We start from the raw sequence: 72,089 nt of genomic DNA on the forward strand, positions 1-72,089 counted from the left end.
CCCACATAGGGAGGTGGCATAGCTAGTGCAGAGCCCATAGGGAGAGTGGGGGTGGGCTGCCCACTGCAGGCTCGGCCTCCCCACCCTGCTGCCTTTCTCCTGCATCCTCTGCAGCCCAGCAGGTAGGACGTGGCACAGTCAGCCAGAGTACCATGGCAAGGTGCCCTTGACAACCCAGCAGCAGCGAGGGGCACAACTCTGCTTCCCCCCTCTTCCTGGGCTGCAGAGTCCCTGGGGGGAAGGCAGCAGGGTGAGGAGCCCGAGCCCGCAGCAGGGTGAGGAGCCCGAGCCCACAGCAGGCATCCTGCTCTCAACCCGTGCCCAGATCTGGGGGCCACATGCCCTCCCTGCCCTGCCCCAGAAGCGTATGCAGTGGCAGGTAGCCAGCCCCACCTCCCTCCATCTGCAGCTCCGTCCACTCCCTGCTGGGGTTCTGAGGCCTCAAATTCTGTGCCCAGGCCCCAAGCCCCATGCAACACCCTAGCTGGACAGAAGCCCCAGCCCCACTGCTACCCAACTCTCCCCCTAGGCAGCCTCAATCCCCCCTTCTGCTTCCCCCAATTTCCCCGTGGGAGCTGCTTTCTAAGCTACCTGACAGCCACATGCATGTGTGAGCATGCACATTCACATGGCAACCCCTGCCTGACCACCTTTCGCCCACTCCCCCAGTCTCTTGCAGGCTGGAACTTTGCCAGCCTGCAGAGAGGTCTTTGCAAAAGTGAAAAATCCATGTGTTCCACCGTTAAAAATAAAAATCCACATTTTTCCTCAGCTAAAATGGAAAAGTCTGCATTTTTTTCCATTTCTCCATGGGAAACCGAAAACTCAGATCCCTGCTAATGAGGTTGCTCCCTGCTTAGAGCAGAGTGGCTGGGCCTTGGCCAGAGCACAGGGCCCCAGAGAAGCAACCTCCTTGGGTCTCTGTGCTTAAGCTAAAGTTGAGCAGTGATGGGGTCTCTGCAATTAAACTCAAAACAGTTGCTCTCAGCGGAGATGGGAAGCACCACTCAAGTTCTGCAGCATAAGTAGGGGTAGAACAATTGAGATCTGTTCATCCTGGGATGCTGGAGAAATGAAAGTAAAGCATTTTCTCCCTCCTGACCAAACAATACCTTGGGTTGTATGGATAAAATATTTCCAAGATAAAAACCTCCTTTTGAGTAGCTTATCTTTAAAACATTTAAGGCACTTCTACACATGCTCTGGAGGTAGGGGTGGTACTTTAATTAGAGGGATTCTCCTGTGCTGCTCTAATTAAAAGCACCCAAAGCATCAAGTATATTCAGTGTCCCTTGTTTCAAAATGATGGTGGAGGTGCTTAAGCTGAAACTCATAAGCTTTAGTTAAATTGCCCCCACTGCCATTTTAAAGTGTGTGGACACCGAATACATGAGATACTATGGCTGCTGGAAAGTCCTAATTAGCATGCTCCAGCAGACTCGATTAATAGAGTCTGCTTCCATGTGCTGTAATTACAGCATGTTAGAACAGATGTCCCCACATATCTACAGGCACCCTTAGAGGGTACTCACCACATAATGACTGTTCTTGTTTTAAATGCCTTTATAATGTTAAGGTAACTTGTGCTAAGGCCCTAGGCTGAAATGGCAATTAAGTTGAATTAGCCATGATTTGTTCTGAGGCAAAGGGTTAATTTGGAGACTTCACAGGTACTTCATGTGGGACAATGGGCTTGTCAATCTTCAGATCTGCTTTTCCTGCGAGACAAAACATTCACATGTGAATCAAGCTAGTTCTCTCTCAAGCCTAAAAGAAACTTTTGGGCTGGGTGAATCTTAGTTGTTGCAAGACTTATCTGCTCACTCAACTTTAAGTTTTTGATTTGTGTCTTTACTTAGCTCTGTGTAATAAGGGGTCTGCTCGGGGCCAATCTCACTGTGGCCTGCCCACCTGTTCCTGGGCTAACCATCTGCATTCTTGCCCACCACACTTTGTTATTAATATTTAGTTAGTAGATGTTAATAAGCGGGAGGCTGCCTATTTTCTGCCCCGATGCCACTGGGCTGCAGAATCCTACTGGGGAAACCCCACCTGGGTTCCTTTCATCAGGCGGTCTCTTCCGCCTTCATACTGGGCAATATAGCTCCCTGAGCTGCTTCCCCTTCAGGTATGATTCCTCCACCAGGACCTTTGGCTACTAGCCCTGGCCCACCTCCAGGCCAGTTAGAACCCCAGGCCTTCAGCTCTTGGGCATTCCTCATGGTGGGCCCCTGGCCCTTCGACCCTTTTGGTCCTGGCCCCAGCATGGGCCAGTCAGGGGAAGTTCAGACAGGCATTGAGTCTATGGCCCGTACTCTTTCACCATGGGGTCCACCTTCCAGGCCCTCCACACAAATGGGTAACCCACTCAGTTGTGGGGGCTAGGGGTTAAGGCCCCCACTACACTTTCACTGGGGTAGTAACTGGCCTGGTATTTCCTGGAGGCTCCTGCACCACTGGGAGCCCCACCAGGCCACCCACTTTTGGCAGGGTGCAGTTTTAAGTTATACCCAGGACCAGGAGCCTCCTATCCTTCCACCTATAGCTCCTCCCTTACCTCCAGATGATATCAGCAGCCCTCTAACCAAGAAATGTTGCTGCCTGAGCCCCAACAGCAAAACTGCAGTGTTTATATGGGCAGCCTCAGATCCAAAATGGCCGCCTTCATCAGGCACCTGGTGGCTCCCAGCTCCAGGCCCTTAAAGTGGCAGGCACACACAGTGTCCTGCCACACCCTGCCACAAAACTAGCAGTGACATGATAGGATGCTTTTTAATGCATACATTAACTGGCTTGACTGTATGGTTTCCCAGTATTTATTTACATGTTCCTCCATTCAGCAAAGCATGATCTACCACAGGTTTGTATGAAACAATCTATCAATCAACTATAATTAATAGTGAAACAATTATTTTAGAAAATTTAAGAACAATTTTTTTTCAGCTTGATTACATTTTTTATCTGTAATGACAATCATTACACATTAGAGGCTATTACAAGCATATGAATGAAGCTGGTTAGAATTTTTTTCTGTTAAAAATTTTTGACACAAACAAAAGCAGAATATATTTTGGGGGCTTGTCAAAAACTTGAATGTTTTCCATAAAAATAACCTTTTTAAAACTTTATTAAGTAAGATATAGGAACATGTATTTGGTTTATCAAGTTAAGATCCTTTTCAAAGAAAATGCATCTTCCTATTAAACAGAAATTTTAAGGAAGTGTTGATAAGCACACATGAGAAGTCGCTAAGATTTAAAAAATGGATGAATTTTTTAACATCACAAATCATCACAAATCCCAAATGAGAGTGCTTTAAAATGTGAAAAAGCACAAGGAGTTGTTACAGTGTAGGGGTTGTCAAATGTGTATTTAAGTAAAGAGGATTTGTGTAAAAGCAGTGATTTGCTGCTTTAGAGCGCAGATAGGATGTTCTAGAAACTTGTCAACAGTCCCTCAATAGGAGAATGACTGTCTTTCAGTAAATAGGAAAAGCATCAGTGAGTCCATAGATGACTGAGGAGGCTGATGTGAAATCCACATTTGACTACAGACATGGCAAACAGTTGTGGGAGGAAGGAGTATATCCTGTTGATGTCAAGTCATAGCTCTTTCCCTTTGTCTCTCTCAGCTATCTGCCTCTACAGTGAGGCAAGTTTTCTCAACATGATCAATGCCTTGTTGTAAATCATGGTGCCACTAGGGATGATTTAGTTCTTGAGTCTTCCAGGTAGTGCTGTTCAAATTGCTTTTCTTCAGACTGATCTATAAGGTGTCTTTAAATCCCTTCTTTAATTCACCTCTACAGCAGTGACCATTGCTGATTCAGGAGTGTAGGAGCTGTTTTGGAAACTAGTTGTCAGGCATTCTTATGACATGTCCTGTCCAATGGAGATGGTGGTGCTATGTAAACATGGCTTCAATGTGCATGGTGTTTGCTTGAGCCAGGATATTGGCATTCATTCTTCTGTCTTTGCTGTTGATATGGAGGATTTTCCAAAAATATCGCTGATACAAAGCTTTCAGGTGCTTCTAATTTGTCATCGTAGTTTCATACCCACACAACAGGGTAGCAATGACAACAGCTTCCTAGACTAAAGTTTGCTTTGTGTCCTGATGCCACAACCAGCAAAGATATGGTTTTGGAAGTATTCATAGGCAGCATTGGCAAATTTTATTTGGTTTTGAATATCCCAGGTAGGGGAAATGTTCAACATTCTCCAGGAATTAGAAATCATATCACTCATACAAAAATAGGGTTCAAAGGGACCTCAGGAAATCATCTAGTCCAACCCCCTGCTCAAAGCAGGACCATCCCCAGCTAGATCGTTCGAGCCAGAGCTTTGTCGAGCCAGGCCTTAAAAATCTCCAAGGATGGAGATTCCACCACCACTCTAGGTAACCCATTCCAGTGCTTCACCACTCTCCTAGTGAGAAGGCTTTTCCTAATATCCAACCTAAACTTCCCTTGCTGCATCTTAAGACCACTGTTCCTTGTTCTGTTATCTGTCACCACTGAGAACTGCCTAGCTCCTCTTTGGCAACAACTTTCAGTTAGTTAAGGCTGTTATAAAATCTACCTTCAGTCTTCTCTCCTTCAGACTAAATAAGCTCTGTTCCTTCAGCTTCTGCTCAGAAGTCATGTGTCCCAGTCCACTAACCATTTGTTTTGCCCTCCGCTGGACTCTCTCCAACTTGTCCACATTCTTTCGCTAGTGAGGAATCCTCTAGCAATGCATGGGATTCTCCTGTTCTAAGTGCAGAACTTTGAACTTGCCCTTGCTGAACCTCATGAGATTTCTTTTGGGCCAATCCTCTAATTGCCCTCTAATTGTAATATATGGAGGAACAGCTTGTTGATTTGGGATGCATTAGAAAGGTATTTTAATTTTTGTGGTGTTTCAAATGCTTTGTGAAATTTCAAATCAAGAGTCACCCTAAGAATGAAGGGGTCTGTTTATGAGACATTGCTTAGAACAGTTCCTGTCATGTTGTCATGTAGGAGTCTGATAATGATAACTAATGACGGTGAGTGTCCAGATCTTTTTAGGATTTTCTATAGGGCTCTCTGTGGATTGAATCAAATGCATTATTCAGGTCACTGAAGGCCATATAAAGCTATGTGTTGCTCATGGCACAACTTCTACAGCTATCTAGCAACAAAGATTGTATCTATTGTACCTCTGTATGGTCTGAAAATACATTGGGACTCAGGTAAAATCTTCTCAGCAAGAAAAGGGAGTCTATTGAGAAGAATACTGATGAGGTTCTTTCTGGCTATGTGTTCAAAATAACAATAATTGCTGCAATTTATTCTATTTCCTTTCTTGAATATGGTAACAATTCTGACATATTTCAAGTCGGTGGGAATCTGTTCTTATTTCCAGGTTTTTCATAATAATAACATATAGTTGGGGGAAGAATTATTTTCCATCCTTATGCATTTCATCTGGTGTTCTATCAGTAATAAATGCTGTGCTGTTCTGTATCATCTTAACGACTTTGAAGGATGCTTGATAAGCTGGTGGATCTGCAGAGTAGTCCTTAACAGTGTGTTCTGACTATGGCTTTGATGCTATTGTCTTTGTAAGTGTGCCTTCCAGTGTGCGCTGATGGCAGAGCTATCTTTAAAGAGTTTTGTTCCACCCTTGGACCTCAGGTGAACAGCTTCTTGTGTATTTGGCCTGTAGATAGCTTTGGTTGCACTGAAGAAACTACACATGCCATGGCTGCCAGAAAATGTTTTAATTTTTTTGGTTTTGTCCTTCCACCGTTTGTTCTTTCACTTGAATTTTTTTTATATGGCTTTAATGTAGTGATAAGTGTCTTGCTTATGTTTGGAGCTGATGGTATTCTGTCAAGCTTTGAATGCTCTCCTTCTTGCTGTCAGTGAGCTTAAATTTCCCTTTCATTCCCATTGAACCTGTCCCAATGTAGCTTTGTGGAGAAGCCTAGACATTGTTCACATGCCTCATAGATGCCTTTCTTGAGGCTCTCCTACTGATCAATGGTGTCAAGTTCATCAGGAAGTTTGGAGTTTCTCACTGAGGCACTGCTGGAGAAGATTGCTTTGAGCAGGGTCTTTTGAGCACTTCGAATTGAATCTCATCCTTGGTTCCTTATTTTGTTTACATAATTTTGGGGTACTATGAATGAACATGACTGAATATTTCAAATGATGATCTGTCCAGCAAATCTGCACTGGACAGTTCCATTGATACAGATGTCACAATGGTCCCAGGCGCACACTATAATGTAGTCAATCAGGTGCCAGTATTTTGAGCAGGGGTGCATCAGTTATGTCTTCCATTTGTTCTTTTGGTGGAATAAGGAGTGTGTGATTACAGCGTGTTGTGAAGAATTCCATTTGAATTGACTCTTCCTCACCAATTCCTTTCCTAGTGTTCCTTTCCCTAGCTCAGAGTACATGCCCACTCCTGCCTGTGGGTCAAGATCTATCCCAGTGAACTTGAGAGTTTTCTTCCCCTCTTGCTGGGCAAGGTAGCAACCTCCTGGTTGGGGAAAGCTCTCAGAAAGAAATGGACATCAAGAGACCCCAAGGGATCGTTGTCTGGGGTTGTTTGTTATTTGGATGTTTTCTTCTGTTGGTTGGGGTGTTATTTGGTATTTTATTGTTGCTATGTTTCAGAAGGTTTAGTTATTTGGGGCTCTGTAGCTGGGAAAAGCACAGGCTCAGGGGTGATCTGATGGTCACCTATAAGTTTATCAGAGGTTACCACCAGTATCTGGGGAAACGTTTGTTCACCAAAGCGCCCAAGGGATGATGAGGTCAAACAGTTATAAACTACTGCAAGACCATTCCAGGCTGGACATAAGGAAGAATTTCTTTACCGTCCAAGCCCCCAAGGTCTGGAATAGCCTGCCATTGGAGGTGGTTCAAGCACCTACATTGAACACCTTCAAGAGAAATTTGGATGCTTATCTTGCTGGGATCCTATGACCCCAGCTGATTTCCTGCCCCTTGGGCAGGGGGCTTGACTTGATGATCTTCCAAATTCCCTTCTAGCCCTAATGTCTATGAAATCTATGAAATTTTCTTTTCCCCATTTAATAAACACATACATGCTGGCAGTAAGGGAACTTTTCAGAGTGCATCCATCTTGAGCAGGTCCATGAGACCCTATTGAACATCCTCAGTGGGGATATGGTAGTGGTTGGTTGTCATGGGAGGTCAAAGGGAGAGGGGGAAAAATCCTCTCTTCTGGCTACAAGGTTAGAGGGAAAGTGGAGTTAGGTCCAGAGAGCTGTTATGAGGTATAATTAAGAGGTTGGACTGCCCATTCTCCAGTTTGCCTAGAACACCTTTGTGGACTTGCAGGGGGGACCCCAGGCCTATAATTATGATCCCCACTCTGCCCTTTCAGCCCCCAAACCCCCAAAATCCCTTGAATTCCCTGAAATCCTGTAGCCTCCATCCACAGAGGGGTACTGTGTGCCCTGGACCTGGGGCCAGCAGTATCCCAGGCCATGTTATCCCAGGAGGCAGGGCCTATGCCAGTGGAAGGTACACCCCAGGAACCAGTCACCACACTGGTCCACCAAGTCCTAGGAATATGCCAATATTTTTAGCAAGAAGAATGATGACACACTGACACAACATCAGCACTATGAGTATCCTAGATGCTTGTGCTTTGTGATCACCCCTCTGCCAAGACCCCTGTTCTCATAGATTGCAGCTACACTACTTGACCAAGAGACCCAAGAAGGACAGGATTTCAGGTTGAAGATGGGCATGCATTATCACCAAGGATGCATCTATGTCCCAGAGAGACAATTCTGGATAGAGGCACAGGGACTCTGTCAAGACTTCCTGGTGGCAGAATACTTTGGCCACAAGAAGAGCAGGAGACTCCTGGCCCAGTACTTCCGGTGTCCTAAGATGTGAGCAGATGTAAAGGCTTACACTTCTTGTGAGTTCTTCTTCTGAATTAAGACTTGGCAAGCCTGCAACCCTTGCCCACTCTTGCCTGATCCTGGGCCATGGTCTCTCTTGATTTTTATCTGGGACTTCCTCTGTTCCTAAGGCCACACTATAATCCTAGTGGTGGTAGATCTTCTCACTAAAATGGTCCTCTTTGTTCCTTGTCATGGGCTGCCCTCTGCCTGTGAAACAGTGCAGTTGTTCCAGGAAGGCTTTTTTTTTTTAGCTCCACAGGATGCCTGCTAGCATCATATCACATCAGGGACCTCAGTTCATGTGACATTTCTGGCAGGAACTTCTCTGGCTCCTGAGGGTGAAGCAGTTCTTATCATCTGCCTACCACCCAAAGACTGATTGGCAGATGGAAAAAATTACCCAGGTGTTAGAACAGTACCCGCGATGTTTTTTAAACTTCCACCAGCACAACTTGATCACCCTCCTACCCCTGGCTAAGTTTGCTTACAACAACACAGCACAGCCCCTTCTATCCCAGTTTTTACCTCATCCTACCCACTGCCTCACCATCCCCTGCAGCTTATGACCTACCTGCGACATATACACAAAGACCTGAAAAGTCACCTCCAGCAGGCTGAAGAAGCCTACAAGCATTATGTGGGCCAATACCACCCTGAAGTCACCTGTGTTTAAGGTAAGGGACAAGGTATGGCTGTCTGCCCAACACCTGAAAATCAACTACTTCTCCACCAAACTTGATGACTACCCCAGACCCTACCTGATTGCTGCAATTATCAGCCCAGCAGCCTTTTGTCTGCAGCTGCCTAATTCCATGTGGGTCCATCTTGTGTTTTATGTCTCTCTGCTGAAGCTGCACACAGAGAACCCCTTTCCAGGATGCTCCACTCCACCTCCCCCACCTCTGCTGGCCCAGGGTCATGAGGAGTTCCAACAGCCAAAGAAGCTCTTGACAGTCAGGAAGCCCTTGACAGCCAGAGAATGCAGGGAAGTCTTCAATATTTAATTGACTGGGAAGGATGTGAGCCACTCATGGGAACCCACACATAACATACACGTCTCCAACCTAGTCTAAGTATTCCATCAGGCCTGCCAAGAGGTCACCTGAGGAAGGAAGAAGTACTTTAATGAGGCCAGGCCAGAAACCTGGACCCAGCTGATCCCAGTCAAGAGAGAAGAGCAAGTTCCCTCAAATGAAACACAACCTGTAGAGTGCCCTGGTCCCAGCTGAGGTGAGGCGTTTGTCATGATCAGTGGTAGGACGTGAAGGCAAGATATTTCTTCACAGGGCTTTTCATCCCCTACACCTTTCACCTTTTCACTCTCAAATGGGTCTTGGTTATAATCTTAACAGTTCCACTCGTGGTGCCCTGATTCCAGGCTTATCTTCTCTGGCCCTCCAAAGGAAGCCTATTGTCAGGTATTCTCGTCTTTCCCCCTGTTCAGGTTGGGACCCCTCTTTTGTAGTCAGGCACTGGCCTCCTTAACTGCTCCAAGGACCCACTCAATCCTCCATGTATGCTGTCTACATCCAGGATTACATAAACCATGTCTCCTTCACACCCTACACTCAATCAACAGATCCAACCATCAGTTTCCTAATAACCCACAGATTATGGGTGCTCCCCAGGCTTCCTGTTGACTATTTGTCCCCACCATCCCTGATGTCTATGCACTCACTAGCATCATCACTCACTGGCATCATCACTCCTTCCTGCTCTGATCTGGCCACAGGAATTTGCCTGAGGGATTCAAAGTATGCTTCCCCACTCTATTTGGCACTCTGTTCTCCAACTCTAACTCCTGGCTCTGCTACAGTGGCTTCCTCCCAGCAGGGGGCTAAGCCAGGTCTGTATTTAGGGTGGGTAGTGGTGGAAGAACTCGGGGGGGGGGACTATGGGGTGGTAGCCCCTCCTCCAAGCGCCACTGAACAAAGCCCCGGTTCAGACCCCCACCAGGAAGAGCCCAGTGCCACCCCCACCCCAGCCCTCAGTGGCAGCCCACCCTCGTCCCATGCACAGATCTGGAAAGCACATGCTCCCAATGGCTCCCTTGGGGGTGTGTGCAGTCGCAAGAGTCACTGTTCTCCTCTGCACACCCTGGACAAGCCAGTCCCAGCTCCTTCCCATGTCCACCCCAGGCCCAGCCCCACTCCCTCCCTCAGCACAGGGGCCCCAATCATATATAATGTGAAGTAAACCTAGAGTTGTTGGGCATAACAACTAGGGCTGTGTGAAGCTTCAGGTGCTGATTCGATTCAGAGAAGATTTGGCTTGATTTGGCAGCCACATCTCTGAATCCAAATTGAATCAGGAAACCAATAAAAATGTCTGAATTGATTTGAAGTTCTATGAATTGATTCAGAAAAGATTTGAAGAGCTTCAGAGATTTCGGCAGTCCCTGCTCACTGCCACAGGGAACTGGACCTTGACTCCGTACTGGTAAGTAGGGACAGGGGAGGAGGGGGGCTGTAGGAGAAGAGAGGGGAGCATGGGGGGGACCCCCACCAGGCCCCATCCCCTGCCTGCTCCCCCAGCCCCCCTGAGTGCCCCCAACCCCCATCCACTCTCCCAACCCCCCCATGGCTGCCCCGCCCAGCCCGAGCTTCTGCCTCTTAAAGAAAAAAAAAAAGCCCTGCACTCACTGGATGCTGCATCAGCCACTGGGGCTTCTGGGGGCTCACAGAAGAGCCCCACACACAGCATGGGGCAGTGGTTAGTGGGGATTCCCCCCCATACTTGGCAGGAGCCAGTGAGTCCAGGGTTGGGAGAGTGGGCAGGGGATGGGGCCAGTCCAATTCAGAGATTCAGCCAATTTGGTAGTGGCTGAATCTCCAAATCAGATTCAGCTGAATCAATTCAGAACAGTGATTTGAATCACTGACCCCTGAATAGGTTGAATCCAAATCCAGAGCGAATATTAGCCACTTCACACAGGCCTAATAACCTATATTTGTGAGTGGGGAAGTTTTCTTTTAGAACTCCCAGTAAAGGTTACATTTTCCCAAGCATCTGGATGGGGGCTCATGCCAAACCCCCCCTGATTTGGACCTGGCCCTTATTTGGTCATCAGGGTCCAGCAGAATGGTTGCATTTGATTTGGACCTTGTATAGAGTGATACCACTGGATGCAGTTTGCCAGTCAGGTAAAATGAAACAAACTATTTTTAGTGTACCTTTTCTAGTCCCCTCACCACACTAGGTAAGAAGAATAGATCCTAAATAGGTCTAAGTCATGATTATAAGTGAATCACACATTTCTCAAAATGACTATTGTACAATCATTGCCCCCATCTAGATCCATGACTGGGGCATTCCACCAAACATTAGCACCTGCCCCTGTCACTCCATTGCCATCAGACTTGCTATTGAAGGAAGAGGCTTCACATATCATCTTTTAATGTGGGGAAGTCAGAGCGCAGCCACAAAGTACTTTGTAGGAAGGAAAGCTTAATAAGATGACAAGGAAAACCTAAATCACTGGAGGTTTCTATTCTGTTCCAGCCGTCATTTACCTTTGAAAACATTGTAACATAGTCTTTTTTCATCCACCCGCTCTAACATTGAGGACTTTTATTTTTATTTTTGAGTTTCTGTTAATTTGCAAATCTTACTCTCAACCTTGCTACCATGAGTGACCCTACCAGAAGTACACAACTCCAGATGGCATCACTCTTCAGGTCATAGCTAGCACCCAAGCCTCTGCACCATGTCAAGGTTGTGACTCTTAGAATGCTAGTAGATTTTGAAACTTGTTGGCAGGAAGTTATAGAAACTAGAGTGGTGCTAAAAATGTGATTCTTTAAAACTCTACCTTCAGTGAGCAGAATGAGACCAAAACTGAGATTCCAAATTAATTAGTCATTAAAAATCCTGTAGACTCTTTAGAAGGAAAGGAAGGTTTTGGACGTACGTGTCTTGACCTAATTCTAGCTTAGATACTTGTATGCTACCTACCAGAAGGACCTCCTTTTTCAATTTTAATGCCATCTTCTAAATAGCTATGTAGTAATACCATTAACTGCATACACCCTTGTAAGTAGTGCTAGGTAAATAACTTGAAAATATTTCCCAATAAATGTATAAATCAGTTTATTTTTATCATAATTACACCTATTGTGTTTCAACTTGACTATAATTATTCTTACTCGTTTTCCTAATTTGCAACTGTATTTATGGAAAAATGTTTTACTTAAGTTATTTGAACTTTTGTTTGTGATTGGTCTTGATTTAAATTATTTTTTTCGAGAAAATATGTTATAAGCAAGAGTAGACAAATTTGGCTGTAATTTAAATGCCTGTACCATATAATTATACAACTATAAATTTGGAACTAAATTAGATGTCTTCACTATATAATCATACATGTATATAGTGACTTTCATTTTCCAGTGACAATAAGCTGTCTTAGTGTATTTTATATTGTATATACACAATGCAAATTGTTAAAAGTAACCCCAAATGGAAATTAATTTTCTAAAAATGCTTTTAGTGTAGTTTACTGGCTGTTTCTTTTTAACATTAACACACTTCTTGAATTAACTTAATGTTTGTCCTAAAGTTTTTTAATAAATTTAGTATTTCTGACACACAATCCAGTGTTCAGAAACCTAGAAGGAATTTTAGTTTAATTATGATCACATCTAATATGCCTATGTATTTATTATGGGGATTCTTTAAGCTTCACGTTTTGAATGCAGCTATAGGGAATATTTTATTGTAGTATCTTTCAATTCTGACAATTTTTATACTTTAACTGAAATGTGTAATCTACTTTATTTCTTCTTATTTTCTTCAATTCATATATCTTTTAGGATCTTTAAATAGGAAAATACTTTAGCCAAATGAAGTAGGAAGAATTATTATAAGTAAATTCAGAGGTCATATGAATACTGAAGTAGTAAGCTTCATGTTGGAAAGTACTAAACTCTTCTCTTATCTGGAAGGATAGTTTCATAGATTGCATAGACATTAGGGCTAGAAGGGACCTTCAAAACATCATCAAGTCCAACCTATGCCTCAGGAGCAGGAAGTCAGCCATGGTCAAAGGATGTCAGCAAGATAAGCATCCAAATGTTTCTTAAAAGAGTCCAGAGTAGGTGCCTGCATCACCTCTAGAGGGAGTCTATTCATACTCCCTCCAGTATGAGGGCTCATACAGTAAAGAAGTTTTTCCTTACGTCCAGCCTAAAATGGTCTTGGAGGAGTTTTTGGCCAGTCATCCTTGTCATGCCTTGGGGCACTCTGGTGAGCAGCTCTTCCCCCAGATCCTAATGCACACCCCTTATGTACTTACAGACTGCCACCAGGTCACACCTGAGCCTGTGCTTTTCCAGACTGAAGAGTCCCATGGCTCAGCCTCTGTTCATAAGACCTATTCTCTCGCCCTCTGATTATGCACATAGCTCTCCTCTGAACTCTCTCAAGCTTCTGCACATCCTTCTTGAATTGTGGAGCCCAGAATTGGATGCAGTACTCCAGCTGCGGCCACACCAAGGCCGAGTACAGCAGGAGGATGACATCCTGCGATTTATTTAAGAAGCATCTATGGATGCAAGCCAAAGTTTTGTTCACTTTACCATCTGTAACATCACATTGGTGGCTCATGTTCATCTTGTGGTCAATTATGACCCCCTAGTCTCTTTCAGCCGTGGTACTAGCGTGCGTAGCACTGCCAAGCCTATAAGTGTGCTGCAGGCTTTTTTTCCCTAGGTAGAATACCTTGCAGTTTTTGGTATTGAAAGTTGTCAGGTTTATATCCACCCACTTTCTAAGCCTATCCAAGTCAGCCTGGATCACCAGCCTATTCTCAGGTGTGGATGCTCTACCCCAAAGTTTAATGTCATCAGCGAACTTGGCCAGTCCACTTCTGACATCAGTGTCCACATCATTGATAAACAGAACCGGTCCAAAGACGGAGCCTTGGGAGACACCACTGGTCACGGAGTGCCATAATGATTCACTTCCAATGACTACTACCTCTGGGTCTGACCTTGAAGCCAATTCCCCAGCCATTGGACTGGGATGTAGCTGAGGCCACAATTGGCCAGCTTTTCCATGAGGAGATCATGAGACACCAGATGGAAGGTTTTTTTAAAGTCCAGATATATGTTGTCAATCACCTCTCCCTTGTCCAGATGTGTCACCTGGTCATAAAAGGAGATGAGATTGATCAGGCAAGACCTACCCACAGCAAACCCATGCTGCCTGTCTCTCAGGATGTTGCCATCAGCCAGCTTGTCAAGAATGGTCTCTTTGACAATTTTTTCCAGAACCTTACCAAGCATTGAGGTCAAGCTGATTGGCCTGTTGTTCCCCAGATCTACTTTCCTCCCTTTCTTGAAGATGGGTACCACATTGGCCTTCTTCCAATCTTCAGGTACTTCACCTGAGCGCCACAAGTTTTTTAATATTTTTGCCAATGGTTGGGCTATGACACCTGCCAGCTCCTTAAGTACTCTGGGGTTTAATCTATCAGGACCAGCTGACTTGAAGGTGTCCAGCTTCTCAAAGTGTTCCTTTACAAGGTCTACACCAATGCTAGGTATAAATTTGCCCTCACCTTGGACATCCTACATCATGCTAACCAGGGCGGTCCCTTTGGGCTGATGAAAAACCGACACAAAGTATCCATTAAGCAGGTTGGCTTTTTCCTGGTTGTCAGTTATCAGTTGTCCCATTTGGTTTAGCAGGGGTCCCAATGTTACCTTTGCTTTTCCTCCAATTCCCAACATATCTGAAAAAGGACTTTTTATTGTCCTTGATATGTGTAGCCAGATGGAGTTCGGTTGCAGCCTTTGCTTTCCTGGTTTGCTCCCTAGAGGTATGGTCCAGTGCAGACTACTCCTCCTTGGTGTTGATTTAAGGCTTCCATCCTTTATAAGCCTCTCTTTTTAGGTGTAGCAGGTCCACGAGTTCCCTGCTGATCCAAGAGGGGTGGTGTGCCCTTTTTCTACTCTTCCTCCAAGATAGGATGGACATCCCTTGTGCTGTCAGGATCACTCCCTTAAGGAGCAACCACTCTTCTTGAACTCCTCTCCCTGACAAGTCCTGGCCCCTTAGGGCCTCGACAACAAGCCTACTGAGCTTATGAAAGTCAGGTTTCCTAAAGTTGAGGACTTCTGCATTGCTGACTGACTTGCCAGCTTTGTAATGGATAGTAAAAGTGGAAAAAATAGAAAGCTTGTGCTCGCTTTCTCCCAGCTTTCCTTGGATTCTTAGGTCACTGACTAGATCATCCTCTTTGGCCAGTACCAGGTCCAGCAACGATTTACCTCTTGTTGGTCCATAGACTTCTTGAGTCAGGTAGAGCTTGTCCATGTACATGAGGAAGATTTGTGACACTTCATTTTTGGCCAAGTGCTCTTCCCATGAGTTGTCTGGATAGTTGAAGTCTCCCATAACAACCATGCACTGAGAGCATGCATCCTCAGCCAATTCCTTGGTGACTTCCTGGCCTAGCTCTTGTTCCTGGTTAGGAGGTATATAGTAGATTCCTCCTATTGTGTCCCCTGTGCCATGTTCCCCATGTATTTTAACCCAGAGGGACTCCAGTCATCCTCCCTGGGTGCCAGTGTCAACTTGCAGGGATGTGTAGTTTTTCTTGATATAGAGAGCTATACTCCCACCCCTTTCATCTGCACAATCTCTCCTGTACAGGGTATAGCTGTCTATACCTGTGGCCCCAATCATAGGTGGAGTTCCACCAGCTCTTTGTTATCCCTATGAGATCATAGTCATTCTTGTTTAGCAGGAGAACCAGTTCCTCCTGTTTGTTCTCCAAGCTCCTGGCATTGGTGTACAGACACGTAAGTGTCCCATTGGAAACCCTAGGCTTCCTTGCACTCCCAGGCAGACACCATTCCTGGGATGGGGTAGGAATGGATTCCCTTGGGTGCCCTAACCTGCTGGTTTTGCAGTATTTGCCAGGTGGGTTTGCTTTGATGGTTGTCCACCTATCCCCCAGTGGGCTTAGTTTAAAACCTGGTTGAGCAGGTCAGCCATTCTGGCTGAGAAGAGCTTCCTCCCCTGTGAATTGAACTGGAGGCCATCTCTTTCCATCAGACCACTGACTTTCTCACCAAAAAGCAGATTGTAATTGTGGAACCCAAAGCCTTCATAATGACACCAGTGCCAGTCTTTGGTTGACTACCTCGATCTGTCTCTCTCTCCTCTGCCCATGACTCGCAACTGGGAGGATCGAGGAAAAAACCCACCTGTGCCCCCAACCCACTAAGCCCCACTGCCAGAGCCCTGTAGCCACTCATGACCTGGCTGGGATTGCTCTGAGCCATGTCATTCATGCCCACATGGAGAAGGACAGTTGAAAGCTAGTGCCATTTACAAAAGTGGTATGGGAAGAGCACTGAAATATTACCCACTTATTCAAAATGCCACCAAAGAGCTGCTCTTGAGGACCAATTAGGGCAGGGGTGAGCAATTATTTTGGGCAGAGGGCCACTTACCAAGTTTTGGAAAGCTGTTGAGGGCGGCATGGGTATCCCCACCCCTTGACAGGTGCCCCTGGTTGCCATCTTGGGACCAGAAATCCTGCCCCCCAAGTCCTGACCTTTGCCACCAGAAGTCCCTCCCCTTGCCCCCAGAAGTACTCCTTTCAGTAAGGGGTTTTGCCATCTTGGAACCAAAAAAATACCAAATTATATTCTAAAAAGTGAACATCTACGACATTCATTAATTTGATATTAAAAATATTTTTGTCTTGATTGATATGTGTTTGTATAGTGTACAGAGAGGTGATTGCACAATAGCTTAAAATGAAGTCTTATGCTTGTATATTGTGGAGGGGTAAAGGTTTGTGAGGGGCTGTGGGTGTGTAGGTATGTGGCAGAGGGTGGGTGTATGGTTTCTGGTGGACTGTGTATGGGGGGAGGGTGGCTGGGGTGTGTGAGGGGGTGTGAGTAGGGGGTCTACATGTATGGCAGTGCAAGGGGGGGTATGGGTGCATGTGTATGGTGGGGTGTGTATGTGGGACTCACCCTATGAACACACACACACACACACACATTGCCCCTGCCAACACACACACTCTGCTTCTGCCTGCACACACACACACACACACACACACATACACATACTGCCTCTGCCTGCACATGCACACACACTGCCTCTGCGTACACACAGTGCTGCTGCCTGCACACACACATACACACACTGCCCCTGCCTGTGTGCATGCACGCACATACATACACACTTACCAGCAGAGCCCTGTGCTCTCTGCTTCCGCCAAGCAACCAGGAACCACATGGTGCTGGAGCAGGTTAGGGACAGGAAGAGAGTGAAATGGCTGGGGGTAGACTGAGCTGATCTGTCCTGCTGAGGACTCCTCTTGGGTTCTACTGCCGCTGGTTCCTGTCAGCTTTGACAAGCAGCCAGGAAAAAATGCATATTAATTTACTAATTTTTTTAGGGCCCCATGGGCCAGATAGAATGGCTTGGTGAGTGCAGCTCCAGCCCACGGGCCCTATTTTGCCCACCCCTGAATTAGGGGAATAAGCATCTCTGACAATTAGAAAGGTAGTCTGCACACCAGTGAGATTAATCCTCATTGAATATAGCGACTTATACTGCTGCAGAGATGTACGTACAACTGTTTGGTTTTGGAGCAGTCCTCTAACAATGGTGGATCTTGCTCAATATAATGTATCAACAAATGGGGTGAGTTTTGTAATATTGACTTCCAGTAGAATATTCAACCACTGGAGGTTCACTGTGTGCTCTATGGCTTTCTAGATCGGGTATGGTCCCTGCCAAACAATGGAGCCATTGCTGGGATTCAAGCTCTGTAGAAGTTTTTAGTGATAGTTTTTGCCTCTGGAAAATGCCTCCTGTTTAGAATTAACTATTTTTCTGTATATTATGGTAAAGCTATAACAGAAAAAGTAGTCAATGGGGGGTGGAGGAGAATGTATAAGATAAATCTAGTGGTACTGAATTTGCTTCTAGTATTTTGCTCTTCTGCCCTGAAGCATAAGGTCTTGCAACTCTTAATATTCTCCTAATAATATTGACACCTCAACCTACAACTAATGTCACCATTCATGGGCAACTGGTGTTACCTTAGTCAGGGGGGCACATGCCAGTCAGCAACCGTGGGAGGAGGGAGGGAGTCCCCCCATGGCCAGTCCCCCCACAGCAAACCTTACCAACCAGTGAGCACCTGCACTGCTATGTCCAGATCTCACACTCCCTGGCCAGTACTCACAAGGGGGACACTGGTGCTCCTGCCTGAGCTCCCTGCCCATCGCCTTAGCAGGGAGTGTGGCCGGTCAGGAGGTGCACCAATGCTCTCAGGGAATGCACATACACCCCTGTGTACCCCTTATGAATCTCCGCTGTCACCATCTATATGACATCTGAATTTGGTCTTTCATGTTCATAAGTTTGTCATATTGTCATGCCTACTCTTGTTGTTTAACACTAGGTTGTTTGTTTTCTTTTTACAATAGTAATGTCTTATTTTGAAAATACTGCATGACATGGAGCTTATTACTATGAGTAATCTTGTTGAATACAATTGAGCTATGTGTCCTGGTTAGAATTTTTATATCAAGTTTTTTGTCTTTAAGCCCTTAATATTTATTCATGTAACCCTTCTGCCAGGCACTAGATGGCAGCAACAAGGGATGAGTTCATCTTAGGGGTTATCTTGAGCACTCACCAAGAAACTTGGGAAAATAATTTCTGCCTGGGTGTTCCAGTGTTAATAAGTTTTCCCATCTAATAGCAGTATAAAACTATAGCAGGATTTATTAGTGGGGGGAAAAGGAGATGGGGTGACAAACAGATTTAAGAACCTCATAATAATCAGTAGCCCACTTCAACCCATTATTAACCTTTTAGCATAGTAGGTTCAGAGTTCTTGCTTAGTCCCCACAGGGTAAACTGCTGGGGATGCTGCTGCTCATTGCTCCTCACTGCAGCTCAAGACAGCTGTTCCTTGTTACTCTGCTCCACCCCTCACTGCTGCTCCTCACTGCTGCCAGGGCACTGGTCCTCTTCTGGTTGCAGAGGCAACCTAGCTCTTTTAGATGCAATCTCAGCATTTTGAGCATCTGTCAGGTACAGGCTTCTACCTGCTAGTACTCTAAGGATTTCAGCTCTTTGGCTGCCTATACATGTGTGAGTCAGGGGGGGAAGAAGAGAGGGGAGTGTGTTAATTAGAATGGCTTCCAGACAGCCTTTTTAATGAAAACACCTCCCCATTTGGGGTCCACAATTCAAAAAGGATGTGGAGAAGCTTGAGAGAGTCCAGAGGAGAGCCACGTGCATGATCAGAGGTCGGGAAAACAGATCTTACGATGACAGGCTGAGAGCCATGGGACTCTTTAGCCTGGAAAAGCGCAGGTTCAGGGGTGATCTGATGGCCACCTATAAGTTTATCAGGGGTGACCACCAGGATCTGGGGGAACGTTTGTTCACCAGAGCGCCCCAAGGGATGACGAGGTCGAACGGTCACAAACTCCTGCAAGACCGCTTCAGGCTGGACATAAGGAAGAATTTCTTTACTGTCCGAGCCCCCAAGGTCTGGAACAGTCTGCCAGCAAAGGTGGTTCAAGCACCTACATTGAACACCTTCAAGAGTAAATTGGATGCTTATCTTGCTGGGATCCTATGACCCCAGCTGACTTCCTGCCCTTTGGGCAGGGGGCTGGACTCGATGATCTCCCGAGGTCCCTTCCAGCCCTGATGTCTATGAAATCTATGAAATCACATGTTTTAAGCCCCTATGCATTTTTAAATGACTGCAGGATGTTTCATCTAAACCTCTTTCAGCAAGGTTTAAAGTGCCCTATGGCCATTTTTAAATGTGCAGGGGCTTAATACATGTGACACTGTGGCAATGTTGCAGTGTTCCAGCTAGAACATGGAACAGAGTTAATTAATTGATGCGTTCTAATTAGTATGCCAAGGACCATGTGTATAGGTAGGCTTTAGGACCAATTGGGGAACAGATTCAAAATTGAACCCATTAAAGGGATTGGTACATTACCAGCACTTATCTCTTCATGGTTGGATAGTGAGATGCAATACCATCCCCCATCCACCCAAGAGAACTCCAATCTGGAGCCCCTCTTCCCTCTTCTTGTGATTCCTGAGCTGGGGGTCTCTTCACTTTAGATCAGTGGTTTTCAACTTGTGGTCTGCGGTCTCCTGGAGGTCTGAAGGCTATGTCTAAGGGTCTGTGAAAGATGACTGTGATCAATCAAAAGTAGGTGAATACTCACGCTTACAATTTATAGGGGTCTGCACCTCCCTTCAGAATTTTTTAGGGGGTCTGAAAATGAAAAAAAAGGTTGAAAACCACTGCCTTAGACTTCTGAACAGGTCATGGTGAGCACTGACCCTTCAGCTACATTTATTCAACTTTCTCTTACAACATCAGTCTCCTTATGAACTGTACAGTTTTAGAAGGCAGGGCCAACGTATACAAATCTGACTTCCCTGACCTTTTATTTTCAAAATGTTAAAAGCAGATGAAACAAATTATTCATAGTCAAAACAAGCACAAAATAGTTTTTCACTTCCTCATCCATGCATACCAATGTAAGATATGCAGATGAGATACAATCCAACCTGGCATACCAATGGTGGCATGCAAATAAGTACCCCAAGGAGGTTGTCACACCAGTACAATAGCAACAGGATCACATCCAGGTTTGTTTGTTTTTTAAAGAAGATTTTTTTTGAGTTACAGAATAAGTTAATGGTTTTTTTATTCATCATGGTTAAAAAAACCCCAGAACACAACAAAACAAACCCTACAAAAATATAATATTTGTGAAAGGAAAAAAAAGGCTACCATTCTGAGATCCTTATGTCAAACACCATCCAAAAGCAATATTCTTACAGCTGAGTTATACAACCCTTGGAAAAAAAAAGGAAAATATTAATTAAACATAGATTAAGAACATAATTACATATTTTATTAATTGCACTTTAAAGAGGTCCTTGTGGAAAATCCAGAGGGCATTCTTCAACATTAAAAAGCTCACATTTCAATTTCCTTGTTAGAGAGTTTAAATCTCATTTGAATTTAGTTTTATGTATTTATCTATTTATTTGGTTAGTTTAACATTTTCCCATTATCTCAGAGTAGCAAAATGGGGACACAAATTCCTTGTAATAATACTGATTGATAATTTAGTATGTCTGTCATAAGGATATTCTAATACCCCTGCAGCAGGTGATCTTAGGGAGGACAGGGTTTAGCATTTTCTAGCTATCTGAGACCATTGACATGCTTTAAAACCTGAAGTTTGCCAGTGAGACTAATTCAGACTTGTCCCCAATACCCACTCTTTTACAGAGAACGAGGTTTTAAGACAGAGTCTTGGGGCTGAGTCCAGAACCTGATTGCTAGTGAATTTCCTGGTCTGCAACATGCCTTTGAACTCGCATTAGGTTGTGCTTTGTTGCTAGGACATGCTGCTGTTATGGCACCTATAAGCCAATAAGGTATGCTTGTTTTTGATAAATATCACTCAGTGCAGCAAAAATGAATAAAAGAAAATGTCTCTTCTAACGCTTTTTAAGGAGCCTCTGATTATCTCTTATTGATGTGGCTTACTTAACCTGGTAATTTCATTCAGATCCTAAGCTAAAATCTACTGATGTCAGCATGTGGATTGGTCTTTATAGGATAAGATTCTGGACAAGGACTTGGGAGATTTGGATTCAATATCTGCCTCAGCCACATGATTCCTGAGGGATGTTAGCAAGTAGTTAATCTGGTTATTGTAGATAGATATGGGAAGTGTTATGTTAACTCTATCCAAGGCTTAGCAGCATGGTTCCAGTTACCAAAGATCCCCAACTTAACTATGAAAATGTTATTACATGTGAAGTTTTATTAATGGTTTTGTGCCATCCAGCTCATTCCCAGTTCCCTTCCAAGATCCCTTTGGGCGTCCAGAGACAGCAGCTGCTTTTTCTTGAACATAGATTTTAATCTTAGTAGCTGAGCTTTTCTCAGGCCAATTTAATTTGTGATTTAATGCTATCTTTAAGTAATACTCAAAATATATTATTTTTGACTATCTGCTTGGAAAAATGACATAAATTATTTTTTTAATTGAAAAAAATTCCATAGATTTGGCTGTTCTTTCCTTTCTTTTGCTTTCCTTTCCTAGCCTGATTGCAACATTAGTATTTAAAGAAAAAGTAGAGATGAATTTTGGAGCTTCTGGTTTTTAAATCACAAACAATTTCCTAGGTAACCAGTTAAAAGCCATCATGTTTTTGGTAGGGGCCAAAATACACCATGTCTGAAAAGGACCTGGGGGTCATAATTGACCAAAAAATGAATATTAACCACCCATGCGATGCTACAGTTAGCACAGCAAACAGTCCGCTAGCGTGCATCAACCAATGCATCTCAAGCAAAAATAAGGTGGTAGGGGCAAACATTTAAAAAGCCTGAACCTGAATTGATTCAGTCTTTGCAGGTTAGTCTAACCTGCCTAGGCTGAACCAGTTTGTAATCTGACATTCTTTCTGGACTAAGAAAATTCAGTCACCTGCCTGCAGTGGCTCAGGCTAAGAGCTGGGGGGCGCTAGAGCAGCCCTCTCTTCACTTTAACAGAGCTGAGTTGAGGGGGGTGTAGCTAGGCCCAGCAGGACACTCTGATTAGGGAGGGTTCCCCCCATCACTCCTGACCAGCCCAGCAGAGAATGTTTATCACACCTAACTCAGTGTTTATCAGCTCATTAAGAAAACAAAGCCTTTCTCCATTGGTTCAAACTCTTCTTAAACAGCTTTTCCAAGGAAGGACATTACTAGCTACCTGTTGATTAGCTCCAAAAAGCCTGTCTGCTTTTCTTGTCTTGCACACCACAGACTGTAGCCAGCATTTAGTCTGCTAGCTAATGCTGAGGTGTCTGTGTAAGGCAGAGGGGAGTGCAGAATAATTCCTGCTTAATTATTATTAGGGAGATGCCAGGCAGATGCTGCTGTGCCTGCAAGTATCTGCCAAACTGCAGCCAAGGAGCAGAGAGGAGGAACAAACCCTGCTGTGGAGCAGAGAGCCCCGCCCAGCCCAGAGAGCATGCTGGGATGCTGGGGTAGTCTGAGTTAACTTAAACTAGCAAGGGGTCTGGCTTGAGCCAAATCAGTTAAATCTGATACTACATTCAACCAGATTTATCTCAAACCAGTTTCAGCCATTTTCAAACTGTTCGTGTGCACTAAAAATCTGTTCTGTTACAGGGTTAAGCCAGTTTCTGATCACTTAAACCAGTTTATGTGTAATGTCTGTCCCTAGCCAGGAAATTATTCTTTCACTCCATTCATAGATTCATAGATGTAGGATCAGAAGGGACCTTGCAGATCTTCTAGTCTGACCCCCTGCCCTGGGGGTCCTCCCAGGAGAGAAAACTGGGCTCAAATGACCTCAGCTAGGTAATCATCAAGCCTCCTCTTAAAGACCCCCAGGGTAGGAGCCAGCACCACTTCTCTTGGAAGTTGGTTCCAGATTCTAGCCGCCTTCTAATGTCTAGTCTGAACCTGCTCTCTAACAACTTATGGCTGTTATTCCTTGTTACTCTCAGAGGCACCTGGGGGAACAAGGTCTCTCCCAAACCCTGCTGGTCCCCTCTGGTATGTTTATAGATGGCCACCAGGTCCCCACTCAGCCTTCTCTTTTGAAGGCTGAACAGGTTAAGGTCCCATAGCCTCTCCTCATAGGGAGGCTGCTGTCCCCGGATCGTGCGAGTGGCCCTCCTTTGGACCCTCTCAATGCTGGCCACGTCCCTCCTGAAGTGTGGCACCCAGAACTGGACACAATACTCCAACTGTGGCCTGACCAGTGTCACATAGAGGGGGAGGATCACCTCCTTCGCCCTGCTTGTGATGCATCTGTAGATGCACAACAAGGTGCAGTTAGTCCTACTGACCATGTCAGCTTTGCTGAGGCCACAGCTGGAGTACTGTGTCCAGTTCTGGATGCCACACTTCAAGAAAGATGTGGAGAAGCTTGAGAGAGTCCAGAGAAGAGACACTCATATAATTAGAAGCCTGAAGAGCAAGCCATACAAGGAAAACCTGACTGTTCAGCCTAGAAAAGAGAAGACTTCAGGGGGATTTGGTGGCAGTTTACAAATATATCAGGGGAGAGCATCAGGGGTTAGGCGAACAATTATTCACCAAAGTGCCCCAGGGGAAAACCAGGAGCATCAGTCATGACCTCCTAGAAGGCTTCAGACTGGATACAAGGAAAAACTTCTTCACGGTTCGTGTGACCAGACTCTGGAATAGACTCCCAGTGCGTGTGGGGCAGGGACCTACCCTGGATATTTTTAAAAGGAGATGGGATGCATCCCTTGCTTGGGTTATTTGACCCTGGCAGTCTTTCTTGCCTAGAGCAGGGGGGCTGGGCCTGATGATGTCACGATGTCCCTTCCAGCCCTAAACTTCTGTGAATCTGTTACAATTGAACATCTCCTATAGGAGCACTAAAGAGAATAGTTCTTCAAAACCTTGTTTGCTGTTTTTATGATCCTGCAAAGTTATTCTCATATTTTTTGTTTTTTAGATGTCTGAAGGCACCTACTCAGATTTAGACAAAATGTTTCACTCCTAATAAATGAATGGGAGTCAGGCTGCTAGGCCCTTTCACCAAAGCCTTTTGGCATTTATGTGCAATTTTAAGTACTTTAAAACAAAAGTGTGTCATATAGTAGCTTTCCAAATTTTACTGAAGTTGATGGCAAGCCTCCCACTGAGTCACCATTTTTGAATCCAGATCATGGCACCTCCCTCTTCCTCATTGCTCCTGTTTGCTGATGGCTGCTGCAGGCTGGGGAAAACATTCCCCAGATAGCAGCTAGGGTTACCATATTTCCAGGTCCATAAATGAGGACGCTGGGGGTGGAGAGCTGAGCAGGGGGAATATGATGGTGTCAAGGCAGTGACATGCCAGTGCCCTCTGTCCCTGCTTCAGTTGCCCCTCATTGACAAGCCACAGCCCCACCCCAGCTCTGCTGCTGCCACACTCCCGATCCACTGACTCCAGACCTACCAGTGCACCTCACTTCCAAAAAACAGTACCCTGCCCCCTCCATGTCCCTCACTCCTGACCTGCAGCCCCCCGGCACTGCCAGTGCCCCACATACCCAACCCACAGTCACCCCTTTCTACCCCTCTCTCTGCTCACTCCCAGCCCACAGCCCCTTGCCCCCCAAGCCCTGCCAGTGCCCCTTGCTTCCAACCCACAGCCCTCTGCAGCCGAGCCCTGCTGGTACCACTCATTCTGGCCCGCAGCCCCTGCCCTCTGCCCCCATCCCCCTCAGCCCTGTCTGTGTCCCTCATTCATGACCCTCTGTGCTCCACTCCCTTATGCATCTTATCACCCTGCCCCTGCTCCCACCAGGGGAGAAAAGCTAAGTCCAAACTCAGCTCCTGATCATGCATGCACCACGCTAGGTACTCTGGGAATTGTAGTTCTACATAACAAAGTCCATATTGCAAATGGATGTGGGGAGGAAATCCTGGACATTTTCTTTCCATTTAAAAAACCCACCCGCATGCAGCACAGCTGGCCAAAAAAGAGGACATGTCCAGGAAAACCCCAGAAAAGGGGGTAGGGGGCAGGGAAGGGGTCACAAAAGGAGTAGGAGAACCTGTTTGTTCCTCAGCGTGTGTTCTTTCCTCCCACTCCTGATGCCTGTCACCCCAGTTTTCCCACCCAGAGAAGCAAAAAGCCCCTCCCCTACCCAGTGCCAGGGTCACCTGTCAAGGCAGCCTCCAGGCACCCCCAGCCCCCACCCTGTGCCCCAGTTTTCCTTCCCAGAAGAGCAAATAGACTCTCCCTTACCCATCCACAAGGTCTCTCCTCCCCCTGTCCTTTATGCAACCCTTCCTCCACTCTCCTGGGGTGCTAGGCTTTTTTTTCCTGGCTGTGGAATGCTTTCCCCAGCCTGCAACAGCCATCTTGTTGCAATGAAATGCCATGATATTGTTAGAAATATTATTAAAAATGTATAGTGAATAGAGCGTTGTTAGAACTGCACAGTTTGTATCTCGTACCTGATAAGCAGAAACACCACCAAGGACATCTCGCTAATTTACTATCTCTTTGTAACACTAAATCACACATACCTTCAAACTCCTCTGCCTCTACTCTTGTAAACTACAAAGGCTGTGATTTAATTGGCTGTGTCCTTGGGAAAGAGAGGGGTTTGAACTTTTGGTAACCTGGAGAGCTTTCTAAGCATGCGTAATTAGCTAATGCATATATGCCTATCCACCCTGCATACTTAAGTAGTTAATTATAATGCACATGCGACGGATGACGTGACATCATTTCATATATGTTTGTATGAACCGGAAATGAGTTGTAAGAGTTCCTGCTTCTGCACGCGTGCCCAGGAGGGAAGGGATAAAACCCAGCTGAGAGTTTTCCTCAGAGGCAGAGTGTGGTCTTTTGTCTTCACTCTGACCCTATTTGCAAATATACCTTTTGTGTTGCTAATAGTGTGTGTCTGAGAGTTCTTAGCCTCCCGAGAAACGAACCGCAGCATTTTTGCAACAATATGGCTGCTTGCTGGGGAGCTCTCCAGCAATTGGTGATATTGTGGTGTTTCATTGCAAGTAGTATTTTTTGTAAAAGTCCTTAAATTTTGTGATTTTCAGAAAAATGCCAAATGTCAGTTTGAGCCAGGCCTTACTCATAATGTTTAAACTATTAAAATCATGATCCAAATCACTGCAGTTTCTAGCTCCAGTGTAAGATTAAACAGAAATAGAAGCTTGGTTGTAAGGTTAAAGAGCTTATATTAAATCACAGGTATTATAAAAAGAGCAAATAGAACCCAGGAAAAACATGAGTTCTGCATGTATGCTGTGGTTCAGAATGGCTGCTAGATTGGTTGCTAGATTCTGAAAGTCACAGGTTTCATTTCTCTATTGCTTTGTTTCTCCACAGAAAGTTTATGTGTGTGTATAAGTGTGTTAAGATAACAGGGAGCAAAGGTTGCCACCTTTAGCAGCCCAATAATTGTATAAACTTACTCTCCAATTACAGTAGAATCTTGTGGGCTTTTCTTCAGACAAGACTATAAACATAGTCTGTCTAAACCTAGTCACTTTGCCACAAGCCAGGAGGGAAGCTAGGAACTGGAACTGTCTGGAAATACCACTTATCTCTAGGGTATTTCCCATTGTAGCAGAGCTGCGCCCCAGGAGTAACTGAGCTGCCCCCCTGGTGGCCAAGCAGCTACTGACTCATGCTGAATCTGGGTACTTTCCCTTCCGCTCTTGTCTGCTACTCCTCAGTGGAATTATTAAATTATAAAAAGGAAGCTGCCTAAGGGTCCTAGAACCCACTACTTTCCTTCACCAGCAGTTCCCTTCCCAGACTAGCCCAGAATTGTTCTGTTAGTAGTTGGGTCCTCCTGGTCCATTTGTGCCTTGAGGCACCCAATGCCTTAGGGGGTATGGCCTCCAATCCTCCCCTACAGGCATGTGCATGCCTTGCAGGTATTTTGCATCATCACTCCAGTGAGAGACTTGCCCCAAAGCCACCAAGCCACCTCAGGCTTCTGCTCCCTTGTTGGGGATTCAGCCTTCACAGCTTCTGCCCCTCTACCCTAGCTGGTCCCTTAGCCAAAGCTCCCAGGCCTGGCTTCTGGGCTCTAGCCCCTTATCTTGCCCTGTGGGGTTATAATTTATGCCCCACCCAGGCTTCAGGCTCCCTGGTCCCAAACTCACCCCTCTCTGGGCTCTCTCTGCCCTTCTTGGGCTCTGAGCCCTCTGGCCCCAAGCTCAACCCCTTCTCTGTGCTCCCTGGTTCTGTCCTTTCTCTGGGCTCTCTCTACCCTTCTTGGTGTGTCTCGCTGGGGGAGTCTGTTGTCCGGGGCCCTGCACCTCAAGCTGCTGACAAGCAAAACTTGTGATGTGGGTGGGTGACACTGTGTGTGTGTTAAGGTGCACCCTTCCTGGTGCTGGGGCCTCTGCACAACATAGCAATGTGCCCTAGTGAGGTCTTCTTCTCCCCTACAGCCTCACGCCCGGTCCACCACTTTATGTGACAACAGGTAAAATAACTTAGCTGGCTCAACACCAGCAGCAGCAACATCAAAGGTACCCAAATGGAACTGTCACAGAGCCTTTATTTTTATAAAGGAATTGACAGCAAGAAGTAAAGATGTTGTGTTGTGTTGGACATATGATGTTACTCATGGTGTATGATGTTTTATCTTATGTTCGTATATCTATATGTATATTATGGAAAAAAGGAGTATTTAAAAAATGTATCTTTGGAAGCTTTAGGGTTGAAAACCCCTTTGTCAGACTGAGGAAGTACCTGAAGTTGTTCCTGGATAGAAGGACTAGTAAAGAAGTCAGAGGCTGGTCTGGCCCACAATGCAGGCAAGAAAGCCAGTCAGTGAAAATGGAAATGGAGGCATCGGGGGGGGAAGAGACAGGCTGGGGTGAGGGATAGTGGGGAAAGGGGGATGTAGCAATGCAGGTAAAAGTGCAGAGGTGCCTGGGATGTCAGATGTCTGGCAGGTCAGTGTGCCAGAACTCCACTGTGCATATCGAATCCATGAGTTTCTGTACCTACTACCTAGGAGGCTGATGAAGTGCAGTTCATAGGCTCAGCTCTGAAAAGTGGTTTGTACATTCAAACAAGCACCTAACCTCAGCACTAGAACTGAAGCCAACTTTCTACAGCTCAAAACACAAACCCCCCACAAACTGCACACCAGAATCTATCAAAGACAAAAAAAACCCAACTATCTGTGGGTGCACATTCCTCACCAAAAAAACACTCTGCCTTCAGTGTCCCAGGCTTGATCCTGAGAGGGAACAAATTACAATCCAAATCACTTTACCTGCGCTGCTACATCCTCCTTTTCCCCCTACCCCCCACCCCAGCCTGTCCCTTCCCCACTGACGCTTCCATTTCCATTTCCACTGACTGGCTTTCTTGCCTGCATTGTGGGGCAGGCCAGCCTCTGGTTTCTTTACTATTTCTTCCATCCAGGACCAACTGCAGGTACTTCCTCAGCCTGACAAAGGGGTTTTCAACCCTAAACCTGGTATCCTGGGCAGCTAAGCTGAGCTCACCGGGAGCCTCACAATTACACTCCAACCAGCAAGTATCAGGCCTGTCAAAGACATGGCAAGTCTGTGCATTCCCCAGCCAGGACTTTGTGTGTGCATGTGCTAGCTGAAGGTTATAGCACCTCCTACCCGCCCTTCACCAGGGGATTGTTGTTCCTGGCATTTATGAGGCTGCTGCACCACCAGCAGTCCCACCAGGCCTCCTTACCCTGGCAGGTTGCAGTTTTAGTGGTCATGCCCAAAACCTGGGGCTTCCTCCTTCCCCATAGCCCCAATCCCATACCCTCAAGTTTGTTCTGGCAGGGAAATGAGGTCAGCAGAGACATGTTCTTCCCCTGCTGGCTGGTGATGCAGTTAGTGAGCCCTCCAACTGAGAGTGGGGCATTACTCAGCTTTTATAAAACTCACAAAAGGAAATTGGTGCAAACGGAGTGAGGAGGGTGACACTCAGTCTATCTGCAAGTGGAGCTTGGGGAACCCCAGCAGTGGGAGGTTCACCTTTAGGAACACCAGCTGCTTTGCCAAACCAGGATCCAAGCAGATGCGATGGGGTGTCACAACATCCCCAGCAATGCTGAATACCCTCTTGTTTGGAACACTGGTAGGTGGACAGGACAGGCCTTGCTGGGCAACCTTGGCCAGATCCTGCCACATCTGCCTATGGTTTGGCCAGTAGACCAGGGGATCGCAGTCCAGTGGCTCCACATCCTCAGTGAGATAGGTAGCCACCAAAGCCTTGCCCCAGCCTGAGGCTGGGGTCTGGTGCATTTGGACCCCAGCATTGAAGCCATGCCCATGGCCCACATTGGGAGAGGCTGGCATGGAGGAGACTGGCTGGTGTCGGTACTGGTGCTGGTGCTGGTGCTGGCGCCAGTGCTGGTGCTTGGAGTGCTGGCACAGGAAAGTGGATCCCCCTCTTCTACATCCCCTCACTTCTGCACTTCGTCCTCCCTGACTTTGTTCACCAGCACCTGTGTCTAGTAATCAAGGGTTCTGGGGCTGCCAGTGCACTTGCTGTCCTTCACCCTCAGGTCACACATGCCCACCATCATATGGGCTGTACTGGACCACAAAGGATTCAGCTGTCTCCTGATACCCTCCTTCAGCCACCTCACCAGTGCTTGCATGTCTGGTGACAGCGGCCTGCCCCAGCCAGAAACATTGATCCCTTGGAACTTCTCCATTTGGATCTCCAGTTCCCTCACTACAGGGATCACCTGGCTGAGGAGGGTATCACCAGCGCTAAGGATCTCGGTGGCCTTGAGGAAGGGCTTGAGGACCACCAAGATTTCATAGATTTCATAGACATTAGGGCTGGAAGGGACCTCGGGAGATCATCGAGTCCAGCCCCCTGCCCAAAGGGCAGGAAGTCAGCTGGGGACATAGGATCCCAGCAAGATAAGCATCCAATTTACTCTTGAAGGTGTTCAATGTAGGTGCTTGAACCACCTCTGATGGCAGACTGTTCCAGACCTTGGGGGCTCGGACAGTAAAGAAATTCTTCCTTATGTCCAGCCTGAAACGGTCTTGCAGGAGTTTGTGACCGTTTGACCTCGTCATCCCTTGGGGCGCTCTGGTGAACAAATGTTCCCCCAGATATTGGTGGTCACCCCTGATAAACTTATAGGTGGCCATCAGATCACCCCTGAGCCTGCACTTTTCCAGGCTAAAGAGTCCCATGGCTCTCAGCCTGTCATCGTAAAATCTGTTTTCCTGACCTCTGATCATGCGCGTGGCTCTCCTCTGGTCTCTCTCAAGCTTCTCCACATCCTTTTTGAATTGTGGAGCCCAAAACTGGACGCAGTACTCCAGCTGCGGCCTCACCAAGGCTGAGTACAAAGGGAGAATGACGTCCCGGGATTTGCTTGAGAAGCATCTATGGATGCAAGCCAGCATTTTGGTCGCTTTACTAGCCGCAGCATCGCATTGGAGGCTCATGTTCATCTTGTGGTCAATGATGACCCCCAAGTCTCGTTCTTCTGTAGTGCTAACCAACGTAGCACTGCCGAGCCTATAAGGATGCTGCAGGTTTTTCCTCCCAAGGTGGAGAACCTTGCATTTTTCGGTGTTAAACACCATCAGGTTCTCGTCCGCCCATTTGCTGAGCTTGTCCAGGTCAGCCTGGATCACCCGCCTATCTTCTGGCGTGGATGCTTTGCCCCAAAGTTTGGTGTCATCTGAGAACTTGGCCAGTCCACTCCTGACTCCAATGTCCACATCGTTAATGAAGATGTTGAACAGTATGGGTCCAAGGACAGAGCCTTGAGGGACCCCACTGGTCACAGGGCACCACGATGAGTGACTGCCATCAATTACAACCCTCTGGGTCCGACCACGGAGCCAGTTTCCCAGCCAGCGGATCATAGTGGAGCCAAGGCCACAACTGGGCAGTTTGGCCAAGAGGTGATCATGGGATACCAGATCAAAAGCTTTTTTGAAGTCAAGATATATGACATCAATCTCTTCTCCCTGGTCCAGGTGTTAGGTCACCTGGTCATAGAAGGAAATGAGATTGGTCAAACAAGACCTACCCTCAACAAACCCGTGCTGGCTATCCCTTAGAATGTTAGCCTGGGCCAGTCCCTCAAGGATGGCCTCCTTAATAAACTTTTCTAAGATCTTCCCCAGGATAGAAGTCAGGCTAATAGGCCTGTAGTTAGCCGGATCCACTCCCCTCCCTTTCTTGAAGATTGGCACCACATTGGCCTTCTTCCAGTCTTCGGGCACTACACCAGAGTGCCAGGAGTTTTCAAAGATCCATGCCAGGGGCTGGGCTATGACGCTCGCCAGCTCCTTGAGTATCCTGGGGTGCAGATTGTCAGGGCCGGCTGACTTGAAGGTATCCAGCTTCTCAAGGTGTTCCTTCATGAGGTCAGCATTGATGGAGGGTAGGGGATCCCCATCACCCGGATCTCCCTGTCCCATAGCAGGCATGGGTGTCCCATGGGACTGATGAAAGACTGACGCAAAGTACCTATTTAATAGGTTGGCTTTTTCCTGGGCGTCAGTTGTCAGTTGCCCCATCTGGTTTAGCAGGGGTCCAACATTGCCCTTGCTTTTCCTCCGGCTCCCCACATATCTGAAAAAGGACTTTTTGTTGTCCTTGATGCTTGAAGCTAGTTGGAGTTCAGTTGCAGCCTTGGCTTTCCTGGTTTGCTCCCTGCAGGACCGGACCAGTGCAGAATAATCCTCCTTGGAGGTGAATCCCATCCTCCATCCTTTGTAGGCTTTCCTTTTTAGCCGCAGGAGGTCCGCTAGATCCCTAGAGAGCCAGGAGGGCTGCTGTGCCTTCTTGCTGCCTTTCCTCCGTGTTGGAATAGATTTAGCTTGTGCCTTGAGGATTGCTTCCTTGAGAAGCAACCACTCTTCTTGAACTCCCATCTCCCTGGGGTCATGGTCCCTGAGGGCCTGACCGACAAGCCTCTTGAGCTTGTCAAAGTCGGCTTTTCTGAGGTCAAGGACTTCTGTGTTGCTGACTGACTTGCCAGCTTTATGGCGGATGGTGAAGGTGATCAGCTCATGGTCGCTGTCACCCAGCTTCCCATCGATCACTAGGTCGCCGATTAGGTCGTCCCCCGTAGCCAGTACCAGGTCTAGCAGCGCTTTGCCTCTCATTGGCCCATAGACTTCTTGAGTCAGGTAGAGGTCATCCACGCACGAGAGAAAGCTTTGCGACCGCTCAGATTTTGCTGAGTGTCTTCCCAGGTGATGTCTGGGTAATCGAAGTCACCCATGACAACCAAGGTCCTGGAGCAAGCGGCCTCAGTCAGTTCCCAGGCGAACTCCTGGTCAAGCTCAGGACTTTGAGTGGGAGGTCTGTAGTAGACTCCCACCTTTGTGTCCCCTGTGCCGTTTTTCCCATGAATTTTTACCCAGAGGGTCTCTAGCTGTCCATGCCGGTCGCCAACATCAGCTTGCAGGGACATGTAGCTTTCCTTCACATAGAGAGCTACAACCCTGCCCTTTTTGTCAACACGATCCCTCCTGTACAGGGTATAGCCCTCTATACCCGTGGTCCAGTCATGGGTGGAGTCGCACCAGGTCTCCGTTATCCCACTCAGCTCTGTTCAGGGGGCCGCTGATCCCAATCTCCCCAAGCAAGGCCATCTCATGGATGGTAACAGACTGAGTTAATTTTTTTAAGTGTGCTTGTATGTATGTAAAATATACCTTTATTGTCCAGTTAAGAAAAAAACATTTCTCTTATTAGTGCATTAGCATGACATTAAAAATTAAAGGGAATAGATATTTAGTAATACTGTAGGTCCACAAAATCACCTAAGTGCATGTAATTGTATACGATATTAGATTGCAAATAACAAATTTAACTTCTCAATTTCCCACTCATATTGAGCTTTTAGTCTGGAAATACAGGGTCCTGATTCAGGAAAACACATTTTCGGCATGTGTGCTTAAATTCTATTGATACTAACTTACTACATTTTTTAAACAACAAATGGCCAGATTTTCAAAAGTACTTCCATTCTTTAGTCATTTTAAGTATTCCTTGCTAAACAGTATTTAAGCAATTGTCTAGAAACATTCATTGAAAATTCTAGGGTACCCAGAAAGTAACTGCAGTTACAGTTAAGGTGGATATGGGGTTTAAAGCAGTGTTGGATTTAGGATGGGGAAACCAAGGCAACCACCCCAGGTGCCACCATGAGTAGGGATAAGAGGAGTGGGTAGGAAAAAAAAGGTTGCCAGCACAGCTGCACAATCTCATCGTCTGTGCAGCAGCAACTAGAAGTTGCCATGGTCCCTGACTGCTGCCACAGTCAGGGGTGTCTGGCCATGTCATTGCCCCAATGTCTCTGATTCAAGTGAAATCCTGATTGCAAACTTAGCTAAGGATCTAGTGGTTCTAGATTCAGAATATAGTTTAGTTAGCTTTAGCTTAAAAAGCTTTGCAAGTTTTCTGCAAGATTATATGCTATTTTGCAGTGAATCCATTGCTTCAGCAAAAAGCCCACCTTGAATGTGGCATTATAAGACAAGAATTACAAGTTTGCAAAATGAAGTTAGAACCCTGTAGTTCCACAAATAAAGATCTCTATTACTTGGATTACTATGGTGAAACACAGAAGGGCCCTTATATTATCAATAGGTTATTATCAAAAGTAATGTTATTACCACTACAGTTAGATACAGTAATCATTAAGAAAGTCGCTTATTGTACCATCATTACTCTTCAAATATGCATTCTGCACAGGATTTCCAAGAGATATAATAATAGTCTAAAGCAATAGTAACAAGTTTTATTTTTAGCTAGAAAAACAGAAGGAAATGACAGAAAAAAAATCAACAAGTTATCATGAAAAATTTTAATAACCTGCAACTGAACGGCAGAATGTCAAATTTTCTCCACACTGTTGAAAAAAACTTGTCCATAGCTTCTAAATAAACCTTGCAATTTTCTAGGCAGACCAGTGTTGATGATCAAAGTTACAGGGGTGTTTAAACCCTGAAAAGGAACCTGGCTTCAATCTTACCTATAGTATTATTATCAGTCCTTCATGGTCTCTGACTACCTAGTTCAAGAATGGTCCCTTTGTAATTAATTAAATATCTGAAACTTTTTTTTGATTGTACATTGATATTTTGAATTGGGCCTTAACTACTGAAGCTTACTACAGCTTTTTCAATGGGCAAAATGTTTTGCTATGTGGCTTCCAAGTGAAGAATGATTTTTTAAAGTGCTTTAGAAATAGAACATAAGTTTCCAACTCTCAGCATACCAGGCCTTTGATTAATGAATATTGTAATCATCACAGAATACAGATGTCTATTAATGATGTAACTAACAGAATTGAAAAGATTATCAAAGAGGATAAGCAGCAGTTCCACACAATGGTGTGCTCTTGTCTGTAATATTTTAGACTTTCTGCTTTCTTTTGAGGCTGTGATTCTTTTTTTGAACTGGTAGCAAAATTGGAAAGAAGGAAACAAATACATTTAGAGCAATGAAGTTTCAGATGTTGATTGACATGAAAAATAAGGCAAACTAGGGCTATTTCTTTAAATTATTATCATGAAGGGACAGGAAAGGAGGATAAGGAATGAGACTATTATTTTGCACATGTGTAGCTGGCTTTAATGGCTAGCTGAATGGAGATAGAGGATAGATATGTTCAGAAAAGTGATTCAGCTTGGTTAGCCTTGGTATTGTATGTCACTGTGGGTCCTGCTGGGATGAAAAACAGAACAGATATGAAGCCAAAACAAAAACAAAAATGGGAGGGGGGTTGATGTAAAAGTGTTAATAAATATGTATTTTTTGTGTGCTTGCCAACTAGGTTATAGTAGGAATCTCTGATATGCTAAAGAGGAATTAGATGTTGTTCTTTTCAAATTACATTATTTTTATTTCCAGGTTTGGCTGAAATGAACCATCTGGTTTTTGGGTGCTATTTAGCCCCCAGAGGTATTTCCACATGTTCTGTATTATAGCTGGTATTAATTTTCAACTGGGGGAATTTATAGGTCTTGTACGGGGATGCTCGCAAACCTGTAATACTTCTGCAAGTTTGACTGATTAAGTGATTAATTTTATTTTCAGGTTTGTGTGGGGCTGAGGGAGGTTGGCCAGACCCCACAGAAATATCTAATACTGTATGGAGATTAATGGTTTCTATAATGTGGTGATTCTTATCGTCTGATTCTCAAGTTCTGGTTCCACTGTAGGCAGAGCCCTTCACAGGCATAGTTCATCAAATATTTCAGAATTTTTTTAATATCCAGTGAGTAAATTGCCCCAATGACTTTGTCATGCAAAGGGTCTAGTATCACATCCCAAGCCTTATCTCAAATTTAAATAAAAACCTCAAGTATAGTTAAATGGTATATTTGTCTGAAGTGTGAATGATAATTCATGTTATTATTAAAAGCAAAGATATACAAAGGCAGCAACCTAATAAGAAAAACTTGTGCATAGTGAGGGGCAGGGTTAGTCCTAAACTTCATAGAGTTACTGCACAAATAAGAACAATATGGATACTATATTTTGAAAGAGTGTAAGATTTCTTTCACAATTGTACATAAATATGTTTCTTTACTTGATTATAAAAGTCATTACCTCAAGATAGCTAGTACAGTAGCTTGAAAAATAATCATGGCAGCCAAAAGCCAGATTTGCTATGATATTTAAGTTTAAGCTGTTAGTCTGCATCCTGTGTCATGACCCATGAAAAGTACTAAGATGAAGTCATTCATCTGTCATTTTAAATGGAAAGGTTACCTTGAAGCTTTGCAGCCTAGTCAGACTATAGCATACAATTGTGGAATCATTTAGAAAAATTAAGTTAGCAACTTTTTAAATTTTTAAATTAAGGCAGGGTACATTTCCTAATAGCAGCATTACCTGAAAGTGATGAGTCCTAAAGTACCTGGATACTAAACTATTTTAAAAAAATAAACAGACAAAAACTCTGCTGTAAAATCTCTCATCAACACAGAAAAAAACAGAAACTTTTTCTGATGTGGCTGCTTTAAAATTATGTTTGAAAAAGGAATAGGCAATGACACAGACTGAAAGCCACCAGGAGTCTTTGTAGAATGAGCTGAGAAGATGGGGAAATGTTGTTTGCAGCATTATAAGACTTGACACATTCATGTACAGACCCAAGTGGGGAGAAGAAATAAAGAGAAACCAAAATCAGGATGCCTGCTAATTCTGAAAACTGTGAAACAGAGCATGACCAGTGGGTTACAATGAATAAACTATGTATGATTCTGTACTGAACCAGTACTATTGTCCAGTGTATTTATGGGTAAAATTAAAGGTGATGAGGCCACTCCACATCTGGAAATTTGCATGTCATTCCCTCAGATTTTATAAAGTGTATTAAAGATCGCAAGGAAACGAAAAAGGGAAAATATACAAGGATTTAGAAATAAAGACACCTGAAGACACACTGCAGGTAGTTGAAAGAGTAGGAAGAAGGGCAGATGTTTCAATATTAGGTTGTCTTATAAAGTTAGCCGAAAGTTAAAAATTGGTGTAATACTACTAATTTCAAGAAGCAGCCAATTTGTTATTCTCGGTCACCTTTAGCTAAAATAAAAATGGGAAAGACACAGGAATACATTTTGCTAGACATGATGGGCTTTAAGAGTTGAGGGGGGTGGGGCACTTTAATTAGAGCAGTTCTGAGAGCCGCCCTAATTAAAACTCCCAGGGTGTCTTGTGTATCAGTGTCCCCATGCTTTAAAGTAGTGGTGGACATGGTTTATCTAAAGCTCACTGAATGAGCTTATTGAATGGGGACCAGAGCCCCCATCGAATGTGCTTTAGATAAAGCACCCCCACTGACATTTTGAAGCATGGGAATGCTGATGCATGAGACATGGAAGGCTGTTAAACATGGTAATTGCCACACTCCAGCAAACTCCATTGAGTCTACTCCCATGTGCTGAAATTACAGTGCATAAGAGCAGCCTCCCTGCTTGTGTGTAGGCACCTGATGATCTTAGCTTAAGTACAGATGTTCAAAAAGCCCAAGCAAAATCGATCCAAACTATGCAGATTTCTGTAAACTGTATAGATTGGATTAGGAGCTAACAGAACTCATGTTCACACTTCAGTTGGGGAAGGCAGGCAGATGCCTTCACTGGAAGAGGCCAGAAGATGGGCGGTGCACCTGCACACCTTGCAATGTGCCAGAGACTGCTGAGGGCAGCTCAATGCAGCTGAGCAGCAGCACCATCCCTAATTGGCTGTCAGGCATCCACCTCCTCCATTGCTGGTAGGTGCAGGCAGCCAGTGAAAATAATTATGCTCACCGCTGCTGGGTTGCAGGTGTCCCTGGGCTTTGTCCATGTCCAATGATGTGGGGATCTACCCCAGGCAGGACAGAGGTGGTAGGGGAGCAGGATTCAAGAGCTCTATGGTGGAGGTGTTACAAGCAGTGTACCCTGCATTCATGGCCAGGTTGGCGTGGCACAAAGTGTCCATCCCCTGTCCCCAAGCCCTGGGACCCTTCACTGGAATGGTTTCATGAAGAGCTCACAGGGTTTCCTCACTGAAGCCAGCACTGAATTCCTTGATGAAGCTGCTTCTCTGTAGCTGCAAAGGCACAGCTGTCTCTGTTCCTCCCTGAGGGCCAGTGCCCCCATCTGCAAATAAGCAGCTTCAGCCTGGAATTTGGCACTGGTTTTGGGGGTGGGAATCTTGTGAGCTCTTCCTGGAGCCACTCTAACACAGGGTCCCTGTGGCTGACAGACAGTGAGCTTGGGGGTGGGTTGGCTAGACTCTCAGTTGGACCAGCTGAGCCACAGCTCCCTGTGAAAGGGGTTAGCAGGGGTCCTGCACAAGCAACTGGGATAGCTGTGGACAGTGACCTACCTTGATTCTTGAGTGGACCTGGCACTAATGTTCAATAGACTAGTCTAGCCTAGATCAAATAAGTCTGATACTACATCAATCCAGGTCTATCTTAAATCAGGATCCACCATTTTGAAGTAATCTATATGCCCTTCTATATGCCCATTTTGAAGTAGTCTATATGAATGTCTGTTTTGTTATGGCTATAAACCAGTTTTCAGCAATCTAAACCAGAAAAGAGGGTAATGTCTGCACCTGGCCTTAGTCTTTTTTGCCTCTCCTATTTCTAGCAATGAGAGAGACCATCATTTGCAAACTGAATGCCAGCTTCTTAACAGATACATATTTGTATGGTTTCTTCAGTGAAACAACAGAGTTGAGCTCAGAAGGTCTGTTTCTCTTCTGTTACACAGAACTGAGATAAACTCTGGGTTCCTAACAGGTGGCCCTTTTCTCACTCAGTGTATTTGTCATCCATAGTCAGTAAAAAGGTACCAGTCATTTTCCAATTCTCTTATATAAGGAACTTCATTTCCTCTCTAGGGGAAGAAACTCACTAGATGTAGTTTCTTCTGCTCTTATCCCATATGTATTATAGGGTTCTAGTCTACATACCATAAACCGCTTTTTCAAGTTTATACCAAATACACATTTCATTGAACAGTTTTTACTGTAGCTTTCTAATCCTGAGCTCCACAGCCTTGAACAATGATAGTGAAAGTTTGTTTTAGGGAGATAAGTTGATATACAAGTCTGAGAAAGACTGAAGTCATTTACAGAGGCAAGGGCTTGGCCAAGTGAAGCCAGGCCCTGTCTGAGCATGTCTCATGATTATGAAAAATGCACCTGGAAAAGCTGGTCTGATTTTTTTTTAATCCCATACTGTAGTAGATTGTGCCACAAGGAGATCTGCAAAAATACTGCCATCTGATTACAAACTGATGGCACAAAATAAGTATTATTTGTAATCTCTAAGATTTCAGCACATCTAATTTCTCATTTCTGTGCAAATGTTATTAAAGAAGGTAAGTTTAGGAGGTGGAAAAGAATCATAAAATCATAGAAAAAAAGGCTGGAAGGGATCTCCGTATGTCATCTAGTCCAACTCCGGCACAATCATCCCTATCCAAATCATGCTATGGTTTGCATTGTCTCTAACCCTTATGCACCTGGCCTGAAAGTGTGGGTATCCTGTATATGGAAAGTAAGGTGGAAAAGGAAGAGGTTTTGTTCCTTTACATTACCCTGCCCCAGTACAAAGCCCATTTCACAATCTTGCCTTTACTGGCATTTTGAGGGAAAACAGTGAAACAAATTATAATCAGGCATTACTGTGGTATAGAATCATGGTGGTCCACCTCTTGTTACAGTCAGAAGTCACAAAGGATGAATGACTATTCAGCTGGTAAGCTGGAAGTCAGGAAACCAGCTCATAAAGATTTCTGCTAACCTGCCTGTTAACCAATCAAAGCAACATCATGTTCAAAGGCAGTTATAGGTGCATTTTAATAAGTACAGCTATTTTTAATATAGTTCAAAGTTAGCTATTTTTTGCACGTGCTGCTTTTATGAGAAACTACTGTGTGCTTTCAACTGGCACAATACAAATACCACCAGAAGAGCAATTACTTAAAGAGTGTTTTGTTTATCCAGTGTTTCTGTAGCCCTGTAATAACTGTTTTAGCCTTTTATCAGCAGAGCCTTGGCTGGTGTCACCCATTCTAGTTCCATTGTTGTCAGTGGAACAATGTGACGGGACTGATACCACCTAAGTGTTTTAAAGTTAAATAGTATAAAGCAACAGAGGTATAAGAATAAGTGTTATACAAGAATATTCTTGGTATTTAATGTGATATGTACTTTACTGTGTTCATATCAGAGGTCAGTTTCTCATCTAAGTCTAAACATAAATTTGAAAATATTCAAATTACAAGTCCATTTGTGGTTCATGACCTGGCTTGGGTTTTTTGTTTTGTTTTGATTTTGTGGAGTTTTGTTCTTATGACTTACTGTTGGCACACTATTTCTCAACAAAGTAAATTTAGCCCCTAAACAAGATACATGCTGCCATAGTTACAATGCTTCCTTTACCTTAGTGCATTGTGTTAAGCTACTGAGTATCCAGTATAGATTTAAAAGCTTTATTAATCACTGTTAAAAATTGTGCTTATATGGGGTTATAAGGATGAAAGAAGATATGGGACCTCATACATGGTGGCTACATGGAATGTTGATGGAGTACGTTGGAGCAATCTAAGACATGCACTTGGTCATGTAGCCTACTTTAGCCCAGGCTTAAGGAGGGGAAAGAGGACACAGCGATGGATCACTGTCAGGAAGATATAGGACTCTGCACACAATACTCTTCATACTGACAATGGCTCATGATGTGTTCTATGGCGATGACCCTGGACTATCAGATGGTGTCCGACCTTGTCATCATAGCACAGCAGCAGGGTACTTCTGTAGGCATGCAGGACATGCTTTCACTGTTGGGGTGCCTTGCTCTAAGTGCTTTTGCTCCCAGGCTTTGGCAAAAGCTTGCCACCAGTTCTCAAAGGGAATGGTCACGTCGATCACCAGGGCCCATTTCTTGTCTTCATTCATCTGGGCAACATCTGTGTACAGCTGGCTGTCAGCCAGGGATGGCTTGGTTCACCACTACCATCCCAATATCTCTGAGATGGCTTTCACCAGCCAGTTCTAGATGGCATTGTGGTAGAGCTGCTAGGCTCTGGTATGGGGCCTGCAGCCACACAGGACATGGGGCAGAGTCTTGCTTTCACAGCTGCACCTTCATCATCTCTTGCCATGGTTTCCTAGTGGATGGTGCTGTTGAGTGGCAGACAGTTGAGGTGGGTCCGATGGATAAACCATGTCAAGTTTCCTCAAGATATGAAGTGCTTGCTAGTTTCCCACTCTGAGGTGATCTTGAAAACCTTGTCCTGGTCAGATTTCACCTTCAAGTTGCTGACACACGTGGCCTGCATGGCTGTACTCTAGGCTGCATGACCTTAAAAAACCTCTCCAAGCAGGTCCTGATGTAGGGTGGGAGAGGGAGGTTATGTGATGGGCAGCTGGAGGTGGGAGCAGCAAGACCACCAGCCCCTGCCACTCCTTACACCATGTCTAGCAACAGCCACTGCATTTCCTGAAGTGTTATATGGATTGCAGGCTTGGCTCCTCAGTGAGGCAAAGTCTCTACCATCTCTCCCAGATTTGCCCTCCAGCAACATGATCATGGACATGGACATGGCCAGGTCTTGGTCAGATGCAGACTTGGCAATCCCTGGCCACAATGCTGCTCACCTAATTGTCAGGGTAAGTCAGGAGGTGGAAGGCCTAGGTGACTATCACACTGTCAAAGTGATTACCCATGTGAGGGATGTTGGCTCCCCCATGCTGGTAGAGGATGTGCAAATTCTTAATACGCTGCTTTCTTGGTTGTTCAAGTTCTAAGGAGGAATGTAGCACATGTAAAGAATCTCATAAACTGAAGGAATGGCATACAGAACAACTTTCACTTGTCCAGATTTTGAGTATGTCAATTCAAAACCACAAATTTTACATGAATTTGCTATGGAATTGCAGAAACTTGTTGGATCTATGTTCATATGAAACTGAAACCAGTTAGACTGGAAAAGGTCACTGAGCATAGTAAGTCTATGCTGTTAGTAGCAATATGTTTATGGCAGCCAAACTAGGTGAATATCGTGAGGATTCACTGAGAATATTCCACCTAGCTGTTGTTATCATTTCATTGACAGCAATGCAGGTATCATCTATGATAGATATCCTCCTTTGCTTTAACTATGCTGTCAGTTAGGATTATTCAATGCTTCTCAAGAGATGCACAACGCACCTCAGAATCTGGAAGCATGTATTGAGTAAATTGTTTATTAAAGCAGTACTGAAATTCGCCAAGTATCCATACTGGCTCAGATCACCTGGTGTTTCTGATCTCCACTTGGCTTGGCTGAAGTTTTTGTGTATATGGGGTGGACAGACATGGGCCTTGGGCTGCCAACTGCATTTAAGACTATGATATAGTTTAGAGCAGCCTCAGGCCTGTTCTATGGTTAAATCAGCTTTAAATGGGTCCCTTAAGACTTATGTAGGCCAGGAACCACCAGAATGCGGCATGCTCCTTCAATAGCACACACCAAGCAATGCAGCCTGAGGGAGCCAATGTATCACTGCCAGGGATGGGTAGTAATCAAGAGTCTGTGGGAAAGATTTTAGCCTTGGGGGATTCCATTCTGTCTGGGGAATTCCCAGATACTTTATTAAGGTATCTTTTGTTTCCTTTGCACCTACAAACATCAATTCATAAATCTATTGGATACAAAAAATCATGGACTCAATATAGACATTGTTTTTATGACACATTACAACCTTCCTGACATCTGATTCACCAGATACCTGCCAGACCTGACCTCTTACACTTTTCTTCCCACCCCCCGCCTTCTAGCCTGCCTCCCTTCCTTTTCTGCCCTTTGTCTTCCTAATTTCCAGCTATTTACTTTTTCATAGTCAGCCTCTTTTCTACCTTTAACTACTAGTACTGTAGAGTCTCCCTTACTCACCTTTGCTTCCCCCCACCCCTGTTTTTCCCCCTGCCTTCCCTGCTATACCTTGCTTTCTCAATTTACATTCTCACTGAAATCCTGTCACACTTCTACCTTCTTTCATTCCTCAGAGACTCAGAACAGCAGAGACTCCCTATGCCTGAAGAAGGGTGATTCCACCTGAAAGCTTGCCAAGAACTTTTTTCCAACTACTCAATTGGTCTAATAAAAGATATGACATCTACCCAAAGAACCTTGCCTGCCTATGTCCTTAGACCAACATGGCTACAACCAAAAACCCTTGCACTTGTAACCCAGGTAGACCCAAAGGTGTTCCCCATCTTCAGTTGGATGGGATAGGTGGGCAGGCAACAGTCCTGTGAGAGGGATGCTGTGACTTGGGTACAGATCTGTCTATTCTGTATAGAGCCACACACACACACACACACACACACACACACACACACATATACATATACATATACATATATAATATATACACACACACATATATATACACACACACATACACCAAAGCAATAGATAATATTAGAGAAAATTAACCACTGTACACTCTTATACATACACATCCTTGTAACTATATTCAGAAATGGGGTTGTGTGGTATGTTTTGAAAGTGGCCCCCTTACGCAGGACCCTGAGATCCTAAAGGTAAGCCACCAGGCAATCCTGTGTGGGCCTTCAGCAGGTAAGTACCAGATTCCCAGTATAATACTCAATAAATTAAACAACTAGAAAAATAGACTCCAATAGAAAAATAACAACCTTAAAATTATTTACCAGCTAAAATATAACATAATTCACACAGTACAACCAGTTTATGAAATATTAGGTGCAGCTCCCCATTTTGTAGGGCACACTCTCACCAAGTTCTCTGAAAGTAATGGGGTGGGGGTCCCTTTTCTCCAGCCCCTCCCCTGAAAATCCCCCATTCCCTGATCTCATGGTTGTCCCGAGTGGGGATGCAATAGGCTTGTTTTTCCCCCATGCAGACCTGGCTGCTGCTCTAGCATGCTGCAGGGGGTTCCTTCTTCATAGGCTGTTGTTCAGCCCTGGGCACCTCCAAAGCCTCGCCTTTGGTTGAGGTGAGGGGCAGGGGTTGGCCTGCCTTTCCTGGACCCAGGCCCGGTGCCCCTGTGGGAAGAAAGGGACTGGTGACACTCCAAGAGTGCTTTAGGGCAGGTGCCCCTTGATGAGGCCCAAGCAGTCTCTCACTGCTCCCAGGGCCAAGGCATCATGCACCAGGGTGTGCACCATATAGGGCCCAAGCAGGGTCCCCCTGCTTCCAGGGCTGAGGCTCTGTGCAGCGGCTCCTCCAGTAGTGTCTGCAGGAGCCTAGGGCTACCGCCTGCTGGGGCAGCTGTCCCCAGGTTTTTTCGACTCCACTATTCTTCTCGTCTCTTGCCAGTCTGATCTCCCAGCCAAACATACTATTCTTTTATTTCCATCCAGGGCTCTGCCCCGGATTGTAAAAGGTCCAGTCAGAGCTAGGGGCAGCAAAAACCTTTCCAGGACCCCTCCTCCTGGGAGCTTTGCCCCTGGATTGTAACTGCACCAGTCAGGAGAAGGGGGGGTACCCTCTTCTGATTGGTGGAAGAAATTCCACAAATGGCTCAGCATCATGCTTGAGCCAGCAAGCTCTATGCAAGCCATGCCATGGCTGATTTGCCTCTCCAGAATGGCACTGAATTTTTCTAAATGTTTTCACTTTTTTGGTAGTTAATCTCAATAGTACTGGCTAGAGGAGATGTCTTTACAGCCTTAGATTTTAGCCCTGATATGGGATACTTCATGCAAGGCAATTTGGATATTTGGTTAATATAAACACTTTATCAGATTATTGCTTGTTTTTAGAGTTGGTTAGCATAGCGCTATCCTGCCTTATTTACAGTCTCTTGTGATCTGTGGGGAAAAGTATTGGGTCTAAGAATGTAATGTGATACTAAATGTAGCAGCTCTATCCTAAAAATTATTAATAGATCTAGTTTAGGAACAAAATGTAAGAGATAATGTGGTGGCTGTGCATAGCCTTTGTTATTAACAGGTTTACTCTTTTGCTCTTACATTTTTTAAAAACATTTCTGTTTCTAGTCCACATGAAACTGTGCTTCTTCTAAGTGTTCACACATTAGGTGTCTGACTCTTAAGTGTTACCACATTATATGTGCATGTGTATGCGTGTTGCTGCATGCACACAATCACTTAAATGCAAAAAATGGCAAACTTTCCATTGAAGGCCCCGCTCTTTTGCAGACCTTGAGCATATGTTTAAACTGAAGTTTCAAAATAGTCCCATTGAACGTAACACTTTTAGTCACGTGACTAAAATTGTGCATGTGCATAACTTCTGGACTGCATATTTATGGTTTCAATGGCTTTCTTTTTGAAAATTAGGCTGTAACTTGTTCAACAGCTAGGTAAGTCCATGTTCCCTTTCTCACATTCTATAAATATCAGGTTTCTCACATAATTTTGCATCATTATTTTTTTCTTCAGCTCAGCACTTGGCAGTTTGCTATTGATCAGCATCTGGCTTATACATTCCACAGTGGGTACATATCTGCTCTCAAGGCTTTTATTTCCTCCCCTTTCCACTTGCAGGATATCTTGCAATGCCCTTAAAAGTTTGTACCTTGCACAGTCCAGATGTTCCATGAATATCTCAGACTTCAGATTTTTGAAGGTTCAGTAATGTTTAAACAAGAGCTAGTGTTGGAAAAGGCCAAAGTATTTAAAATCTGGAGCTTGGTCCTGCAAACAGCAGTCTGGCAGCTTGCTTTTAGCCTGACATTGATCAAAAGACACTACTTCTGAATCTGTGAAGTCTGCCAAGGTTAAAACATTTCTTTCTATCTGGCTCTGCCATTAAGGCAGTTCTCTGCATATTTTAATGCTAGGGTTAAGCCAGGTCTCTTTTATGTTACATTCAAGTATGTTTTAGCCAGAGAAAACAGGCTCTCTGAAGCCATCAGAATACTGGGGTGATTTTAAAATTTCCCCTGGGTTTAATAAAAAGGTGGTAGTTTTGGTAAAATTTCTGTGATCGGCCCTTCTGTTAATGCTTATCTAGATGATGTATCTTCCAAATGGTCTGACTAGAGTGGTTGTGATATTACAAAGACTGTCATGAGGCTCTACATATGGTTTTTCTGCACCTTTTTTATTAAGAGTTGGGGCTAGAATTTCACAGTCACAGTTGAGGGGGGTAGTATTCTGTACAGCTCCAACTATAGTTCTGTCAAACTCCTGTAGGGAAAAAGGCTTTAAAAAAGGAAAGATTGTTGAGATGGATGGGGGTCTCAGTGTCAAATGCCACCTGAGTTAGCACTCTACAACCACTTCTGCATCCTGTGAACAGTGCAAGTTCTGAATGCTTAGGAATGGCGCAGTAAACAACTATGTTGCATCAAAGCAAATGGCATACAAAAAGCTCAAAGTGCAGGGGAAATGGACATTTGTAATCAGTGTACAATTACAAAAAGGTAAACAAGAAAGTATCTTTAGCTGGGGTAACCCAGCCTAAGCCTAGTTCCTCTGAGTTCAATGGAGGATGAATGATTTATAGCAGTTGAGGATTTGGGCTTATGATAAGGGGCTAACTTGAAAAGGTTTGGTTCTACTAAACAGTAATGTAACATGGGGATGACCAGGCAGGGCACTAGCCCCAGGTACTGACTTAGGACGTGTACAAGAATCACCCCCTACCCCTGCAGGATCTATACCATGGCAGAAAAAGCATTGCTCTTGCTGCAGCAGCCCATTGCAGGCAGCAACACAGCACTACTATACAACAGCTGGGGTAGGCAAACAATGCTGTGGTGGCATTGGAACTGTTGGGAGCAGGGGACTGTTTTTGAGTCCCTGGAATAGGTAAGACAACTGAGCTGCATAATGGCAAAAGAGAAAAATAAGTTAATTGAACTTTATAAAACATCAAAAAGTGTTTTTAGTCCAATGATGTATTTTTTTATTTTAAAAAGAGTCACTTAGTTCTGTATTTGACAATTGTTTAATAATGACAACAGATTTAATGCACTGGAAAGAAATATTGTATAACTATGTGTCACTGTGTTCAGCTTATTTAAGTGTTTTGAAATTATTTCACAGTATGGGTTACATTATAAATGTAGGCTTGTTTTATAGACTCAGCTCCACTCTTTTTCCCATTTTTGTGAACTATTACTCCAGTGGTTTGCAGTCACAGAATTCCCTGTGGCTGCAACAGGAATTGGTCAGAAGGGAAACATATAATAAAAAACATTTAATGTGTTAATATTTCATTCAATAATGGTATAAATAGCATCTGAGGAGAGACACAACACCCCAAGTCTTTGGGAGTCTTTCCATTGGCTGTTTTGACTTTGGATTACTTCCCATGTAACCTGGCAAACACTGCTCAATCTTAGTTTCAGGTGCACTAAATTGGATGCTGAATTGGATACTGTACTATTCCACTCAATCACTGCTCTTATCATTCTACAGATATGGCAGCAGCTCTCAGCCTTGCCCGTCTCCCAGGAGCACTCGACATGGCGACAAGAGAGGCACAGTTTAAGGCTGTCTCTGACTTGACAATTCATATAACAAGAAATGGAAAAAAATGTCAGTAGACACAGGACCAGGTACAGGATTTTGCAATAGACCTGTGAAAGCTTTTGAAAGTGCCTGGCTTTAATTAAGTTCTTAAATGTTTTGAAGAGCTCTCTGATTTCCGTCTGTTTCTACTTGTCAGCAGATCACAACTTCATTTCTGAGCAGCTTTGCTTTCTCAGAGTACACAGAAACAACCACAACATTGGCCTCCCTAAGAAAATCCCCTTCATAATCTATCTAATTTTTTCTCTGCCAGGTTATCACCATCTACACAGCAGTCTAGCTAGAGGTCACATAATAAAAATAAAGGGCCAGACTGCTGTAACTCCATTGTCTTCAGTTTACGCCAGGTGAAGTCCATCATTTACACCAGAAAGTAGGTTTAGCACCATCTTGGAAAGCATTAGTAACGTCAGTGAAAAAGTAGCATCCCTTTGTCAGTTTGGAGAGAGAGAAATCTTATCCTGACTGTTTATAGACATTGAAAGAATTCTTCTCTCTATTGGTACATTTTCTTCCAGTTTATAGATAGTGGCTACATAGCTATCCCAAACTTTGGGCACCTACTGTAAATTCTATAGTAACTAAATATAACACACATATCTGCATTGATAAAATATTCTCTATAGAAATCATCTCACTATTCTTGAAAATAAACAATACTTGAGCTTCCCTAAAATAAATCCTTAATACTAATGCAGGACTTATATAAGATCTTTGTTTGTCTGATAAACACTCTTTTACATAAATGGAAAGGATCAGCGGACATAAACTATAATTGTACTGTTTGCTGAAGATAAGCTAGGCTATACATTGAAAGTATTTGCTGTTGCTGTAGGTTCTCCAAACAGCTCTTCCAAAGAGCTGTTTTGTAATCACGTGAGCTCCCCCAACCCCCATGTTAAAATGATAACATGAAATACAGCTGAATGACCTGATTTCTTAGGACATGATGACCTGCTTCATTGTTCAATTTGTAGCCATAACCTTCAAGTGCCAGTCCTCCAGGGAATTCTTTGGAAATGTACAGAAACCACATTCAATAGAAGCAATCCATGCAAGGAGAAGAAATATCACTGAATTTCAGTGTTATTAATTTTGTCTTAAAACATGGAAGAATACTAAGCCCTGGCCTGAGCTTTCATTGTATTAAACATCAGAAAGAAATCTTTACAACCTGATCCCAAGCTGTCATAAACTGGCATAAATATTTATATTAGCTAATGGTTTCATCCAGTGTTTGTTGGTTTTTCCTTCTTATAGTATTCCAGAAAGATTCACCAAGAGACCATCATATTCAGTGTTTCATGAAACGAAACTGTCGCGTGCTTCTGACCCCCATCCATTTGAGGAAGCCTATGGCCCTAGAAACTCTTCCCATGGATCTTTCTAATTAAATTAGTGGGAAATTATAAAATTTTGTAGTTTGTTTCACTTTGCTACAATAAATCAGTTGAGTTATATATTTTTATCTTTGTTTTTTTGCCATTGTTAAGGACTCTGAAAAGTGAACCTTTGATATGTGATTCTGTCTGGTACCTTACATTTCTTTAACATTCTTCTGTCTCTAGATAGACCAGTTTCTGCTATCTCTTACCCTAAAGTCTTTAAACTGGCAGCTATCTGATGAACCATTCCAGACTGTCTATGTAACTACTGACACCATGTAACTACTACGTAACTACTACGCAATTATTACGTAACTACTATGTAACTACTGCTCAGCAATCAAATACTAATATATCAGCTAGTTAAATTAATATAAGCATTCTTACTACATTCAAGTAGCATTATTTTCAAAGGTTTCACCATACCTGGACTGATGTTCATGGCAAAAGACACAAGAGCTCACTCACCCAAATTTCATCTGCTCACAAGAGCTGCTCAAAAAAAAAGTCTGATTTTTTAAAATTATTATCAACAAAGATATGATCTCTTTCTCTCAAGTCATATCCCTGGAAACTGCTAAACCATTCTGAAGGTTTCCAAAAAAATCAACTTGAGGTATATATCTAGTGTGAAAAGTTTCAGCCCAAACAATTAAAGGTTGGCCACATTTTCTAAAGGAATTGGAAATATATTCTTACAATGAGAAGTGTCAAACAACCTTAATAAATGGTGCTACTAGGTCCATCAGTAGTTGTAGTTGCAGTAGTAGTAGCAATAGTTTGAGAACTTCCTGAAGGAAAATTCTGCAAGTACAACAGTGCTCACAGTTCCCCTGAACTGAACAGGTTTGGAAAGGATGTCATTTTCTAGTGTCAGAGATTCATAGATAGCAAGGGTGGAAGGAACGTCAGATCATTGGATCCAGCCCCCTGCACCAGGCAAGAAATACAACTGGGTTCAGGTGATCCCAGCACTGTCCACGCTTCTCTTGAAGATTTCCAGGGTAGGCAATTGTACCACCTCTGGAGGGAGCCTATTCCACAGTCTGGACACCCTGGCTGTGAAGAAGTTTTTCCTAATGTTGAGCCTGAAACGGTCTTCCAGGAGTTTATGGCCTTTACTCCTGATTATCCTCAAGGGCACCCTGGTGAACAGTTGTTCACCAAGCCCTTGATGTACACCCCTGATGTAGTGGTAAGCAGCTGTCAAGTCCCCTCTCAGCCTTCTCATTTTCAGGCTGAAGAGTCCCAGGTCCCTCAGCCTTTCTTTCTATGGCTTCCCATGCAAGTCTCTGATCATATGGATGGCCCTTCTCTAGACTCTCTTGAACTTTACCACATCCTTGTTGAAGTGCAGCACCCAATACTGGACGCAGTACTCCAGCTGCAGTCTCACCAGGACCAAGTAGAGTGGAAGAATCACTTCCCTAGTTTTGTTGGAGATACATCAATTGATGCATGCCAGGGTATTATTTGCTCTGTTGGCTATGGCATCACACTGCCAGCTCATATTCATACTGTGGTCTATTATTTCCCCCAGGTCCCTTTCATTCATGGTGCTGGCCAGTTTGGCATTGCCGTGCCTGTATGTATGTAGGGGGAAGGAAGTGATAATTCTCCTCCATTCAGCACTGGTGAGACCACATCTGGAGTACTGCGTTCACTTTTGGGCCCCCCCTACGGAAGGATGTGGACAAATTGGAGCAAGTCCAATGGAGAGCAACAAAAATGATGAGGTGGCTGGGGCAAATGATTTATGAGGATAGGCTGAGGGACTGCGTATATTTAGTCTACAGAAGAAAAGACTGAGGGGGGATTTAATAGCAACTTTTAACTACCTGAAGGTGGGTTCAAGAGAGGATGCAGCTAAACTGTTCTCAGTGATGGCAGATGACAGAACAAGAAGCAATGGTCTCAAAGTTACAGCAAGGGAGGTTCCAGTTAGATATTAGGAAGAATTTTCTCACTAGGAGGGTAGTAAAACACTGGACTAAGTTACCCAGAGAGGTGGTGAAGTCTCTATACTTGGTAGTTTCCAAGACCCAGCTAGATAAAGCTTTGGGTGGGATGATCTGGTTGGGAATAGTCCTGCTTTGAGTATAGGGTTGGATTAGATGACCCCCTGAGGTCCCTTCCAACCCTAATTTTCAATGATTCTATTATTCTATATCTCTGTAAAGAATCAACAGTACCAGATTAGAATATGAAATAAGATGCTTTTTAATAAAATCCAATACGTTCCTGTAAGAAGAAAAAAAATCACAGTATGGGGTAAGTAATGAGATAACTGCACACCATAGTCCTTTATGGAAGGATATGGAGTCCAAGGCACTGTGGGCACTAAGGTGCACATTTGACAGTTCAGAGATAGCATGTTCAAGGCCACAGCAGAAGTGCTCACAGCATGGCCATGTCATAGTCCAGCAAATCTGCAAATTCTGCTAAATACCTTTTTAGAAGGACAAGGACACGAGAAAGAAAGGATGGAAGGATATCAAATCCCTTAACCTAATTAGGTAAATTTCATTACTTCTCTGTATGTCTGTAATCTATAGATGGCAAAATTAAGGCCCCAAAAATTAACTTGCTATAGGTTGCACATAAAATTCGTTGCAAAATCTGTTTTTTATCTCACAGACACTCTGGATTTCTCAATGAGAAGTTCAAAGTAGAAAAATTTGGCCAAAACTATTTGGCTTTAAACTGAAAATAATTGAATCTCAAATGCTTCTTTAACATCAGATGGGATTTAAAATTTGTGTAGCTTTGTACAGTATGTGTTTTCCATCTGGCCTATGTTTCCCATTATATACCATGCTCTCCCTTCCTCATCGCTGAGTCATCAGTGTTATTTTATTTTATTTTATTTTGGGAGGGATGGAAAATGAACATTTTCCATGGAATGCAGAAACTTTTAGCAATTTTTCTTTCTGTTAAATAAAATTGTCTAAAAAGTTTCAATGCAATGTTTTCCACCACAAAATACAGAACTTGTAAATTCTAGTTTCCTGCTTTAATTAAAACATAAAGCTCCAGATTCTGTGATGTCTTTGTGCTGGTGGTCTGTAGGCAGTGGTATAACAAGCTGAGCAGTGCCTCTGGGAGAGTGTGTGTGGGGAGGGTGGCACATGAATTCTGAAAGTGGGAGGGGAAGTGGGGAGGGGAAGGGGGGAAAGGAAGGGAAGGGGAGAGGAGAGAAAGCAGGTTTTGAGTGGAGGGATGCAGGGGGTGTGGGTCCAAGAGCAGGGTTGAAGGCAGTAGCCTTACCTAGCTGGGAACTAAGTAGTCCCAGCTGAGTTGCTGCTGACATGCATGCCCTGCTGCCCCAGCTGTGTTGGTCTGATAGCAACAGCAGCTGGAACTGTTTAAAAGTTTCTGCTTGGGCATGGGCTCTGTAAGGGTGGGGGATGATTCTGGTGCCCCTCCTAATTTGGCTGAGGCAGCTGCCCCTCACCTACCATTAGTTATGATACTTTTTGGAAAAAGGGATGGCTACTTCATCTCTAATTCCAACTAGAAAATCTTGGAGAAACAACCTTAACAATCAGGAAAATCCTTTCTATTTCTTTCCCAGGTAACTACAATTCAAGTGGGTAAGTGACACTCACTACTGCACAATAGTATCCCTAAGGCCTAATTGCCATGAATGTCATTAGCTTGGGCAGTGTCATATAATTTTCCTCTGAGGAAGCACAGACACTCAAAGCACATTCAAAGGGCTAAGGCGAGAACTGAACTAAAATTAGTGATGAGAGTCAAAGACAAGAAGTCCTTCTTGTTGTCCAGAGGAGGGCCACTCGTATGGTTGAGGGCCTCCGTGGCCAGTCCTATGAGGACAGGCTGAGGGATCTGAATCCCTTCAGTCTCTGCAAGAGGAGACTGAGGGGGGATCTTGTGGATACCTACAACTTTATCAGGGGCCAGCAGCAGGGACTCAGGGAAAGTCTGTTCACCAGGGCCCCCCTTGGAGTCACCAGGAACAATGGCCACAAGCTGAGGGAGGATAGGTTTAGGTTGGATATTAGGAAGAACTACTTCACTGTAAGGGTGGCCAGAGCCTGGAATAGGCTTCCCAGAGAGGTGGTGCTCTCACCTTCCCTGGAAATCTTCAAGAGGAGACTGGATAGGCACCTGGCTGGGGTCTTATGACTCCTGCCACCCCCAGTGCTCCTTCCTGCCCATGGCAGGAGGTCGGACTAGATGATCTGTCCAGTCACTTCTGACTCATTGATTCTATGATTCTTTAGGTATGTAGGAAACAGAAGGAAGACAAATGGGAGTGTGGGGCCACTGCTCAACAACTCAGGACAGCTGCTTACTGGCACTCAGGAGAAAACTGAACTCCTGAATGACTATTTTGCTTTGGTTTTTCATCAGGCCAGGGGCAAAATCATGCCAGAGGGGGTACAGAATGAGCAGGGTAAGAATGACTGCCTCCCTACTATTGCTGTAGAACAGGTATGTGATCATTTGAACAAATTAAACATATGTAAATCAGCAGGACTGGATAAACTTCATCTGAGGGTGCTGAAAGAGCTGACCAAAGTCATTGGGGGACCACTGGCAAAAATTTTCCAAAACTCCTGGTACTCTGGAGAGGTCCCTGAGGACTAAAATAGGGCCAATGTTGTTCCCAACTTCAAGAAATGATGGAGGGAGGACCCAGGTAACTATAGGGCAATCAGCCTAACTTCTATTTCAGGGAAGATCCTGGAAAAATTAATCAATAAATCTATGTGCAATAGGCTTGCAGAAGGTAGGATTCTGAATGACAGCTAGCATGGCTTCATCACAGGAATGTCTTGTCTTACCAACCTTATCTCCTTTTATGATTAGGTAACTCACCACCTGGATAGGAGAGAAGAGGTTGATATTGTATACCTTGACTTCCAAAAGGTCTTTGATCTGGTCTCCCATGATGTTCTTGTCAGTAAATTGGAGAACTGTGGACTCAACCATGAGAGAGTTATGTGGGTAAGGAGATGGCTACAGGGTAGGATCCAGATAATTCTAATGAACAGATCTGTATTGTCTTAGTGAGAAGTGGCCAGTGGTGTCCCTCAGGGATTGGTGCTTGGTTCAGTGCTTTTCAACATTTTTAATCAGTGATTTGGATGCAGGGGTGAAGAGCTTACTGGCCAGGTTTGTGGACAACACCAATTTATGGGGAAACGTGATCACGCTTGAAGATAGGCTGCAGATACAGGTGGACCTAGACAGGCTGGCAAGTTGGGCAGATTGGAATCAAATGGTGTTCAATGTCGAGATATGTAAAGTGCTGCATCTGGGGACAAAAAAAACCCTTCACAGCTACAGGCTTGGCAACGCCAAACTGGCCAGCACCATGAATGAAAGGGACCTAGGGGAAATAATAGACCACAGTATGAATATGAGCCAACAGTGTGATGCCATAGCCAACAGGGCAAATAATACCCTGGCATGCATCAATTGATGTATCTCCAACAAAACTAGGGAAGTGATTCTTCCACTCTACTTGGTCCTGGTGAGACTGCAGCTGGAGTACTGCGTCCAGTACTGGGTGCTGCACTTCAACAAGGATGTGGTAAAGTTCAAGAGAGTCTAGAGAAGGGCCATCCATATGATCAGAGACTTGCATGGGAAGCCATAGAAAGAAAGGCTGAGGGACCTGGGACTCTTCAGCCTGAAAATGAGAAGGCTGAGAGGGGACTTGATAGTCGCTTACCACTACATCAGGGGTGTACATCAAGGGCTTGGTGAACCAGGGTGCCCTTGAGGATAATCAGGAGTAAAGGCCATAAACTCCTGGAAGACCGTTTCAGGCTCAACATTAGGAAAAACGTCTTCACAGCCAGGGTGTCCAGACTGTGGAATAGGCTCCCTCCAGAGGTGGTACAATTGCCTACCTTGGAAATCTTCAAGAGGAGACTGGACAGTCACCTTGCTGGGGTGACTGTCCAGTCTCCTCTTGTCTCCTCCAGTGACCTGCCTACCTAACAATTCAGCCCAGTATGCAGTTAGCCTTCTTTGCAACAAGGACATACTGTTGACTCGTATTCAGCTTATTGTAGACTGTAGCCCCCAGATCCTTTTCTGCAGAGCTGCTGCCCAGCCAGTCAGTCCCCAGCTTGTACCACTGCAGGAGATTTTTCCTTCCTAAATGCAAACTGTGGAAAACATAGTTTGAAATGCTAAATTATGTTTTAGTTTAATCTACTTTCTTTTTCAAATCCATGTTAAATTGGCTGCCTATTGGAACTCTGCTTACTCTCTTTCTGATGTTATCACTTAGATTTTTGTGAGTATTAATTTAGATTTAGCTGTCAGAGAGGGATGAAAATTATAACTATATTGTACTGCATAATCAAACTAAATCATTGCTGTAAGTCACAAACACACATGAAAAATATTTTGTTTCGCTAAGGATTCATAATGAGCTACAAAGCTGAACATCAAGCAGATCACTTTGAGTCAATTATCTTTATTAATGGTATTTGACTCTTTGCCAGTGATGATCCTCTCACTCTGCTCAGTTGTTATAGAGTGATGTAATGCAAAGGTGTCCCTTGCACATATGGTGCAAGACTAGTCCATTAAGGAGAAGAGCCTACCCAGAGGTGCCTTCAACTTTTTGGCACTGAAAATCATACTGTTACTTTCAATCCAAGATACTGAAATACAGATGAGCAGAACTAAGCGTCTTGTTTAAATCTCTTTGATGAGATAATCATGCCACTTTAGGAGTCTCTGTTTACTCCAATTTCCATCTTGGATCTGGGCCCAGTTTTTAACTCTGTACCTTGTGATCACTCCTGTATACAGAGTGCATTGACAGTTAATAACACATCCTTATCCTGAATATTTTTACTATAACTACATTTATGTGGATTAGCTTCCATTCTAGAATAAATGTTTAAACTAGTACAGAGAGTGTGAAGGCATTAAGAGTCTGATTTTCAGTGTGTCTTAGTAGAGTTTGATTTGTTTTTAATCTAAACATATTTCAGGAAGAGTAGGAATATTTTCTTATGAAGAATTTTTACATAAAACTATTTTCATTTTTGACCAGTGTTCTGAATGTCACTACTCACTGTAGCCAATGACAGTTGTAGGTGCTAAATTCCTCCTATCATCAGGCTCTAATTGGTTTTGGTTTTTCTCTGTGCAGAAATGGGGTCAAAATCAGCAAGATTCTAAACTGGTGAAACTCCCACTGAGTTTGTTCTATTACCTCATAAACCACAAATGTACAAGATTGAACTAATTAGTGGCTGGCCTGTTCTGTTCTGTTCTGTTCTACTGCCTGCCCCCTGACCTTGTTCTCTAAGGCTTAGTGACTAACGTGATTAACATCTGACTAAATAGTGCTTACACTATTTTTTCATTCTCAGAAGTGGGTACAAAGTCCTTTCACCCTTCACACATGTGCCATTCTAGGGCCATAAGTGGCTCCAGGCAATGCACCCCTTCACAGTCCATGCTTAAAGTATTTTTTTCACCTGTTTATAGTAAAGTAGTTAATTCACCAAGGAGTGGGAGCCTACATTCAGTTTGATAATATTTCTGTTTGAATGCTGCTGCGATCCACCTCCAATCAGTCCCAGTATTTCAGGGAATGTTTTAGGCAGCAATTGACTGAGCCCTATTGATTTTTGGTGAAAATCAGGAAACCAGAAAAGAATAATAGGGACACACAGAACTGCTGAGATCTGCTCAGCAGACCCATTAGCTTCAATTGTGTCTGGCAATATCAACAGAGTAAAAAAATCAGTTGATAGCAACCATTCAGAGCTTCCAATAAAAAATACCGCTATCTTAACTCTGTCCATCTGCCCCCAAAAAGTGTAGAATGAATTAATTATATTCAAGACAGGAAGAGAAATGAAATTGGGGGTGGGGAAAGCATGTAAATCCCCTAGGAGAGAGCGAAAGGATGACATGATAGAAAATGTTAACAGGAAGAACATGAGAAACATGCAAACCCTCCTGCATGTGTTTGAGAAGAATAGGTTTCCTGGTATGAGGAGTGGGGATGGTGGAGTCCTGGAGACCCCGGGACTAAGGATATGTTGCTAGGAATCCTAGAAGTACAAGAGTATGGTTGGGGGGGGGTGTGAAGAAAGCATGCTGGATACTAAAGCATGTGAGAAGCACTTGCACTAAGATCAGCCTGCAGAACCAACAAATTGTGCAACCCTCTACATCTGAAACCTTGGTATTTGGTCTAGAATTTCCTGCCCTCTCTCAAAATATGGTCTGTTGTTAGGCCATGTTGTGTAATACTTTCCTGAGCTGGGGATTGGAAACGTCCATGGAAAATGGAAATAGTTCTGGGGATGTAACAGGTATTACATGTCCTTCTCAGTACTAATCTAGAGCCATGGCATTACATTAAGGGACACAATAATTATAGGGGCGCTGAGTCCTGAATAAACAGACTTACTAATAAGTACATGGCAGTTATTGCAACATTAATACACCTAACTCAAATGTAGCAGACAAAACACCGGTTATGTTCAGCCTACTTCAACTTCCCATCTTATTTCAACTGGATAAATTATTCTTCATTTCCTGTCTACTGCTGCCATTATCACTGTACCATGCAACCAGTGATGGTTGCACTTTGGTGGTAGAATAAATAAATCCCTTTGTGTGCACTCATTAGGCTCCATCTACATGTTACACTTAAGATGTCATTAATCAGTTAATCACGCCTTAAGTTGTGAACTGGCCACATATGCAATCAATTAATGACATGATAAAACAAGAAGTAAGCCACAAAGTTATTCCACAAAAATGTGTAATAACTTCTGTGGCTTATTTTTATCATGCTATTAATTGAACATGGTGCTAGCTGTTCATCTGTCAGGCTCCACCAGCTGATGGGGCTCCCAGCTGCAGGAGCTTGCCACTTGCCGGTGCATGGGGAGCCCAGAATCCTGATACTGGGGTCCCCCTGAACCAAAAATAAGGTGTGATTGGATCTGATGCTGGATCCCACAGTCATTCCTCCTGCTATGTACATGTTGCACGGCAGGAGGTACAATTATATGGATTATGTATCAGATAATATCATGCCTTTACCTGAACATTTGGCAAGGACCTTAGTTTATAATTCTCTATTAATCTGAGGTATACAAAAAGTGCTGTATCTCCCCATGCATAATAATTTATAGTACAAAACAGCTTCCATGGCTCTTTACATCCATGTGTAGTTTGTCATTAAAATGCCTACTGAAGATTTAACCTAATAAATATTTTGGGTAGGGGGGGAAGTTCCCATTTATTTTCATGAATATGAATGCAACTTAATTGCATACTTGTCATTTCATAATAAACTAAACTTTTTACCCCTCCCACTATGGATCTTTTAAACTATATTTTGGTGATTAATAATTACTTGATATATATGTTATAGAGGTAAATGTTCTTAATTTGCAACCTTTACCTATTTTATTCCATATAATCTTCTTTTGAATTTGAATGAAGCCAGACATCTAGACTTTCCTGCTTTCAACATCAGTGTATTCAGAGGAGAATAGTATTTGCCACCTACAGTTTTACTGATATCTGTGAATGTCAACTTTTGCCTTCTGTCAGAATTAAAGTGGTATAATTCAACATCATATTCATATATAGAGTCTACTTTCTATTCTCCAGTAGTTCTGACCTGTCTAAAACCCAAAAGTCTTTACTCTGCTATAAAGATAAATCCCTTAGAATAAATTTACTTTTCTATTTGTTTGATACTTGTTTTAGTTTTGAATTTTCTTTTACTTTTTAAAAGAAACTAATTCCATGCTTGTATTCTCGAAGAGTTAATTCAAGCCAAAAATGTTTTTAAAAGCCCCACAACTCTACTAAATTCAGCAAGTGACTGAGTTTCCTGACAAATAGTAACGTCAATCAGCCTGAGACATGCATTATAAATTCCTAAATGAATGCAAATTCATTCACTGTCAGATGATGTTTCTTGTCAGATTAACTTGCGCTCCTCCCCAATTGCAGCGATTCATGGTGGTTGCATTTCCTGCGCTTTCTTCCTTCATTTTGTTAGCAGTTCTTCTCATCATCCTGTAGCATTCTTAATGTGGAAGATGTCATCCCTCTTGACAAAAGAAATTAACAATTGTAATGATTAAAGTCTGCAGATTATATTTGGTGAAGGAAATTTGTCATCTTAAAAAATGTTTCTCAAATTCTAATGCCCACCCATTTTTGTTCTAAAACAGTGTTTGACCACAAAGCTTGTACATGATAGAGTTTTGATTCAGTCAAGCATTTAAGCATGTGCTTAACTTTAAATCTGATCACTAATTTTTTTTTGCAATACTTGGGACCAAAAATACTTCATATATCTACAGTTCTACATATGAACTTCCAATGTCCTCTGAATTTTAATTGAGTTTGATGAAATTCTTAATGAAATCGCAATGACAGAAATAATAATGATGTGGCCTTGTAATGTTATTTCACAAATGAATTTAGCATAGATTGTTCTGTATCTCCTTATAGACTTACTTTTGAATATCACATGCTTGATCTTCCTTGCTACCATTTACCTAGTAAAATATTTCATAGCAACAGTAAATTAGTATGTCTGTTTTGTCTCACTTCCAAGGTCACAAAAGGCTGAGACTCCTAATGGAGTAGAGATCTAGTCTGAGGTATGCAGGTCTGCCTGATATCTAGGGAAACCAAGATGCTCCTGCTCTTATAATTAGTGATGGACAAACATAATGTGACCTGCAAAATTAAAGGTGATCTGCAAAATTATTATAGCATGAATTTTAGAGAATGGGAAATTTGCCTTTTCGATACACCCCTTTGGCCTCAGCAGCTCTTTTAGCTCCATTTTCTCTTTAATTGCATCACAAACCCCATGGACACATTAATTACTGAGCTGTAGCCTGTGCTTTTGCTACTCTGATAATTTCTTGTGTGCCTTCTACCCGCACTGTACTGTGTTGGGTGGGGGAGTAATGTAACAGCCTTAACCAAGGCAATCTATCATTGTGTTAGCAATGAAAGTGCTATGTAGAGAGGGAAACGCTACCTGAAATCTCAGCAATCTGTGACTGAGACTGGAATAGAACATACTGGCAGATCTCCGTCTGTACTGCCTCTCCACAGAAAAGCCCGTTGTGGTGGTATTTCAGTCCTTCCAGTCCAGATTATTCTTTGAATGTGCAATAAAGAGCAATCACAAAAAATAGGCTTTTTGTTTGTTTGCTTTTTTAGAAACTTAACCAGCTGGTTGGTTTGTTTGTGTTTTTCAACTCCAAAATATTTTGTACATATTCTGAACCCTGAAACAAATTCTTCATGTACTGGAAAGGTTTTAATATAATTTAGTATTCAGGGACAGATTAATGCATAGGCAAACTAGGCATATACCTAGGACCCTGAGTTGTAGGGTGGGGTAAGGGGGGGGTGGGTCGATCCTTCCTTCAGTGGCAGCGCAGTGAATGGCCCTGTCCACCTTCCCTTCCCTTTCCTTCCCGTCCCCTCCACCAGCCTCACTGGTGTGGCAGCTGCTTCCTAGCAGCGGCTCTGAGACTCATGTCCTGCAGATGGCTGCCCATGCAGGGAGGAGTGGGGGGGTCTCAACTGGCTTGGGACCCACAAGTTTGTTTGCCTAGGGCCCACTAAAGTGTTAATCTGGCCCTGTTAATATGAGGTATTTCTAAGAAATGTAACCTTTTTTGTTATCTTAGTTATACCCATTTTTTTTATTTTTATCTTTTTCAGAAAATGAGTGTCTATAACATGTTGTACACATACAACATGAAATAATATTTCTTTTGTCAAGTTTGTCTTTACTACACATGGTTATATTTTGGTAGTAAAAAGCAGTGCAACTACCATCATTGTACAGGAGAAATAAAGATGCCAAAATACTTAAGCACTACAGAATAATAATAATAAAACACTGACCATATTATAAATGCAGATAGATTTTGACTACGTGCAACACATACTAAAACTAGCACAGCACTTCATCCATACCACTTACCTTTGGACAGATATAGCAACCTTTGTGATAAAGGTGATTTGGAGGCAAAAGTGCCACAGCAAGTCGTATCATGATGGTCTTTGTATAAAGTGAAGATCCAAAATAATCTCACTATACGATAATGTTAGCATACTACAGTTCTACCCTTCCAATAAACTCTTTGGTGGTACAGGCTATGAATATGTAGCTCTGAGCAGCATTCATATGAATCCATTTTTGTGGCAAGACAGAAGGGCCCATTTTATGTGATTACTTATGTAATACATGGTCCTTGTGTTTGGGTTTCCTTTGCTGATCATAAAGTTCACAAAGGGTTTAAAAACAATGTGTCACTGTCTCATAACTTGGAGTTTCATTTTCCAGTATAGAGAGCCACTTAGGACTTGTCAAGTGTAATCTGTTGACTCATAATTATGCATAAGTTGAAATATATCATTAGTTGAGGGTTAATTGGACATTCTTCTGTGCACTCCCTAACTGGTGTGAAACTTCAAGGTTGCTTCTCATGCTGTCAAACTTAAGTCCTTCATGACCGCAGAAGATTTCAATTCTGTGGGCCTTTCACATGTGCAAAATCAATTGGAAATTCAAGGTTTGGGTTTGGAAATCCAAATGCCCTGATGGAAAATACGTAGGAGAAAGCAAACAACAACTGCGCACCAGAATGAACGCACACCGGAAATCTATCAAAGACAAGAACACCCAATTAACTGTGGGGGCACATTTCTCACGAGAAAACCACTGTCTCTCCAATCTCACAGTTCTAATCCTCAAAGGAAACTTACAAAACACTTCTCACAGATGAGCCTATGAACTCCACTTCATCAACCTCCTGGATACAAAAAATCATGGACTAAATACAGACATTGGATTTATGACACATTATAAGCTGCCTGACATCTGATTCCCCAGGTACCTCTCCGCTATTGAACTGCTACATTCAACCCACCTCTTCCCTCCCCACCCAGCCTGTCTCTCACCCACTGACTCCTCAATCTACATCTTCACTGACTGCTGGTCTTATATGCATACCAGCCCAGCCTCTGGCTTCTTTAACATTCATTCCATCCAGGAACAGCACATGCCAACTGCAGAGACTTTCTCAGCCTGATGAAGGTTTTTAAACCCAAAAGCTTGCTAATTTTTTTTTCAACTATTTAAGTTTGTCTAATAAAAGATATCAGATTCACTCAAAGAACCTTTTCTGCCTATATCCTTAGACCAACACAGCTACAACCTGCACCCCTGTAACATTGGAAATCCAATAAATTCAGCTACCTGTGTTGCTGAACTGGCCTAACCCAGTGACAATCTCCTTCTAATGCCTCATGCAGGGACCTTGTGTTCTGATCATGTTCAGTAGTGGGAATGACATTGGTATTATAGGCGTTCAGCCATTATTGGCCGATGACCACTCCAGTCATCTTTGCTCCATGGTTTCCTGTCTTGAATCAAGTAGGGCTTGGTTAAACAAAAGTATTTGGCTCTCAGATTACTTAGATAAAATACATACGGGGGAGGGGAGGTTTAATTCTTTCTCATAGAACAGAAAATATTAATGAGATGATCAACCTCTTTTTTTTTTGTCAAATTAAAATGATTAACAAAAGGAGGGTTTAGAAAAAAATAGTGGCAAAGGTAGCAGCAAGAATGCTCATTTCTGTTTGGATATTAGGTAGCTGGTAGTAATTACTGTCTTCTCACTCCAAAAAAGCTCCTTTCCTTTTCCCCTTTTTGGTCCTTTGGAAGGCTGCCTTAAGAAAGCAGCCCCATTTTTTAGTTGGGCTGTAATGCCTGTCTTTCCAGGGTTCACCTTTATCATCAAGAGTGTCCATGGAGTCTTAGGTCTCCCTCGAATACTTTATGATCTTCACTTTATAAAGCAGTCAGGTCTTCAGTACAACATACTGCTTTTCTGCTTAATAACATGATACACAAAATGCCTTAATCAGCTTATGCTACCAAGGCAAGTAGTGGAGGCCCCAGCATTTGAATTATTTAAAGCTAAACTAAATGATGGTTCACTGGAGAGTATGTGGAGAACAATCATTCATTTGCAAAGGGAGAGACAAGATGACACTTAGACTGTTTTCATTTCTAAAGTTATGATTCTGTTATTAAAACACATGCACATTACAGATGGTCTGGGATTGAAATACTATTCACAATTAATCAGATGAATACCCTGAGTTACACCAAGAATGAAATTGGTCTAACTGGGCAGGTATCCTCAAAATACCCTTGAGAACTCACAGGTTTCACAGTACTCATTACCTTTAAAAAGTAGTATATCAAGAGGATGTGAAGTATTAACCAGTTGCAGCTGTCTGTTGTCATCATTTCCATTTTAGAATTAAGATAAAATCCATTTAATGGACAGAGAAACTAGTGCCATGTATCAGTCATTTCAACACTCGTAATTTATTTGAGGCGTGGACTGTATTATTGTTCCATGTTTGTACTGTCTCATATCAATGGAGTTCAAGTCCTTATAAGACATAACAATGAAAAACTCATAGCTTAGTACAGGGATGGAAACCAAGCTTTATGGCATATTATTGACTTCCTGATTGGCCTGCTTACAGTGCTAACTTGGAACGAAGAAGAAATGAGACTTAGATCACCAGTATGTGGTCTTTAGCTTAGCCATTATAAACAGATGACACTTGTGAATTTGCTGCTGGATCTGGATTTGGATTTTAAATATTACTAAAGTTCAAAATTGTTCTGAATTGAGTCCTCAGTTTTATCCCTAAATCCCACTTTGCTTAAAGGCCAATTCTGATACTTGCAACACATAAAGTAGGTAAGTACTTAATAGGCTGGGAAACAGTCATATTAAGCATTGTTTTATTCTAGCAAATCATACTCCAGTTTGATCTTATGTTAGGCCAACTGTTAATAATTTTACAAGCAGAGCGTGAAATAGCAGCTTGATACCTGACTAAAGAGGAGCTGCAATATTGTATGAGAAAATTTAAATATACTACCCTTAGCGAGCAGCCATTAATGTTATTTCAATGAGTGTCAGAGAAAAGTCTTTGATATTGTGATTGGGATACTTGCTATTGCATTCATAGTGACAGCTTCAATTGATAGGATTAAAAAAAGGAAATTACAAAAAGGGAATTATTTCAGGTCCTGAAGTACAGATAGGAACAGTTGCCTCTGTGCTTCAAGTCTTGGCCTGATAATGGATTTTTTTTTCTACTTTTCCATATTCTGCATAATTCTTAAATTATCTATTTATTTCTCTTTAGTGTCCTTCTCTCTCGTTTTTCTGTTTTGGCAAAGTCATTCCCTCTCCCTCACCTTTCCTCTGTTAACCTTTAAATTGTGAATTTTCTATTCTAAATTATTTTCCTTTTTTTCTGTTTACATTTTTCCCCACTCTGTATTTTTCTGCCATGTCCTTACCAAGTCTTTCTCTGTATTTTAAGATCATCATCTGTAAGCTTATAATGAGAGACAATGGGGAAAAAAAAGCCCGTGATTGTTTTGGATGATATATGTAAAGATATTGTACACTACAAAAGTGAATAAAATAATGTCCGCTTCTGATCAAAGTTTTTTGAAAAGGCACGTCCTGTGCTTCTTCTGCTATACTTTTGGGCAGTTTAATACCTAAAATTCATTGGTAAGATGGGTGGAATAAAGGGAACAGAAGGCCCTTGTTATTCCTTACTCTGTGGGCCACACAAATGTATTATACCTTACACTGTGAGCCAGTGTTAGTGCTAGCTTGAGTTTGGAGCAGTCACACTGCAGGCCAGCAGGGGACTGGAGAACTAAGCCCAGTCCAGAAAGCCGTGGTGGTAGTGGCAGCAACCTGGCAAGCAGGTTAACTTTTCCCTGCCAGCTCCCTCAGGGCAGACAGCATGGGCAGCAACAAGTAAGGGGAGGCAGTATGAGGGGGCAGTGAGTGGGAATCTGGAGTGCTGGAGAGGTGGGGGGCCCAATCCAGGCCAGCACAGGAGGGGTGGTGGGTGGAGTGTTTACATTAAGGTATAGCCTAAAATGAAGTGGTGCCCTGGAGTGGTGTAAGTTTGAGCCACCTAATGAGTACTTACAACTAGTCCAGTGTTAAAGTGTGGGCAATCCAGGTGTTAAGAACACCAAGAACAGCCCAAAATTTTCGTGTAACAAGGTACAAAGATTAATGGGTAGGAAGGACTAACTGATGGGGAAAGGCTAAAACAAATAATAATATTAATGGTACAGTAGCAGCAGCAGCTGGGTGTCATATGGCCTAAAATCTCAAAATACTTAATAAAGAATGGGAAATTTCATTTTCACCATTGTGTAAATGCTTCCACATCAGAATTGTCCAATTATGGAATCAAGATGGGAGAATTAAGTAAGCTGAATGAAATTCTGCTCAGTATCATCATCATCCACAGCAGTCCCTCATACTTGAAGATGATTGTCTGCCATGATTGTCCTATTTTGTGGGTCTGAATATGGCTGATGAGACCTATCTGGGATCAACAAAAACTGCTGTGGTTTGGGCACGTTTCTTAGCGAGGTGGGGTCGGTGGTGCTAGGTTCTTGCTTTAGTCTGTCACATGCTGTTTCTGCTGCTCCCTGTCACATGCTGTTTCTGGAGTACATTGCACTTAGAAGTGTTAAACTACATCTCATTCCAGTCTCCCCAACTCTGTAGCCTGTCCAGATCCACCTGTGTCTGCAACCTATCTTCTGGTGTGACCACACCATCCCATAACTTGGCTTCTTCCGCAAACTTGGCCAGCAAGCTTTTCACTCCTCCATCCAAACCATCGATAAAGATGTTGAAAAGCACTGGTCTAAGCATGGACCCCTGAGGAACACCACTGGCCACTACATACCAGGACAAGACAGATCCATTCATGAGAACTCTCTGGGTCCTACCCTATAGTCAGTTTCCCACCCACTGAACCATCGAGCAGCTGAGCCCACAATCTTCTAGTTTTCCCACAAGTGTATCATGGATAGTAGATCAAAAGCCTTTTGGAAGTCTAGATATATAAAGTCTATCTCATCTCCCATGTTCAGGTAGTGAGAGACCTGGTCATAAAAGATGAGATTGGTAAGACAAGACCTGCCTGTGACAAAAGCCATGCCGACTGTCATTCAGAATCTTACCTTCCATGAGCGTATCACACATAGATTCTTTAATGAGCTTTTCCAGGATTTTCCCTGGATAGAGGTTAGACTGATTGACGTATAGTTGCCTGGGTCCTCCCTCTTCCCCTTCTTGAAGATGGGGACAATGTTGGCCCTGTTCCTATCCTCAGGGATTTCCCCTGTGTGCCACAAATTCTGAAAGAGCTTTGCCAGGGGTTCTATGATGACCTCAGCCAGCTCCTTCAGCATTGTCGGATGAAGTCCATCCAGTCCTGCTGACTTATAAATGTCTTGCTTTTCTAGTTGGTATTGCACCCACTCAGCATTCACAGTGGGGAGGCTGCCATTCCTGGCATGTCCCTTATGAGCCTTATCTCTCTTATCTTTCCCCTTGGTCTGGTGAAATACCGAAGCAAAGTGGGCATTCAGGAGTTCAGTTTTGTCTGAATGTCGATTACCAGCTGTCCTGAGGTGTTAAGCAGGTCCCACAATTCTATTTGTTTTCCTTCTACTGCCTACATACCTAAAGAAGGACTTCTAATTGTCCCTGACTCCTGTGGCTAACAAACTCAGTCACCGCCTTGGCTTTCCTGATCATTTCCCTACAAGTGCTGGCCACTAATATATAGTCCTCCTTGAGCACTGTCCCTAGCTTCCACTGTGCGTACATCTCTTTTTTCTTTTTTAAGAGGACTGCAATGTCCCTATTAAGCCAGGAGGGCTTGCCAGCCCTTCTACTATCTTTCTTCTTTGCAGGAACAGTTTTCTTTTGTGCTTCACCAATCATATCCTTGAGCAATGAGCATTCTTCATGCACCCTATTTGCCTCCCAGTCCTAGTCCCACACTGCCTTCCCTACCAATCCTCTGAGCCTGTTGAAGCCAGCATTTTTGAAGTCCAGGACTTCAGTCCTGCTTGTTGGTTTGTCGACCTGGTGGCAGATGGTGAACCTGATAATTTCATGGTCACTGTCACCCAGGTTACCCTCAATGTTCAAGCCACACACCAGATCATCTCCCTTACTCAAGACCAAGTCTAAGCGGATGTTACCTCTGGTTGGCCCTTGTACTTCCTGGGTCAGAAAGAGCTCCTCAATCACAGTCAGGAAACTGCATGAACAATCTGAACTAGCCAATTGTTCCTCCCAATCTATGTCTGGGTAATCGAAGTCACCCACGAAAGCCAAGTCTCTTGCATGCATGGCCTCTGTCAGTTCTCAAGAGAACTCCAGATCCAGCTCCTCCCTTTGGTTCAGTGGCTTGTAGTAAATGCCTACAGTTAAGGTTCTCTTACCTCACTCTTCCCTGCCCCCCACCATAGCTGCTTATCTTTGGGTTTCAAGCTGCTTATCTTTGGAGCCAATGTCAGCCTCCAGAGAGGTGTACTGCTCTCTCACCTCTCTCACCCAGGTTTGGAGTCCTGGGCCTCTGAGGATTCCCGCTCTGAATTGGTGCCCCACTTGACCCACCTACTGCTATGCAATAGAACCATTTATAGAGGGAAGCTGGTACAGAGACAGCAACCTATGGCATGGTTTCTGGGATCTGACCTGGCTCCCCATGAGTCTCTAGCTGGAGTTTATGGTGTTGGTTATAACCCATAAAGTCTCAGCTGGCTTAAGACCAGGTTACCCAGAGGAACTGCCAGAACTGCAGTCAGCTGGATGACCAGGTATACTTCCTCCTCCTTACCTTCATTGTAAAACAGAGGTAATAATTGGCAGGGCAATCCATGACGAGTGTAGGACTTCAGAACTTGCTGCCCCACTTGATTGCTGTAAAAAGACAGTATATGCTGAAGCAGCAATGCCAACATGAGTTCCCATGCTGTTACCTTGGCATAAGCTCTCCCTCTAAAGTGGTGCAAGCTCCCTGGGGCCTGCCATTCTGATGCCCCCTCTAACTCCTGTGGCTGGCATGCCCTTCCCCCAAGTCTGAAGTTACTCTACTGGTGAAAGAGTTCAGTTTGATAGAGCTTTGGGAGAGGGCTGTGGGTTAGTTCCTGAATGATGGAATGGGTAGGTAGTTGGCTGCTGATTTTCCACGAAAATTCTGCTGAAATGTAATTTAATAGTATTTATTGGATAACTAGCCAATTGTCCATCAGGAATGATTGGGGAGGGAGGTGGAAGGGAGCAGGGATGGAGCACCACCACCCACCACCCTATACTGCCTCCTAGGAGTGGAGGGGGATGGGGGGAAGCTTGCTTTTTTCCCCCCATCCCCTTCAGCCAGCACCCTATGCCACTGCCACCTCCAGGAAGCAGGACGTTGTCCACAAACTCCTAGAAGACCAATTCAGGCTCAACATTAGGAAAAACTTCTTCATAGTCAGGGTGTCCAGACTGTGCAATAAGCTCTCTTCAGAGGTGGTACAATTGCCTACCCTAGAAATCTTCAAGAGGAGACTAGACAGTCACTATGCTGGGGTCACCTGACCCCCAGTTATCTTTCCTGCTTAGTGCCAGGGTCTGGACCCAATGATCTTCCAAGATCCTTTCCAGCCTTACAATCTACAAATCTAGATTTGGACCTTGGATTGGCATCTTAATTATCATTTTAACAAACAAAATATAACTGCAGCAGAGCACATGTGTCCATCCTTCGCATGATGCTATGCTGCGAGAGGTATTAGACTATGGAGAATCTGAGTTTGGCTGAATAATTTGGATCACATAGTTAACTAATTAATACAGTACATAATATTCTGTTGCAAAATTTGTCATAAACATTTGTGCTGTTTTTGGACAATAGCAAAAGTCAGCCCAAAAGGGAGTGGGGTGATAGTAAATGACTTATATGATTAATGCAGCTGTCACGGTGTAAATTTTGAAATGGAAGTAGTCCAAACTTGGTTAAAATCCAACAGACTAAAAAATATTTGGTGATAAAAATGGCGATACATACATTTTGCATCAATGATTTGGATGTGGGGGTGAAAAGCACAGTGGCAAAATTTCCTGCTAACACTAAGCTGTGATGAAGTGTGCCCATGCATCAGGATAGGCTGATGACCTAGGCAAACCTAGATAGATTAGTTAGAAATGGCAGACCAGAACCAGATGCTGTTCAACACTGAGAAGTATAAAGTGCTCCATCTGGGGACAAGAAATCCACAACAAACTTACAGACTTGGTGGTGTTATACTAGCTAGCACCACATCTGAAAGGGACCTGGGGGTCATAAATGACCACCAAATGAATATGAGCCACCAGGGTGGTGCTGCAGTTAGCAGAGCAAACAATATGCTGGCATGTGTCAAATGATGCATCTCAAGCAAAACTAAGGAAGTTATTCTCCTGCTCTACTCAGCATTGGTGAGGCTGCAGGCAGAGTACTAAGTCCAGTTCTGGGTGCCACACTTAAAGAAGGACGTGGAGAACCTTGAGAGTCCAGAGAAGAGCCACGTGTATTATTAGAGGCCTGAAGAGCAAGCTATATGAGGAAAGGCTGACAGATATGGGACTGTTCAGTCAATAAAAGAGAAGATTTGGGGGAGGGATTTGGTGGCAACTTACAAATATATCAGGGGTGAGCATCAGAGGATAGGCAAAGAACTATTCACCAAAATGCCCCAGGGAAAAACCAGGAACATCAGTCATAACCTCCTAGGAGGTTTCAGACTGGATACAAGGAAAAACTTCTTCACGGTTCGTGTGGACAGACTCTAGAATAGACTCCCAGTGGGGGTGGTGCAGGCACCTACCTTGCAGATTTTCCAAATGAGAGTGGGTTATTTGACTGCTGGGTTATTTGACCCCTGTGGTCTTACCTGCCCAGAGCAGGTGGGCTGGACCCAATGATCTCACAAGGTCCCTTCCAGCCCTAAACTTCTGTGAATCTGCATGCATCATTTTGTGATATGCTTGCAGAAAGAAATTTTCCCATTGAGCAAAAAATAGGAATGTACTCAGTACATTGCTTTGAAAAATATATGCTTAGGTCATGCATTAACCCTTTCAGACTGTCTATATGTATGAAGAAACAAAGAAGATTTATGTCTGGTCCCTCATTTCATTAGTGTAATGTTTCTGTTTACAGTGGCATTTACCTTTGCTATGATAGGACTAGCATCTTCTGCTTGAAATATGATTGACAGGTCAGGTCAAGTCATACCTCCTTTATTTATGAATAAAGCAAAAGAAAAAGTGTTTACAAAGAAAAGAATCTTTGTATTTTAGGTTTTTCAGTAAGGCCTTTCCAGTGTGTTGCAAATTAATGAATAAAATAATTATATCTTCCTTTTACAGCATATTGTACATTCTTTTGAAAGCTGCCAAGGGCTTTTTCAACAAAATGTTTTTTATTGGAAAATGACAGTTCATTGGGGGGAAAAGTGTTCATGGGAATTAATCAGTTTTGATGTGTTTATCAAGTTAGCAAACAAAAGATGTTGAACTTGTCCAAAATATTTAAAAAATTCTAAAAGATTGAATGCAAAAGAAAAAAACTTGTAAATATTAAAAAATGAGTGTTTTAACTGATGTAATTTTTTTTCCTGATTTTTAGTTTTTGAAATTTTTCAAAATTTTTACTTCCATCCCTGTTTTGGACAGAATTTTTCCCCCCATGATAAATTGATAAAACATTTTCCATCCAGTTCTACTGTTTGGTAACTTACAAAGATCACTTAATTCAGTTTCAGTCTCTTTGATAAGGGGAAAAGTTAGATCAATTTTATATGTAGATAACCTAAACAGAAAAGATAAACAAGTTGTCCAAGTCATACGCAGCACTCATCAGATAGTTTCTCAGTGCTGTTTTAACCATTACCTAAACCATTCTTTTGATTGAGAGAAGCAAGGCCAAAGCCAGCAGTATTCTATAATAATTTATTCTATAGATATTTTTTTACTCAGGTTTTCAACTCCTATATGAAACCCTGATATTTAATAATGAATTTATCTTGTTACTGATTTAGTTACTCCTGTTAATGCATGGTTTGACTCAACCTTTCTATTAAAACTCTTCACCCTGATGACCAGATGATTCAAGAGACTGGATCCTGACAATTATGTTATGACATGCAGATGTAGTCTGAGCTCTTCAGTATATGGCAACCATGGGTGTGTACAGAAGTTGCTTTTTTCCCTTCAAAAACACTTTATTGCTGTGACTTAACAAAAGTGAACAGCATTACAGTTCTTTAAAAATGGGCACAGACTTTAAATTAACCCTTGTTAAATGAGGTATTCAATTTTAAACTCTGTAGTTTACAGCACTTTAGCAACTTATAGCACTTTAAATAACTTCTGTTTGCTGGTCCAATTTCTGACCAGTGGAGAAGCCCCAGAGGCTGCAGAGTGCCCCCTGTTGCCTAGGCTGGAAAATGCAGGGAGGCTCGGCATCCACCCCTCTTCCCCACCACCAAACATTGCACTTCTGTCATGTTTAAGAGCACTATAACTTTATAGTGCTATAAAAAGTGTATGTTCTGTAACTGTGTGCTCTCTCATGACTTTGGCAGTATCCTGTGATGTGAGGGAATCTCTCTGAACACTGATCATTGCAAGTTTCAGCAGCTGGTTGCCTGTGTCAGTAATGGCCAGTGTGACCATTTGAAATAAGCTTGCTAGTCACTTTCTACTTCCCAGTAAGTGAGGGGCTGAATCAGGCCAGTACTTGTAGCAGGGAGGCTAAGATCTGACTGAGCCTAGAGTGGGAGGGGGTCCAACCTTTTTGAATTTGGGGCCAGATCATGAACTTTTTATCAGCCAGTGGGCTGGTGAGCCATATTCAAAGACCTCACAGGAAGCAGTATCACATCAGGAAGTGATGTCACATGACCTTGGACACCATTGAAGTTGCAGGAAGTGAGAATGAAATGGGTCTCATAGAATCATAGAATCAATGAGTCAGAAGGGACCTACACAGATCATTTAGTCCGACCCCCTGCCATGGGCAGGAGGGAGCACTGGGGGTGGCAGTGGTTATAAGACCCCAGCCAGGTGCCCCAGCCAGTCTCCTCTTGTAGATTTCCAGGGAAGGTGAGAGCAGCACCTCTCTGGGAAGCCTATTCCAGGCTCTGGCCACCCTTACAGTGAAATAGTTCTTCCTAATATCTAACCTAAACCTATCCTCCCTCAGCTTGTGGCCATT

Source organism: Crocodylus siamensis, chromosome 7, assembly GCF_052110815.1.
Source record: "Crocodylus siamensis isolate JL-2025a chromosome 7, ASM5211081v1, whole genome shotgun sequence".
Lineage (NCBI taxonomy): Eukaryota > Metazoa > Chordata > Crocodylia > Crocodylidae > Crocodylus > Crocodylus siamensis.